At 47.1% G+C, this 69,893-nt stretch overlaps 3 protein-coding genes across 13 annotated transcripts in view; 1 reads left to right on the top strand and 2 right to left on the bottom strand.

Annotated features, from left to right (window-relative positions):
• Positions 1 to 21,595: 21,595 nt before the first annotated feature.
• Positions 21,596 to 29,948, bottom strand: LOC138197596 (cordon-bleu protein-like 1). 3 transcript variants are annotated; one of them, XM_069148428.1, is made up of 9 exons: positions 29,865 to 29,948; positions 27,825 to 27,968; positions 27,504 to 27,708; positions 27,151 to 27,418; positions 26,908 to 26,934; positions 26,723 to 26,817; positions 26,434 to 26,628; positions 25,953 to 26,055; positions 21,596 to 23,822 (listed from the first exon to the last, which is right to left on the bottom strand). In XM_069148428.1, the coding sequence occupies exons 2-9, from the start codon at positions 27,917 to 27,919 to the stop codon at positions 22,774 to 22,776; spliced, it is 2,037 nt and encodes a 678-aa protein (XP_069004529.1). In that variant the 5' UTR covers positions 27,920 to 27,968; positions 29,865 to 29,948; the 3' UTR covers positions 21,596 to 22,773. The 3 variants fall into 3 exon arrangements, with proteins under 3 accessions (XP_069004529.1, XP_069004527.1, XP_069004528.1); XM_069148426.1 differs by having other exon boundaries at positions 26,723 to 26,934; XM_069148427.1 differs by lacking the exon at positions 29,865 to 29,948 and adding an exon at positions 28,895 to 28,966 and having other exon boundaries at positions 26,723 to 26,934.
• A 3,196-nt stretch (positions 29,949 to 33,144) lies between these two features.
• Positions 33,145 to 61,762, top strand: scn1lab (sodium channel, voltage-gated, type I like, alpha b). Of its 9 annotated transcripts, XM_069148434.1 has the most exons (29): positions 34,491 to 34,631; positions 34,762 to 34,799; positions 37,046 to 37,368; positions 38,176 to 38,294; positions 38,541 to 38,630; positions 39,151 to 39,279; positions 40,323 to 40,414; positions 41,807 to 42,100; positions 42,900 to 42,963; positions 43,300 to 43,441; positions 43,735 to 43,941; positions 44,621 to 44,929; positions 45,554 to 45,895; positions 46,413 to 46,545; positions 46,654 to 46,892; positions 46,978 to 47,151; positions 47,624 to 47,980; positions 48,459 to 49,022; positions 52,954 to 53,095; positions 54,383 to 54,537; positions 54,618 to 54,791; positions 55,724 to 55,846; positions 56,925 to 56,966; positions 57,333 to 57,608; positions 58,537 to 58,590; positions 58,732 to 58,869; positions 59,782 to 59,886; positions 59,987 to 60,257; positions 60,532 to 61,762. In XM_069148434.1, exons 3-29 carry the CDS (start codon positions 37,099 to 37,101, stop codon positions 61,722 to 61,724), a joined length of 6,198 nt encoding a protein of 2,065 aa, XP_069004535.1. In that variant the 5' UTR covers positions 34,491 to 34,631; positions 34,762 to 34,799; positions 37,046 to 37,098; the 3' UTR covers positions 61,725 to 61,762. The 9 variants fall into 9 exon arrangements, with proteins under 9 accessions (XP_069004534.1, XP_069004532.1, XP_069004539.1 ...); XM_069148433.1 differs by lacking the exons at positions 34,491 to 34,631; positions 34,762 to 34,799; positions 40,323 to 40,414 and adding exons at positions 33,145 to 33,405; positions 40,637 to 40,728; XM_069148431.1 differs by lacking the exons at positions 34,491 to 34,631; positions 34,762 to 34,799 and adding an exon at positions 33,145 to 33,405.
• Positions 61,763 to 65,637: 3,875 nt separating this feature from the next.
• Positions 65,638 to 69,893, bottom strand: part of LOC138197598 (cysteine/serine-rich nuclear protein 3-like) — a 6,757-nt gene continuing 2,501 nt past the window's right edge. The window contains 2 exon segments of the mRNA XM_069148429.1: positions 65,638 to 68,239; positions 69,534 to 69,830. Of these exon segments, the coding sequence (XP_069004530.1) occupies positions 67,379 to 68,239; positions 69,534 to 69,830 (1,158 nt within the window). The 3' untranslated portion in view covers positions 65,638 to 67,378.

The raw sequence follows: 69,893 nt of genomic DNA, 5'->3' as shown, positions 1-69,893 counted from the left end.
ATAAGCATTAAAATCAATTAAAAAGTATAATTGTGAAGGACACATTTTCCATCAACTACCCGCCGCTTCCATGAGGAAACGAGGAGATAGCTTTTGTTAATAAAGCGAGTTTTGTTTGAAACTACTTACTTTTTACGCAGCTTCTTTGTTGACGACAAATCGCAGGAATTATTTCAGAGTTTCGCTTCAATTATTATCATCGCAAAGATGGAGATTTGCTGGAGGGACGTGCCTGTAAACTTTCACCAAAAAAAAAAAAAAAACTGTTGCCACGTGACCTGTGTGCTAATAATAACCCATTCATGTGAGGGACTAAGTAGACAAAGAGAGGTTTCAAAATTAAAAAAAAAAAAAAAAAAAAAAAAAGAAAGAAAAGAAAGAGAAGAATCATATCTTCCATCATGGAAGATGCCATATCTCTAAATCCTCTCTTTTCATAGTGGTCGTTTGCTTCCATGTGAAAGCCTGTATGTGTGGACGGCCGTCGCGCTTGGTCTTCAGGGTGCCATCCTGTGGCAACATCAGAAGAAATGTCAAAGATTTTGAAGGCTTGGTTAAATACGACTGGATTTCTTTTTGCCTTAAACCTTCAATGACATTTTTGGGCTGTCGGAAAGGTCAGCGTGCAGCTCCTGTGAAATGCTAGCTCTTTTGGGGTGAACTTCAATACAGGATAATAAATCCCTCGCTCTATTTTTTCCCCCTCCCCCCCCCTCTCCATAGTTGCGGCCACAATAGCCCCGTCAACAAGTAGGAAAAAGAAAAACGTACAAGATTTGATGCGATATATCTCTTATAGTCCTGAAGCAATTAGGGTGTATTAAAAATGATATTTAAAGCCCGTTTTTAATATGAATTTGCTGTGCAGTGTTGGGCCTCAGCTCTGTTGACCATTTGGTTTCTTTTTAATAATCCAACTAAAAACAAAACAAAAATAGTAGTAGTGATTGGAGGCTTATTTAATAAAAAAAAAAAATTAAAAAAACATATTATCATATTTTATAATATTATTCTGATATTGTTAAATGTGACTGAAGTTTCGTCCTTGAAATTGGAACCAGAAGTGACCGTATTTGGAGGAGCCGGGGGGCGGAGCTAGCAGTGCACCTGATTGGGAAGCTCCGCCCACCTGTAGCAGAAATCCGGACTGCACCACAGGCCTGTCAATCAAACAACAACACGGCTTTTTGAGGCTTATTTTCGATTCAACGACGGGATTATTTTTCAGATGGTACCCCAAGAAAACTGATAAGAAGGAGCAACTTCATGAAATGACAACTTATATTGACTTTGTATTTTTAATGTGGAGAACTCGAATGGGAGTCGACGGAGACGACACCTAGTGGCACTCGGTGGTATTGCAGTCCGCTCTTATATAGAGTGGGTGAGGACAACCAAAGACATTTTGACAGCAGATACAGAAGAACATTTTGCCCTCAAGCAACATTGAAGTTGTCATATTGCTTTGTGTAGTCAGTAAAATGCACTCAAATACCACAATAAACAGCTTTGACAGCCCGCCATCAAACAACAACACTACAGCATTGCCTTAACTCACCAATAAAGCCTCATAGTCCAGCAATGATCCATAAAAGTCCAGTAGACGAGGTCCCGGTCCAGTAAAAGTGCAAAAAAACATCCACACGCGATCTTCTGCTGCGCAATTTATGTCATATTTTCAGTCATACCTGTAGCTTAGCGAGATAGCCGTGGGCCAACGGCGCCAAACCAGTTTAGACTAATACGTATTGCCGGTTTGATTGACACCTCCCTCAACCAATAAGAGCTTCCATTTCCTGTGCCCTAGCCTGCAGTAGCCAACCGGAGTCGTTGTTGAACAGAAGTGTCGGCCTTAACGCTGTTGCGTACAGATCGAGCCAATCGGAAAGCCACATGCGATGATTGACGCTTTGTATAGCCAATTGTGAACACGGCTTCAAAGTGGATACCGGAAACAAGAGTAACACGCGTAAAGATAAACCCCTGCCAGGCATGCCGTAAGCGTCCGTTTGCTGTTTTTTGTGAGTTTATCATGAAAAAATGCCTAATAGAGATTTTTACAAACGTTATAGCGTTTGCGTGTTATTGTAAATACGTTAATGGATTTTCTTTTACACAAATTACATTTTCAACCACGCCACCTGTTGTGCCAGTATGTTTTGTGCGGCTTGTCCTGCAATAACCGAGTGACGCCAGCAGGTGTCACTTTCTCATCTGTTGGTGTTCACGTGACAGATTTGCGACGCATTTCTTCTTCTAACGCGCTGTTGTTTAGTACCGGTTGTTTCTACTGCTCATGTATGACCAGCACATGGATGTTGTTGTAAATAGAAATAAAGGCCACCAGCTGGAGAACCGTACCTCCGTAGACAGACAGACAGACAGACAGATAGATCTACTTTATTGATCCCGCAAGGGGAAATTCTTTTGTTACAGCCGCATGGTAGATAAGGCAATACAAATTACAGAATAAAAATATAGGTAGTAAAGGTATAAACATAAAAAAATGTAAAGATGCACAGTATATGCAATGTACGTATGTATATGCATATAAAATAGAATACGATACTACAAATTTATTTAAAAACAGTGCAACAGTGTTAATGATGATGTGTGATGGATTTTGCCAGAGGTGAGTTATTGTACAGTTTGATTGTAGCGGGCAGGAATGGTCTCCTGTATCTGGAATGATCTCCTGTATCTGGAATGATCTCTTGGATCGGGAATGATCTCTTGGATCAGGAATGATCTCCTGTATCAGGAATGATCTCCTGTATCGGGAATGATCTCCTGTATCGGGAATGATCTCTTGGATCGGGAATGATCTCCTGGATCGGGAATGATCTCCTGTATCGGGAATGATCTCCTGTATCGGGAATGATCTCCTGTATCTGGAATGATCTCCTGTATCTGGAACGATCTCCTGTATCAGGAACGATCTCCTGTATCTGGAATGATCTCCTGTATCTGGAATGATCTCCTGTATCGGGAATGATCTCTTGGATCAGGAATGATCTCCTGTATCGGGAATGATCTCCTGTATCGGGAATGATCTCTTGGATCAGGAATGATCTCCTGTATCGGGAATGATCTCCTGTATCTGTCCTTGTGACAGCAGCTGGAGGAGTCTTTAGGAGAATGTCCTCCTCTGTCCCCGCAGCAGGTGGAGAGGGTGGTCAGGATTATCCAATATGGATAATAGTTTCCTCAGTGTCCTCCTCTCCACCACCTTTTCCAGACTGTCCAGTTTGCAGCCAGTGATGGAGCCGGCCTTCTTAAACCAGGTTGTTAAGTCTGTTGGTGTCTCCGGCTCCAATGCTGCTGCAGGAGAAGTTAACTGGCCACAACAGAACATCTCCAACATCTCGCTGCACACATTGAAGGATCGAAGTTTCCTCAAGAAAAAAAGAGTCTCCTCATCTCCTTCTTATGGACAGCATTGATGTTGGTCTTCCAGCTCAGTCTGTTGTCAATGGAAACGCCCAGGAACTTCCTCCACCATATCCACATCCAGGAAGCAGCTGATTTCTACCTAGACACTAGTTTTTAATGGTAATGCAACTTTTTTCCTTTTTTTTTATTTGTTTCTCTACTGTGAAATTATCCCCATAAAAATAATAATAAATGACTATTTATTGTCTAAACAACCTCGTCAACAGCCATAAACCAAAACAGGTAGGAAACGGACCTCAGCCAGTCCATATTATTCATCGACTAAATATAATAACCTGATTTACATTTGTTATTTTGGTTATACACTCACCGGCCACTTTATTAGGTACACCTGTTCAACTGCTCGTTAACGCAAACATCTAATCAGCCAATCACATGGCAGCAACTCAATGCATTGAGGCACGTAGGCATGGTCAAGACGACCTGCTGAAGTTCAAACCGAGCATCAGAACGAGGTTCTGGTTGTTGGTACCAGACGGGCTGGTCTGACTATTTCAGAAATTGCTGATCTAGTGGGATTTTCACACACAACCATCTCTAGGTTTACAGAGAACGGTCCGAAAAACAGAAAATATCCAGTGAGCGGCAGTTCTCTGGGCGAAAATGCCTTGTTGTTGATGTCAGAGGTCAGAGGAGAATGGCCAGACTGGCTCCAGATGATAGAAAGGAAACAGCAACTAAAATAACCACTCGTTACAACGGAGTTATGCAGAAGACCATCTCTGAACGTACAACACGTGGAAGCTTGAAGCAGACGGACTCCAGCAGCAGAAGACCACCGGGTCCTCCTGTCAGCTAACAACAGCAAACTGAGGCGACAATTCACACCGGCTCATTGGACAGGAGAAGATCGGAACCTTTGGGATGTGGTGGGACGGGAGGTTAGCATCATGGATGTGCAGCCGACAAATCTGCAGCAACTGCGTGGCGCTGTCACGTCAATATGGACCAAAATCTCTGAGGAATGTTTGCAGCACCTTGTTGAATCTATGACACGAAGAATTAATGCAGTTCTGAAGGCAAGAGGGAGTCCAACCCGGTACTAGCAAGGTGTACCTAATAAAGTGGTCAGTGAGTGTATTTCCTCCATGTAAATGTGCGAATCCTTCCCAGTCTGGTGGAAAAAACATATATTCCTTGTTCAGTTGACGTGATATATTTGTGCAATTATAATGTTTTTTATTTTTTATTTTTTTTAACCTATTGTTAGGGCAATGATTTCATATTCTACAGTTACATTCTTTCCATTATATTATACGGTTTGTTTAGACTGCAAAGAAGCATAACAATGATAATAATTCTTGTTTACGTTGGAGAAGTAACGAGAAAAATAAAAGTGTTTCATTTCCAGTGGACTTCGGAGTTAATCTCGCGGGAAGAGAGTTCGACTGAGACGAGAGTCAAGATGCGAGGACAAGAGAATATGACCCGGAGGACGGACTGCTAACGGTTACCGGTCACCGCCGCTGTTACAGGCGAGGTAGGAATCCTGTTGAATTTTTCGTTTTATTTTGTTTTCAATCACTTGCTGTGTTCACGAATAATTAATTAATATCGTGTCATAGACTCGGTAGCATCCTTTTTGGTTGTCGGTACCGAAAAGCCTGTTTTATTACGAGGCGAAGTGAGAGTCATAGGCATGCGCCTCGGTCCTGGCCGCGTCACTGTCGGGGCCAATAATCACGTTAAAGCGTCGCCCTCTCGTGTAATATCGCGATATATAAAACAAGTTACCGTCTAAATAAAATATGTATTCATGATGTGCGGCGAAAACCCTTTTTTTTTTAGTTAGAGTGACCTCCGTTTCCAGGGAGCGACACATGGGGTGTGACTAACAACTGGAAAACAACGTAACATGTGCGATGTTTACCACTCCAGGAAGTAGGCCGACCCCTTAGCAACGACCCCTAGCAACAGAGAGGATCTCTCCTCCGTTTTTATCGCCTTCTAGAGATGGTTTCTCAAACTGAATAAATATAGCACGTAGAAGCACTGAACTGCTCAGCTAGCTCAGTCTGGCTTTCATGAAGATACCTGCAAAAAAAAAATAAAAAAAAAATAGATGCACTCGATGCAGCTGCCAGGATTTTAAGTGCGCGGCGGCTATCCGTGGTGTGACGGTACGGGTGCTCGCAAGGGACAAAAAAAAGGACCAAAAGAGCACCGATTTCACCAAACGGGTCACATTTAATAGACCTATAACAAGTAAAAACAACACTATATCGCGTATTATATCAAATTTAATTCATACTATCTATTCCCGTTGAGACGGAGTGATATTTTCTAGTGATGAGCAGCTGTTATGCTGATTTATTCCAAATGTTACAGTTGACCAATCAGATCTCTGGAGTCGGAACGACTTGTATAGTATGAATTAGAAAATACACCCCAGAAAAGAGTTTATTTTATTTTATTTTGTGGGGTATGTTTGATTGACGTGCTTGTGGTGCAGTCAGGTTGCTGCTATCAGTGGGCGGGACTTGGTGTCGTCGGGGTCCAAATGTGGTCCCTTGTGACCCCAAAAGGCCTCGAGCCCGGCAGCTCACAAACCGGCGGGTGACGTCACTGTCAGCAAGCACTTCTGCAGAGCCACAGCAGTTCCTCACTCTTCGGTCACGTGATGACAACAAACCCATCTCCGTGACAACCGGGTCCCAAACCACTGAATTGCCCCCCGTGGTTGTTTACCTTCCACTTCGCGCGTCGTCGGTGAGGGAGCAGCATCGAGGTGCACGACAAAGACAATGTGATTAAAATATTGATCGCGTGGCCCGCTATCGGTTTACAGCCACTTTTCATCGGTTGGCGTCGTTTTCGCTGCCGTGACCGAAGCAGGAACAATCCCACGACATCGTAACGGGCGTTAGGATTTCTCATTGGCGAGAAATGATCAGTAACGTCACCGTAGCGTGAAGGTACAACTTCCCTCGTGTCATTTTTTAATTTTTTTTATTATTATTTATTATTATTTAATTTTTTTTGTTGTTGTTGTTCAAATGTTTTGTTCAAACGTCCGGCTGTAATTTTACCCCCGGCTTTACCGTGGGATGTTGCACTCCACCGTCCGCCGCCGATGCACAATTACTCCTCCAAGACGATGCCGCACAAAGACGATTTTAGAGCGATGGAGAATCTGATGAAAAGGCATTGAACAGGAATTAAATCACGTTTTCCACACCATGGGTTCAGAAAATGGTGCTTGAGACACCGGAGAGCCCGGCGGCGGATTCCAATCTGCGGGCTGAAATTGGAAATGAACAGCGGCGCCGTCTCCATTCTGACAGCCGCGTGTCAATAAAAGTCAGTTTCCCTCCATTGCTTCCCATCGCTGACCACAAAGGGACTTTTTGTCAGCTCGCAGTCTGGCGAGCGCCGGACGCCGTCCTAAAACGTGCAGAAAATGATGATTGCGTTCGCGGGCGTGCGCGAGAGATTCTTTTTTATTTTTTAACGATTAATCCGAGCGTCCGGGGGGACACTGAGAGGAAAACAAAGTCTTTTTTTTTTTTAAACCACACCTGTGCCCCGTCAGTGCCGTATTATACGGCGGGCGGATTGGTCGCTTTCTATATTCAGAGTGAAACGCCAACAACGCCAACAGAGAGGAGATCATATAATGTGATTTATGGTTTCTGGGGTGAATTATGGAAACACTGACCTTCCCTTTACATCCCATCAAACAGATAACTGGCCAGTAAGTTGCTGTTATGATAGGAGGAGGCAGGAGGAGGAGGAGGAGGAAGTGGGGGGTGGAAGCACCGTCTTGCCTGTTTACATGTTCTAATGCAGGCGAACGGGACGAGATCCGTATCGGACCTTTGATATATGAACACGAGTCAGGAATTTGGCTGCGGGTTTCCGCCGCCATGTATTTTTCTGTCGCAGCGACGCCGCCGGCTCCGGCCTCGGTCTGACGGGACGCCCGACGACAGCCCCTTCGCATCCCTCATATTACATATTACAGCTGGCCCCGTCGTTAGCCTAGCCGCCGCAGCTAACGGAAGACATCTTTCCGAACAGGGCCGACAGCGACTCGTGTTATTTCCGGCAGGTCGGATGCACCGGCGACCCCGATCCGCCACCGATTGGCCAGACCCGGCTAACAACAAGGCCAACCGCGACCCGATTGGCTCTAATACGAGCGATGCGGAGGGTTGTTGTGAGTCAACGTCAACAACGTCGCCACACGCGAACTTTGACTTTTTTTTTCTCTTTATATATAAAGTTATCTCGCGCGCACGATTTAGCATCTCGTAGCCTTGATTAAGAAATTTAAGCGCACGATTTAATTTTTTTTGTCCTCTCTCTGTACTTCAGTGGCGGTATCTCACATTTTATTCTTTTCTTCTTCTTTTTTTTTTTCTTTTTTTTTTTACAGCACAACGCCATGACAATACCATCTGAGTGGTTTTTTTTTGTTTTTTTGTTATATATATATATATATATATATATATAAAAAAAAATGTAAAAAAAAAAATAAAAAAAAGCCTTCATCTTGCCCACCTTTGTTTGCACTTTCAATTTGCATATCAAAGAAATCCCACCGGGACCTGCTTTGCATATTTACATCTGATTAGTAACTTTAAATGAACATGTCAAAAACGGTCGAGTTTCTCTCGTTTGAATCGCGCGAGGACTACCTCGCTTGTATAATTAGTGCCAGCACATGTAACATAGCCCAAAAAACACAAAACAAGCCCATTTCAAACGGCGACGAGAGGCACCTTTTATACTGCCTTTCATTAGGCTTACTCAAATACTCCTGTCTCACCTTGGACCCCCGGAGCCCGCTAAATGATAACCCCCCTTTCCGAAATGATAAAGACGAAAATATGTACCGTATGTTTTGGCGGTGATATTTTCTTTGCAATGACATTAGGGGTCTTGTAAATTCCATCAGTTGTGCTTCTGATGGGAATATTTTTAGACGCGCCGGGGAAGGGAAGAGTTTTGAAAACGAGAAACGGCGCCGGGGGTCCGAGGTCAGTTAGTCGCGTGACAAAAACAATCTGTCTGCTTACCGTCACATAGTTCAAAGTCACAATAGGGTAAAGTGATATTCTGTCTTCTTACCTGACAGCGGGAGTACGTCTCGATGGCTGACATGTTATTCCGGAGACCAGAAAGAAGCAAGATCTAAAAAAAAAAAAAGAATTTAAACATTTTTTTTTTAAATTATTTATTTATTATTATTTTGCCTGTTTTGTCACATGTGGGGAGGGACAGACTCGGAGGGGCCTTCATATTTGCACTAAAAGCTCAATCCTGACATGTTTGACGCCTTACGTGTGTGTTAATGTGTGTGTGTGTGTGTGTGTGTGTGTGTGTGTGTGTGTGTGGGGAAACTTTTTCCCCGCTGAAACTTCTCTCTGTCGAAAAAAAAAAAAAAAGCCCCCCGAACTAACTATGCGATTATTAATTGGGAGCCTGTTTTTTGATTCAGTATTCCACGCTGCATATCGTCACGGGGTCCTCGGTGGGATTGTGTCGGTGTGTTGAACGGGGTGGTGGGGGGGGGGGTGGTGGTGGTGGGGCAGTCTGGAAGGGCCGTGCCGTTTGGAAAGCACGGGCTGGCTTTTTTTTTTTTTTTTTTTTTTTTTTTCTTCATATACCCGCACAATCGGCATACCAATGAGCGGGGTTAAGAAGGCACGGCTCCTCGCGGAGACACCCCGTTTCCTTTTCGGCGGACCCGAGTCCGCCTGGTCTCCACGGACCCATTTCCAAAAGCTGCTCCTAATGTGGGCCCGTGTCAATCACCCCCGCAGACAGCTCCCTCTCTCACGCCCTCCTCCTCCTCCTCCTCCTCTTCCTCCTGTCCATATGAAATAGTCATACATTAGGAACCAGGGGAGAGCACCTCGCTGTCTCGGAGTCCTCATGTATTCTAATGCGATTCAAAAAAAAGAAAAAAAAAGAAAAAGCGATGGGTAGTTAAGTGGGGAGACAGTTTCTGCTTGTTACACCGTGCTTCCTTTTACTTTTTATTTTATTTATTTGTTTTCATCGTCGTTTCTTTCAAAGAGCCTCGATTTCGACATGCAAGGATCGGGCCCGTCTCTTGTCTCCTGTTTGTTTGTTTGCGAGGACTCACACTGTGCGAGGCGACGGAGGGAAGGGTTTAAAGCCGAGGCAGGCGTTAGTTTCCTGTCAGCCGGCGGACAGGGGGGGGCGCTAGATATTTGGATCACAGCCCCCACGTGACATGTTTATGTGACAACGTCGTTTGACAGCTCTGACACTCCATAGACAAACACCTTCAAAAAAAAAAAAAAAAAAAAAGAAGTTGGCAGTATACCCGCTTTAAAAAAAAAAAAAAAAAAAGCACAATATAGGGATACCTTTTTTATTTTTTATTTTTATTGTTTTATTGCTGCCAAATATACACAAAAGTTGATGGGGCGAATTTGATGTGTTTTTGTCTTTCAAACGGCATCAGGGCGATGTTTGTCTCAACTTTTAATGTCGCTTGACTGACTGTCGCACTACAATCTTGTCGACGGATAATCACGTCGGATAGAAGTAGTGCGATCTATTTCAGGGGTTTAAACTTTCAGGATTTGTTGCTTTTAACAGGACATCATTTTTGTTTTGCGTACCAAAACTCAACAACGATGTCGGCCCGGCTCTTAACGTGTTCAGGCACCGACTCTTGCGTTGTGAATGTAAGGGACCGTCTGAAAATTATAACCGGGGTGTAAAAAGAAAATACGGTTGTGTATTAATTTTTTGGTTTTTATTTGGCTCAAGGGAAGGCAGTCTGAAAGTTTTGAGGTCCTTCTCATTGTTTCATTAGATTTATTTTTTATCGTAGCCTTCCCTCACAGACTCGCATCAGGACGGCGCGGGTCGTGGTTTCATCAGATTTGATCGATGGTGGGTGAGAACACGAGCAAACAGCGTAAACCTGTAAACACTGGCTGCTGATTGGTGCACAAAAACATGTGACAATCATGCCCCGCCCTTTTTTTTTTTCTTTTTTTTTAAGAAGTGCACAAACCACAACAACAACAAAGTATTAGTAAACTTTCCCCTGTGTAATATATCAAATTGTTTAAGTTTTGGCAGAAAATGTTGTTTACAAAGTAGTAAGTCAACTTTTTTCTGTTAATAGGACTTTAAAGGGAAGAAAAGTGTGGCTTTTTTATATATATATATATATATATATATATATATATAAAGTGAAAAGTCCATTGATTTTTAAAATTTATTTATTCTATTTTTAAAACAGCTGCCGTCGCCACCTCAATTAATTTTTGGACAGTCCCTAAATATTTAATAAAGGACCTTATCACCGCTAATACAAACTTTGTTGTCGTTTTTAGATAACGGGAGTTAAACGTGCACTTCCAAACTACTACTCGCAGCCACGTGTGGTGCATTAGTGAGTATTCAAGGCGGCATCACGGTGTCGTGGGAGCAAGTTAAAAATGAGCTACTACGACGCCCACGTTCGCCGTAACGAACCTGCGTCCCACTCCAAGCACCAGCGCGGCTTCACTGACAGGTTTTTATTTGTTTTTCGGGTCAACGACAGATCTCCGGATTTATTCATGGAAGCTTTTGGTCTTTTTTTTTTTTTTTTTTTTTTTTTTTTTTATATTAAGAAGGAAAACCTTGTGCGATAGATACAGGGGTCCGACGGATATCCCGCATGTAGGTGAATGTAGCCGCCGCCATTTAGCCACGCCCACTCACGACACCACGGATAGAATATGTCAATTGTAATAATAATAATAACAATTACTTGAAGAACAACAGGGCCCTAAATATCGACTTGTTCTTTCCCGTAACTTGGTGGCGGTTCAGGGAGCCGGTTAATCTACTCCGCTTTAAACCACGGAGAGGAAAAAGTTGGAAAAAAAAAAAAAGAAGAAAGTAAAAAGAGGATCATCCATTTTATCGAGGCGCCCCGATTCATCCCCCGAAAGCATTACCGCCTCCGCAGCCAAACACATTGTACCGGCGCCACGGAGTCGTACTGCGGCGGCCGCGGCGAAAGAAGAAGAAGAAAAAAAAGTTCCTTTCGCCGCCGAGGATCCAATCTTCCTCCGGGGTCAGAGTACACCGGGCTTCTAGCGGCCGGTCCAATAGCACCACGCTCGGCTGAGTGAAGCCCATGCTGGGCCCGAGGTATAGTGGCGGGTCGGCGGGACGTGAGGCGGGATGAGTAAACCACAGGGATCTGAGTGGATTTACTCTCCTGCCAAGCATCCTTTTTTTTTCTTCTTCTTCTCGCGGTCAACAGCGGAGCCATTGTACGGGCTCGATGTGTTTATGAGCAACGACAAAAGAGGAACTAAAGGAGACGGCACATTAAAAAAAAAGAAGAAAAAGGACAGTGCTCCGAGATGGCGTGTGACAAGGACAGGATTTTATTTTATTTCTCTTTTTCTTTTTTTTTCTTTTTTTTAGAACTGTCAGTCAAATTATGAAAAAAAATAAAAGAAACCACAGAAGAAAAGAAAACCGAGGGCCATCGAGGAGCTTAAAAAAAATAAAAAAAAAATTATCAAGTTGATTTTATTTATTCAAATTTTTTGGGGGGGTTAAATCCTCACTGACGTTCAACTCTCGCAACTTAATTGAACGTATGTGAAAAGCGCTTGATTATTCAAATAGTGGAGAATTGTGCTATGCGGTGAATGTGGGTTTCTTTTAAATAGATTTATTTAAGATAAAAAAAAAATGTTGAAGGCTGTCGCCTTTTGAAAATATCACTCTCTTACTTTCATATTACTTTTTTCAGGGTGGACGCGGTAACACGCGGCGACAAAAATGAATTGATTTGATCGTATTTATTGTTCCGGTGTGAAATGAAGGTTTAGCCCGCTGACAATTAAAGAAGACATTGCATTATCGAGACGCTGGATGACAAACCTGCCTCCGTGCCAGGGTCCTTTGCAATATTTGTTGTAATAAATAATAAGGGGTCACAGGGAGACCATAAGACACTCCATTTAAGGATTTTGCTTCGAACGTGGGTTCTTTATGATTTATTTATTTATTTATTTTCTAATGAGCGATTGAGACCTTTTGTTTTCACCTTGATCCGCTCATTCACACTTATGTAATTCATTTTCAATGTTACCCCGCGCTGCTACAGTTCGGTTTTTATTCTATGGAAAAGTCGGTAGTTTGTTTTTTCTTTCTTCTTGTTTCCATATAAGTTTGACTCTCAGATTCTTACTTTTTTTTTTCTTTTTTTTTCCCCCCACTGCAACAATCAGCCTGCTTTGTATCTTTTCTTCTTTTTTTTTCTTCTTTTTTTTTTGTCCCTGTAAAAATAACCAGTTAAAGTTCAGAAATAATGCCATAGTCAGTTTTCCTGGTGAGTGAAAGTGTAAGTAAGGGACCGTCCCGAAATTATTTGGGGGTCAAAAAAGTGTGAGGGTCACGTACTGTTTATTTTTGTCTTTTCAAATTCTCTCAGTATTGTGTATTTAACGTGAATGGCGCTTTCCCACCAATCCCTGTAATGCTTCATTTAGTTTCGGAAGTACTGGTAATACTTCTTTTTAGATACCCACAATTTTAAGTTTAAATGCAGCTTATATATTATGAAGCTGTACTTGTCTGAATATTTCTTTATTTTTTTTTCAAGATATTAGGTGGGAGGTTTTCTTTTTTCTTTTTAGTTAAGAAGGGGCCCCACTGAAGTTTTCAATGAGGCTGGAAAAATACAAACCATTTGCTTTACCTTGGCTCACAACCACAAATAATTTTTCTACGGCCCCTAATGTTACTTAACGGTAAATTATTTTATCTATGAATTTGTTTCCCATGCAAAGACCTTCAATTTTATACATTATACCCAGTGTTCGTCAGAGTTACCATATAGCATGAAGTCCAGCAGAGGAATTTATCATCACTGTGCAAAGTCTGATGGTAATGTGTGCTTTTAAAATTAATGACAGAAGCACTCTGACTTTTAGTCCATCTAAAATTTTCATTAAATTTCATTATTCAGCTGTCTCTGTGGCCCTGAATTAATAAACTCTAGGTATAGTACCATGAATTCATATTCCGTTTGAGACAGATATTTTTTTTTTTTCCTCCCCCCCTCCCCCCCCCCCCCACCCCTCCTTTACTTTATAATATCCTTTAAAAAAAAACAAAAAAAACCATACAATTAAAAAGAAGTTCAAAGCGCTTTCGTTAGTGCAGAACTTTGGTTATTGCCTTGAAAATGAGATTGTAAGGACAAAGTAAAGACAGAGCTGGTGCCTGGTGAGAAGAAGAAGGAGAAGAAGAAGAAGAAGCACACACACACACACACACACACACACACACACACACACACACACACGGAGACAGTCGGGTGCTATTTTTGTAGAAGCTGAAATCAATGCCTCTAACATATATCACTCAATTGGCTGGGAAAACATCTCTTTTTACTGACACTGACGAATGAAGGGCGCACGAGAAAGATTTTCCTTCAGCGCCTGAAAACCTGTAATTTCTTTCTTTTTTTATTTTTTTTTATTTCTTTTTTTTAATGGGCCTGTTGTTAACTATTCTCTTCCTGCTTATTTTTTTTTTTTATTTACCGTTTTCCACATAAGTATTTCCACGTCAAGGGCAGATGCGTTGCATTAATCCATCCGCGGCAATTTACTCGTGCAACGCGCGGCGGTGCCGAGAAAGTAGCAATTAACCGGAAAAGCACTTGAAATTCAGAGGATATGGAGATGAGGCAAAAGCGGCAGAAGTGAAAATTATTTCGCGAATGGAAACATAGCAGATCGACTCCTGGCTTTTAATCCGAGCAAACTACCTCTGACTATTATGTTTTTTTTTGTGTTTTTTTTTTTAAGTCTACCGCTTGCTTTACATAAAAACACCCGTGTCGGATCTTTGCTGGTTTCGGAGCGGCTCGGAGCAGGAAGTGACCATATTTGGGCGAGCGGTGGGGGTCTGACTCGATCCGACCACGCCGCGAAAACTTTATTTCACATTATCTAACGAGAGATATTGAACGGGAGTCCGCGGAGGCGACCCCCTAGTGGCGCTCGGCGGTACTGCGGCTTTAAAGGCCTCGTTTTTTGTTTTTGTTTTTTTTTTCTCAGACGTCCGCTTTCATATACAGTCTGCGGTTTTGTCAGAAGCTTTTCTTTTTTTTTTTCCTACCTTGCGTTCTCCGAAGCGCCTCTCGGATATTTGCATCGAAGCCCATTTGACTCTGAATAGCGGACTCCCCGCTGTGCGTGCGGGTTCATGTTTGTTTACCCTAAGTGTGATGTCACCCGAGGTTAAAGCTCCCCTTTAGGCTCTATGAAGAGCCGGAGCCGGAACACCTGTTTAATAGCGCTGCCCCTGACAGTTTCGTTTCCCCTTCAACAAACTCTGAAAGAGATTTTTTTGTGTGTGTGTGTGTGTGTGTTTGTGTTTTTTTACATCTCAACATATCTTCCAAAAGAAGAAAGCGCCGACGTGTCTCTCTCCGGCTCTGAACCCTCCAACCTTCAACTCGCGGCGGAGACGGATGTAAAGTTTGTGAATGCGAAGTACGAGATAAGATGTGTTTTAAAAAGCAGGAGGGTGGAGGTGGAGGTGGAGGGGGGGGGGGGGGGGGGGGGTTTCTGGGAAACCAGGCTCGGCTTGGGTTTTGGGCAGTCGGTCGGTGTACCAGCCCGGTGAGGAGGTAAACTCGGGGAAGAGTTGCCAACACAAGACTTCAGGTGAGAAAAGTCATTAACTGCCTCTCAAAGATTGTTGTTGTTGTTTTTTTTTATCTTTTCCTCCTGGAAGTGAACCACTTTCCAAGAAGCCTGCCGGCCTCCGATGGACTCCTGCCAGATATATTTCTCGTCTCCTTTTGTTTCTCTGTTGTTTAAATGAGAGGGGGGGGGGCGAATATACACGGTATGTAATATCACTGACGTACTGCCGGTTATAAAGAATTGTTCACGAGGCCTTCAAGGACATCAGAAATATGATTTACGCTCACTTGGAGAACAAGAAATTGTTCCTTTATTTGTTCGGCGATCACGCCACGGCGCCGAGTAGTTTCCTCCCGGCCATTTTAGACACTTTCTTTTCCCAAATAAACAGATTCCAGAAAGAGAAACGTGTCCTTTAAACTGACCTTTTCAGTCTTTGAACTGTAGTTTTTCTTTGACTTGAGTTTTAACATTCGGAGGAGTTTTCACAATTCTCTGCAAAAGCAAAAAGAAAAGTACTTTCGAAAGCGTGCATATTCAAAGTGTAACGTCCGCTCGTCCGCTCTGTTTTGTTGTTGTTGTTGTTTTGTTTTTACAGACGGTACGCCATCGTGTCAGCCGATTGTTGCCGAGTAACAGCCCGAGAGGCGCTTTAACGGTGACACGGCTCGTACGCCCAACGGCTTCCTCAGACATCGATTTGAGTCTCGACAAAGATATTTTTCAGAGCTGACACGAAGATAATGGCGTAATTATTCGCTGTGATATTTTTCAATAAAAAAGAAAGGGAAAAAAGCTTGAAAAATGGAGCACAGTGGATTATAAAGTGACGTAATTAGTGTTGAATCCGCTAATTCCTGTGGAAGAACTAGACGCAGGAAATATCAAAAAATCCCGCGGAGACGGGGCCCCGAGACAAAAGTAACTAATTGTCATGTAACCTCAAATTGTGGGAGGTGGGGGTGGTGGTGGGAGGAGGGGGGGGGGGGACCGAAAGTGTCTAAATAATGGCAGCTAATTTGCCTCGTATTGTGCTTTCTTGATGGGTTTAAATTGAATGAGTCAGGATCCATTCTGGCGTAATGTGAAAGCCGGGGCCGCCGGTTCACACCGGAGACATTCAAGGTCGAGCCACTCCAAATGAAGGGGTGACGGGAGGGGGGGACGGGGACGGGGACGGGGGGGGGACGGAGTGAAGAGATTTAAAGTAAGGCAGCTGAGTCAATGGACGGCTGGGGTGGGGCGGGGGGCAGATTTGGCACCGCATACATGTAACCTTGAATTATTGTTTTTCTGTTTTGTTTTTTTTCCCCTTTCTGGCATTGAATGCTTTTTCTACGAGCCCGTCTCTAAAATATATTTTTTGTTTTGCGTGTGTGTGTGTGTGTGTGTGTGTGTGTGTGTGTGTGTGTGTGTCACCCACATTAATGGCACAATCAGCCTGGAAAAAAAATAAAAATGGCAGTCACAAATTATTCACTGTAATCCTCCATTTGAGGACCCTAATGCCTCTAATTGGGCTTTTATGACTTACAAACTGTATCTTCCTCTCTCTCTCTTTTTTTTTTTTTTTTTTTTTTTTTTTAAGGAACATTTTTCTTTTCCCCCTCCGGCGTTTGTTTTTCTTCCTTCCCGCCATGCTGCAGAGTGACATTGAGCCTCTCCCTGTCGGGGTGCTCTCTTGTCTCACTCCAGTGCACATTTTTCTATGTCCCCCGTCCCCCCCCCCCCCGTCCCCCACCCGTCCCCCTCCTCAAGACAATGAGCTTTTGACTGAATACATTATCCGAGCTGTTGTTCTGTTTGTTGTTGTTTTAGCATCCAAGAAAAAGAGATGAATTATTAATGATGACAGACACAAAAAAAAAAAAAAAAGAGAGAGACTAAAGAAAACAAATTCTAGTATTTTTTTTTTGTTTTAAATTTAGGAGTGCTGCCGAGTGCTGCGGCTCCATCATGAGGCCCGCGAAGTAGGACTGTTAATGTTGATAATCAAGCTCGTTTACAGCGACGCTTTCACAATTTGAGGAAATTAAAAGTATTTTTGTCAACACGTGTGTACAAGACTTGGTACTTTTGTGTTCCTGAAGATTAAAAACGGGTTAGTTACAGTCAAGATTATCACTATTATCACAGTTTTAAGGTATAATTAAAAGCATAAGAAGTGTTGCGTAACTTTATGAAGTTGTAATTTTCCTTTTTAAAATGATTTTGTTTTTGGGGGGGGGAGTTCTCCGCTGTCTTGTTTTTAATCTGGACTTCGTTCCATTTTCGACTTTCTTTTCTTTTCTTTTCTTTTTTTGTCTCGTCGTTTAGTAGCGTGACCTCGTGACCTTTCGGTAAACGGAGCTGATAGCTAGCGCTACTTCGGCGCCAGTTCGGCTGTACTACGAGGAAATGTAAAAGTTCCTCGCGCCTAAACTTTCGCACGTGCGATCTCCTTTCGAGCGAATACGTGTTTTGAAACCGACTCATGGGGTTGAAGTAGAGGACAGGATGGTAGTTACGTCGAGCGAGGGGGCGTGGCTTACCTGCCCGAGACGCGCCCCCTCGATCGACCACAAACCAGCAAAAAAAAACCGCGTCATTTATTGCACATCCAAATATGAAATATGCCATAATTACTTGTGTATTTCTGATGTCATTCCTCCCCGTAGTCTCGTGTCCTTCTGCTCTAACTACATCTTAAGTGTTTTATTTGTTTCTGATTAACGCGCCGAAAAGGCGGTCGAGTCGACGCCGGATCATAAACCCCGAACCGTCTGGATTATTCTCCTTCTGGCCGCAGCAGAAAACAACTTCGGCAATCATCTCTTGATTTATCTGTCAATGCAGCATTTATCAAAAAAAAAAAGTCTTGTGTGTGTGTGTGTGTGTCTTTTTCTTTCCCTCAGGCTCCTCTTCATTCGTGTGCCGGATCTGAAGCAGGGATTACTCTGCCCCCTTTTGGTGACAAATCAGCACTGCATTGTCAGTCAACCCCCCCCCCCCCCCCCCCAGAGAAAAAAAAAAAAAAAAGAAGCAGCTTCATTAGAGAAGGCTTTCACAGCCTAAGTTTCTCATGTGATTCAAAAGATGCACCGTGTAGATCAGATTGCATTCACAGCACTGGTTTGTTTGTATGGAGCCAGACGGGCCCGCGGGTTTTTGTTGATCGGGGGGGGGGGGGGCCCTCGAACGCCGCTTCTTTTTAAGTTGCTTATTTTCTTGCATCGCGCCGCCGACCCGCCATGAATCAACTTTCTTTGCGTCAGGAAATTGCCGCCGTGTCTCGCAAGCAACGGCGGGGTCGTGGTTTAAAAAAAAAAAAAAAAGGAAAAAAGGGGCCTCCGAGCTCGGCGAATTTCCGATACTTGATTGATTTGAACACCAACGCGGCTCCGGGTTGTTTTTTTTTTGCCGGATTGTCTATTTATTTTTTCCCCCCCCGTCGTTTTGTATTTGTAGCACCTCGAGTGAGCGTGGTGGTTGTGGTGGTGGTGGTGGTGGTGGGGAGGTGGGGGGAGAAGAAGAAGAATGAGGAGGGGGGGGGGAAAAAAACGGCCTGCCTGTTTGGAGGATCAAAGAAGAGGTAAATATCATTTCCATAACATTTGAACCAGTTAACCAGCAGCGCAACACGGAGAAAAGCGCCGCTGTAAAGCGCCTGACAACGCCAATGAGGCGGGAGCGCCGTGATTTGCCGCTCCGCCGGAAAAGGAGAGGAGGGAAAAGCGGGCCGGGGAACAATCGGGAGGAGGCGAGGAGGTCAACTGCGCTCTCTTCCCTGCATCACTTTTTCCAAGCACAGCCAGCCCCCCCCCCCTCCCCCCCCACCCACACCCACACCCACACCAACAACACCAACACCAACCCCTCGAGCGCTAGGGCGATGTTTTAGGCAACCCGTACCTCACTTTTGGGGAGGGGGGGGGGGGGGGGGCCCCCGACGGACGGCGTTCCCAAGGTGAATGGGAAAAGAATAGCAATGTACACCGCTCGCCCCGGGGAGGAGAGAGAGAGAGCGCTCCACTGCTTTGGGGGTGATTCATCTATCGATTATTTTCTCGCCGAAGCATGTTGGTGCCGTGTAAACACACATAATATTAAGCGGTCGACGATGCGTGTGCGCGCGAGCACGCAATGTCGGAGATCCAGCGGAGGCCTCGGGGCCCCTCTCCTCGCTGTTTGGGTAATCGGATGAGAGCAGCTCGTGGGCATCGTCCAAACTCGCCGGGCCAACACATCAGATGGAGAAACTAAGTAGAGATGAATGAAGAGATGAAGGAATAAATAAATGATAAAATGCGCATTACCTCTATTTGTGCGTGGGCCGGCGATTATGTTATCGACTCCAGCTGGGTGTTTTTTTTTTTTTTTTTTTGGAGGGGAGATGTTGGGGTGGGGGGGTACAGTGTGAAGTACATAATGTGCAGTATTTATATTTTTTTTAAACTTTTTTTTCCCCCCGCCAGCGGAGCCTTAAACATCTTCTCATTTAAAATGAGATGACAAAGGGAGTGGGGGGGGGGGGGGGGGGGGTTGCAATGTAATCAAATTACAAAATAAAAGTCGCCGAGAAATAATAACACGTGATTAAATGGCAAAATAAAAAAAAAAATAACATCTCCGTTCGTTCGTCGGATACGAGCTCAAAATTTGAGCCTGTTTTTTTTTTTTTTTTTTTCCTTTTCTCTCATCGGTTCTCGTCCGCCAATCAAAATCGATGCGCGTCGCCCCGGGCGACCGCCACATCGTCGGGACGCCATCCCGCCGCAGGAAATGAGAGTACGAAATCAGAAAAGACTCCCGACGTTTACAGTGCGGATTAGTTTGAAAAGAAACTTGCGGTCAGTAACTTTCAAACGACCTTCGTCCTCCTTCCCCGACACGTTGTTCACGTTCAACACGCGGTTTTAAATTGATGTTTTATTACCGAGCAAGTTCACGCGGCTTTTATTTCCCGGGACTTCTTTTCCCGGCTTCGTTTCCCAGTTTAAAACATTTGTTGGAAAAGTAACCCAAAAAAGAAAGATTCAAGTTTCAGTGCTTTGATAATGTAAAATGTTGATATTACTTATTTTTAACAGGATAAATACCTTTTTTTTTATTTTTTTTTTTTTTTATGACGTTATACTTCAACTGATGACCAGCAGAACTAAAGGACTTCAAAAGCAACAAAAAAACAACATGTCTGATCATTTGTGGTTTGGTGTCGTTGAGCCAGAAAATAAAAACAAATTTAAAAAAGAATGTTATTTCTGTTTTAAAACTTTTTTTTTCTTTTTTTTACCCAGAATTCAATGCAAATCAGTCCTTAAGATGTCGACTCAAAGCCCGCTGGTTTCCGAGCTGCCGGTCCGTCTCCGCCAGGTGTGGAGCTGCTGAAAGTGTTTTTTGGAACCCGATCACATATCGATAGGTTTCAGACACTTTGATAACCCCCCCCTCACCCTCCTCCTCCTCCCTCCCTCCCCCCCCATTAACAATCTTAATTGTATGTTTTATTTTGGAGGGTAACAGGATGAAAGCTCGAAGTGTGTGTTTAACAGGATCGTAAAGTTGTCCCTAAATGACCAAATTGTCCTCCAGGATCGTCTCCCGAGACATTCGTCCACCCGAACCTCTCCCCCCCCCCCCCCCCCCCCTCTTTTCTTCAAAGGTTTCGACGTCACGCGCTGGATCGTAAACGTACGTGACAGAGTAGCATTTCCTTGTTACGCCGCGTTATGAATCCAGCTTTTCCTTTTTGTGTGTGTGTGTGTGTGTGTGTGTGTGTGTGTGTGTGTGTGTGTGTGTGTGTGTGTGTGTGTAATCATGAACATCGGGTTGGAATTCAACCTTTTCTCTGCTTTAAGAAAAAAAAAAAAAAAGGATAATGCCAGAGTTGTCACTTACATTTGGACATCATTGCTTTGGGCAGAAAAAAAAGCTTCTTCTCCTGCAGCCTTTTTTTTTCCATATATATATATATATATATATATAAAATAAAATAAAAAATATATATATAAAAACGTTAGACGTGGCTCTCTCTCCCTCCCTTAGGGGGCGGTAATGGCATTCTCCATGACAACGGCGGTGTGACACGGCTGTGCCCTTGAGGGCCGGGCGCCCCCTCTGGGGGGAGCGCCGCGGAAACACGACAGGGTCAACGGTCACCTCCCATCATCCACCACGCAACCGGTCCTCCTCTCTCTCTCTCTCTCTCTCTCTCTCTCTCGCTCCTCAGGTGGAGCAAAGAGAGAGAGAGAGAGCGAGAGAGAGAGAGAGAGAGAGAGTCTTGAAGCGAGCCCACTCAGTCCAGGCCTGGCAAACAAGGAGCTTTAGCCACAGGCGGTTCTGGCGAGGTCTTCTACCTCGCACAGCTCCTTGCTTGTTTCTCCAAGGCCAGGGCCGGATCAATACGTATAGTAGTGCGGATTTCTTTTGGCACCCAAGTATAGCTGCGCCGTGTTGCCCCGAGGTGTAAAGGGGGGTCCGCTAAAGACATAACAAGTGTGTGTGCATGCGAGCAAAGTGGACTCGAGTTTATTCAGGAAAGGTGCTGGAAATGCTTGGCATAAAAAAAAAAAGCAGATCGCTTCAACAAAGATTCTTTTTTACGTTTTTGTTGCTGGAAAACGCAGAAATTCACATTAAATATTACACCGAGAAAAAAAAGAAGATACAGAGAGAAGAATCCTAAAACGGAATAAAGCGTCAGATCGTTTGCGGCTGCTGAGTAAAACAATTCAAGTGATTATTTCTGTGAAACATAAGTACAAATATGTCCATCAGAGTAGACTCGATGTAGAAAAAAAAAAAAAAAAAAGACCTCACAAATAAAGAGGCTGTGAGGATATTCAATGCTCTTCTGCCACCTGCTGGCCAAAAACCAAACGACACAGTTGAAGGTTGTTTTTTTTTTCCCCACACGTCTGAAAGTACATCCTGAGAGGAGAAAAATTCAACATAAAATAAGTCTACAATTGCTTTTGTTTTACACAGAGTGAGAAGAGAGAGAGAGAAAAAAAAAAAGCTCACGTCAGCGTTTACGTCCGTCTTGGCACACGTTGAATGAAAATGTAAAAGGAAAAACAAAAACAGGATATCGTCGGTTCAACAACTCGCGTCCTGTACGTTTGGCATTCTCCGCAACACACACACACACACACACACACGCGCAAAACAAAAATTTGTTTAACCTGCGAACATAAAGGGTCAAACGAGGTTTGTCCGGCACGAAAACTGGAAAAAAAAACGCGGGGAAAAAACTGCAACGGTTCTTCGGGAAGTCGTCGGCTGACCTTTCGTTTTTTTTTTTTTCTGCAGAGTCATAAACACGGCGAGGAAGCAGCTCAGGCACCTGCGGCAGAAAAACAAGAGAAAATCCTTCAGGGTGACGTCCAAAGTGTTCCTGAAAAATGAGGCCGATGCGGAAAGCTTGCAATACCACCGAGTGCCACCAGAGGTCGGCTCCAAAAAAAAAAAAGCCTCCCGTTCAACTTCTCCCGTAAAAAGTTATCTCGGTGTTTGTTAGCTCGAGTCGCTCCTTCTTATTAGTTTTCTGCCGGTAACCAGACTTAGAAAATATTGACAGCCGATTGGCTTAAAGCGGGAGGTCTGTGAATGTGATTGGACGAGGAACGTCGACAGATTTACGGAGTAACTCTCGAGTAATCAAACGTATCTTTCTGACCTACAGGTTGGACTCCAGAACGACCGCGGTGGCAGAGAACTCACCGTACTGGTACGTGGACCTGGGCGGCGACGGGAAGTCCGGACCGCCGGACCTCTGAGGGCCCAAACGTTTAACCAGACTCTGGAGACGGGACTTCTGGACGGCCATCGCCACCGCCTGGGAGAATCGGGACGGGGGGCCTTCTGCGTCCTCGTTAAAAAAGACCGGCGGGGGAGGAGGAGGGAAGCCGACCTCCTCCTGCCGCTCTTCTTCTCGTGCCTCCTCGGAGGTCTCCTCCTCCTCCTCGGCGCAGGGACCGCACGGGTCCACGTCGTCGCTCGGGCTTCGGGCGACGCGAGATGTGGCCTCGGGCTCCGGCTCCTCCTCTTCCTCCTCCTCTTCCGACCGCTCTCCGGCGGCGTCCTCAACCTCCGACTGAGGACCGTTCTGAGAGTCCAAATCGCGTAGATCGTCGTCGTCGTCAGGCGCCTGAATCTGCTGAGTCGGAGGTTCTGGACTCGGTGAATCTGATCTGACGGGAGAAGGCGGCTCCTCCTCCTCCTGCGCCTCCTCGCGAGGCGCTTCCCTCTCCTCTATCGATATCTGGAGCCGCTCCGGTTTCTTCTGCGGAACCACCGTGAACGTGGTCGTCCCCCTCCTGGACGCCGGACCCTCCCACTCGCTCTCCCTCAGGAGGTTCGATCTCAGAACGGACTCGAGCTCCGCCAAGAGGACGCCGTCGTCCGGCCGCGTCGCCGGCGAGAAGGAGGCGGAGCTGTGGTGAAATCTCGGGAAGGAGGCGGAGCCCTTCAGACGCTGCACCAGCGTTGCCTTGGAGACGGAGGACGTCAGGACTTTGGCGAGAGCGTCGCGGTAGTCGGAGAGGTCCCTCCCCCGGACCGACGGCAGATAGGGGTCGGCCACCCTGTGGAGGTGAGACGCCAGGGACGGGCGGGAGGACGGGGGCGGCCGGGACAGACGCGGCGACGAAGACAAAGACAGTTTCACCGAGGCGGACTCGTCGCTCCGTCCGAGCTCCTCCGCCGCGTTCAGGGACTCTACGCCGCCTGGGGAAACAGGAAACACTTAGAAAACAAGCCTTTGGTTGCGATTTTTCAAAATAAAACGCCACATTTCAAATTAAGATGCTGCACAGTAAACACAAACATCATTTGCATTGTAAATTTAACTTTAATTGAATAAAATCTGTATTATTTTTTTTTACCCATTTAATCTCCATTTACAACCCCAAAATGACAAAAAAAAAAAAAAAGGAAAACATGTTTCGATGAATTCAGACACGAACACATTTTTAAATGGAATTACAAATTACACATTTAAAACAGTCAGTTTTATTAAAATAAGAAATACCGTGGAGTGCTTTAGAAAATCTGCACATAAAAAATAATATTGTGTAAATGGAAAAGCAAAAGAAGATAAAAGGACATAAATAATAAAAAACAAACATGAATATACAACAGGAAGAAGTAGGTAAGAAAGAAAGAAAGAAATATTCAAAGTGAAATATGTGATATTGGGAAAGAGAGCAATTATAATTTTACAAAGGGCTTCTGGAAAAAATTATAATTCCTCATTAACGAGCCGAGTGAATACATTTGACCAAGTCCTCCTTAGTTATCTGACTTCGTTTTGAATAAAATGGCACGATAATAAGTTTTCAAAAATCAAACCTATTAAAAGGAAAACGCACAAAAGAAAAAGAACAAAAACTTAAAAAGACAAAAAAAAAAAAAAGGTACAGAACAAGCAGACGACTTAAAAAAACACAAAAAACAGAACAAATATAGAGCGTGACACGCATCCAGGAAAAGCCACTAAGATGGGAGTGAGGAAGAGGAGGCCGACGCAGGAGGAGGAGGAGGAAGAGGAGGTGGCGGAAGGAGGAAGAGGAAAAGCAGCAGCCCTCAATCACCTCGTTCAGGGAGCGCAAGAGTCTGGAAGCAGGGAGGAGAGAAAAAGGTTTAAACAAGGTTTTACAGCTTCCGAGGAATTTCCGGCCTGCGATTAGGGAAGTGTGGGAGGTCGGGGAGTTGTTGTTGTTGTTGTTTTTTTGTTCCTAGCCTCATGTTGACACCGGCTCGGCAGCAGCGTGGGAGTGAAACCACGACGACGGCGATGTGGTCGTTAATTAAAACCCGCCCGATCCGTTGGCTGTGTATACAAGTGTTCGTAGCAAAACAAAAAAAAGAAAAAGAAAAGAGGCTGCAATACCACCGGGCGCCACTAGAGGTCGGCTCCAAAACAAAAAATTAAAAAAAGCCTCCATAGACTCCCGTTCGACTTCTCTCAAGTCAATCAAATTTCTCCCCGAGTTATATATTATAATAATCCCATCGTTAATTAGGAAATAAGCTTCTAAAAGTTGTTGTTTTTTTGTTTGTTTGTTTTTTTGGGGGGGGGGCGGTGGGGGCGTGTCTGTTTGATCGACGGGTTACGGCCTCCGTAGACTCCCGTTCAACCTGTCTCGTGAAACGAAGTTAAATAAAGTGACCAAATATGGTCACTTCCTGCTCCGAACTGACGTGGCCCGCTGGTTGTAAATTCCAGATCCCGAGAAAGCAGATCAGGACAGGAGAGAGAGAGAGAGAGGAGACGCCTGAACCCGGGGCGGGGTGGGGGGGGTGGGGGTAGGGGGAGGGGGGGGGGGCACATCAGACAGACTTAATACCGGGGAATGAAAAGCTCGGACAATAGAGGGATTTATCTCAAGCCAATATGTTGTATGAACAAGGCGCGCGGGTCACTTTAATTGGGGGGTTGAACGGCTGATAACAAAAAAAAAAAATAAAAAAGCGACGTGGATTTAACCGCTAAATCTTCTATTTCGATGGCGTTTTGACATTTTAATCTCGATTTATCTTCAATCTCTCTCCCGACCTCTCGCCGACGGCTGGAAAAGGGAGGTGAGGGGTGGGAGAGGGGGGGGGGGGGTTGATAGGAGAATCCAGCCCGCTCTGTTACATAATACTGTAAAAGGCCAACTTGTGATTATTTCACAAGGAGGGTATGGGGGGGACACTTCCAGCTCCCGTGCTGTTTCTCACCGTCGCCACCAGGTGGCGGAATAAACGCACAGCTGGGCTGATTTTAAAACCATATAAATGGCTGATTTCTGCTTTTTTTTTTTTTTTTTTTTTTGGTTTTAAGGTGCAGCTTTAAGTAATGAAGGTTCGTACCTCGATCGCCAGCGTCCACCTGCAGCTCCTGGAGGGGGTTTGCGCAGGGAGGCGGGGGGGGGGCCCTCCTCTTGGTGCTCCTTAATGTCGACTCCGCAGACGTCTGCACAGAAAACAAGGGCATTTGTTTGGCTTTTTTTTTTAGGATCATGTGCTTCATTTTGAGGATTTTTCTTTTTTTGGGGGGGTGTCTTCAATCAATTTGTTATATATCGGGGGAAACACTGGTGTTTATTATTTTTTACAGTTGTTTTTAAATTACAATTACAAGAAGTAGAAGAAGAGGAAGAAGAAGTAGAAGAAGAGGAAGAAGAGGAAGAAGAAGAGGAAGTAGAGGGAGAAGAAGAGGAAGTAGAGGAAGAAGAAGAGGAAGTAGAGGGAGAAGAAGAGGAAGTAGAGGGAGAAGAAGAAGAGGAAAAACAAAAAGAAGTAGAAGAAGAGGGAGGAGTGGATGAGGAAGTGAAACCCCCCCCCCCACTACCTGTGCTCCCCCCAGACTGCAGCTGCTGAGGTTGTTGGTGAGGCTCAGCGACGCTCCCGGCGGCGGCGGCGGCGCTCGTCTCTTCTTGGGCCCGTCCGCCGGCAGCGCGTTGGAGGAGGAGACGCCGTCCGACTCCAAACCGACTCCCGCTCGCTCGCCGAGGCCGGGAGCCGGCGGGACGCTCACTTCCCCTTCCTACGGAGAGACAGATGCACATCTGGATCACAATCGGGGGGGGGGGGGGGGACACACACAAACATCTGCAATAATCATTTTCACGACAACGCACCGCTTCGTGTTTCTTCTTCCGTCGTCTGAACAAGCTGAGAAAGCCCGTGTTCTCCTTCTGCTCCTTCTGCTCCTTCTGCTCCTTCTTGGGCAGCTCTACGCAGCGTAAACCCACGTCAGTAAACGATACGCGGCGACAACGCCTCAACATGCCCCGCCCCCTTTTTGGTTTGTCCCGTGCGTTACCTTGTAGCGGAGGTGGCGAGGCGACCTCTGTCGGCATGACAACGCGAGACGAATCAGGTCAGATGGGACACGAACAACAAGTACAGCAGGTATTTATACAGCAGAAGGTATAATGTATATATGGTGTGTAAATTATTGGCGTTGTACATTTTTCAAGTTTTAAGCGAGTATTTTTTTTTTTTTTTTTTTTTAATGTAAAATTGAGAAGGGGCACCGTTGTCACGGCGACCGCTTTGCACGCACCCGCTTCGGCCGCCCCGGGCCGGTGGTCGGCGGGCTCCTTCCCCGCCGTGTCCCTGGCGAACACCTCCCTCAGCCCGTGCTCGTTCAGGGTCCTGCTCAGGTCCAGCGTCTCTCCGGAGCGTCCGTCTCTCAGCAGGACGGTCGTCCCCACGTTGAACTCGCACTTGTCGCACACCGCCGGCAGCAGCGTCGCCAGCGGCAGCCGGGGATTCACTCGCACCACCGTCTTGTGGGACTTGTTGTAGTTGATCAGCAGTCGCACCGTCGCCTGCGAAAGACAAACGACATCATCCGACGAAGTAACTTTTGTTGTTTTTTTTAATCTGTATTTATTTATTTCTTTTTTTTTAAACCTCTGGCATGTACGGCCTCCTGATCTTCTCCTCCACCGCGCCTCTGGACCTCAGCACGATCTTCTCCGCCTCCAGCGAGCCGATGGGGGAGTTGGGTTTGAAGCTGACGTTGTCCCTGTTGGCGGAGAGGACCTCGACGGTGTAGTCGGAGGGATTCAGGTGGTAGCTGGCGCACAGCGTCACCAGCAGGTCCATGACCGCTTTACTACAAAGACCACAAAACAAAACAAAGAATCTGGTCAAAAATCCCTGTAAACCCTTTTTTTTTTTTTTTTTTTTTTTTTTGGGGGAGGGGAGATGGGGGGGAGCGGTAGGACCTACCTCCCGTGCACCGTGGCGTTCTTCTCCACCCCGCCCGGCAGCACCACGCGCAGCGAGTGGTCCCTCTCCAGCGGATTCACCTGCTCGTGGTCCATCCTCGACGGGCTTTTCTTTTTTTCTTTTGTCTGGCGTCAGGTCAACCTCCTGGCAAGACGACACGCAACGCAGCTCTTTCAACGGGGTATCTCGTGGATATATGTATCTATACATTACCTGAAACCACGTCGCCGGGGGCGACACGCTGCTGAGATGTCTTGCAGCGGCTCGAAGAAAACACACACTTGCTTGGAACGGCTAAAAGATTTGTTGTTCCCTGTGGGGCTGCAGCCGGTGATTATTTTCATTCTTTCATGTTATTTATTTGGCTAGAGACAGATATTGTTTTTCTGCTACAGCTGCATGTAAATAAATAAATAAATGCAATACAAATCACAATTAAAATAGAGGTAGTAAAAAATATCTAGAAAAAAAAAAAGTAAAAAATACACAGTATTAGGTTAGGTTAGGTAGTTACTTTATTAATCCCCGAGGGGAATTTTTTAAATTTTATTTATGTTGTATACAAATAAAAGAATAACATCAAAGACAATAATATCAAATTAAACGACAGTGCAATTATTTGGTGTGTAAAATATCAGCAAACCGTTTGTTTTTCTAATTTGAACTCTCCAAAAGACAAAGAAAATCAGCAAATACTCCTATTTTGGCCATTTCGGCTCATAAATTAGCAATTTAAACAATAATTAAAACGGATTATTGAGCTTTATTTTACCGCACAGACTATTAATCGACTCCAAACTTCTGATTCAACTTTATTCAAAAGCCATGACGGCGCTCCTCTTTGCGGGTGTTGTTGATATTTACAGATTAACCTTTTTATTTTGTTATTTTTTTTTTTATTAAATTAAGAAAAAAGAAAAAAAAAAGCGTTAAATGTCAACCGTTACCTGCAAAAAAGTTTCCTCAAACGTTACACTGTGTCAAAAAAAACAAAAACATCCAAAACTCCCACACGAGAAATGCGTCCCTGAAAGCTGCAAACACCAAACGATAACTTTTGACGTGTTTACCTGTAAAGATTAACGGAGCAACCTCCGCCTCTGACCGACGACCGTCTGGGTGCATTTAAGGGACGCTCCTTCTCCGGGGATTTAAAAACACTCTGCGTCTTCACCTTTGACCTTCCGTGGGTCTCTGCCACCGCACCGATTAAAAAAAAAAAAAAAAAAAAAAAAAAAAAAAAACGGCGACGCCCTCTGCGAGTGTATTTTTAAGCGAGGAGAGTTCAGCGGCGCGTGCCGACAAAACAGCTGTGTGTGTGTGTGTGTGTCTTGTTCATTAACTCACACGCGCCCCCCCCCCTCCTCCCCCCCTTTTTCCTCCGCGCGCGCGTGCACACTGACGTGACAAGAGTACGCTTGCCAAACTTAAAGCAAACTGCAACGTGAAAACGGGCTCGTGACGTCATTTGATATATATATATATATATATATATATTTTTTTTTTTTTTAAATTTATTTATTATTATTATTTTTTTAAACAAATATATAGACGAACTACTTTTAAAAACAAACAAACATATATTTATAATAAATTACATTGAAGTTAGAATATAAACAATAACAAATGTAAATAATAAAATAAATATTATTTTAGCAGCTTATTTATATATTTATACTGCAAAATTGCTTTTTTAAATTTTTTTTTTTATAGGTTAGCTTATTGAAATTACAAAAGTACATTATATTAAAAACTAATAATATAATAATGATGAAATAATCTGGTGAAACTGAAGCCTGCCGGACAGCCATCAACAAATGTATGTTAATGACATAACAGGTCTAACCCGTCTGCCTTCGGCCATGTTGTCCAAGCAGTAATGCTGAGGTCTAAATAAGATTACTCTGTTTCTCCAGCAAAGAGGGATTAGTGCTTCTTTTTTTTTTTCCTTTTTTTAAATCTGCGTCTCTTCATGCCACTACATAAAAAAAACAACAACAACACTTCAATAACTATAAATCTACAGCCGTTTACGCTCACCTGTGCCCACAGATCGTTCCCATTCTCCTTCAGGTTCCTCTCCTGTATATTAGGAAGGTAAGAGGAAGGAGGGAGCAGGAAATGATGTCGGTGTAATCCCTTGTTTAGCAGACGGGAGAAGCCTGCCACACCTTCAGGCCCTGCCCAGTCATGTGACAGCACTTTGCATGTCTGTGTTTGTGTCATGTGGTTGTGGAGACCTCGGTGACATGTTGAACCAAGTCTGCAAAGCTCTACCCCGTAACCACATCAATGTTAAAGACTGTAAACAAATAAATACAATTTTTAAAAAAAAGGCCTCTAATCCACATAAGCTTCTCTGTAGGATCTGGATAAATGACTGCTGATCAGCTGTAGTCCATCACGCTGTCCAGCGCCCACGTGGGCCTCCCCTCCGGGGCAAATCCTAAATAAAGTGGCTCAAAATACTGCCTGAAATAAGAGCGTGTGGACTGAAAATAACTTCAAGGGAACACTTTGAAGTACTGGTTCTCAACCAGTGGGTTCGCGACCTCCCGAGAGGTCACCGTCTAAATTTAGAGGGTCACGAGCTGAAGGCGTGTTGTGAGGCATTGCAGTGCAGATGGGAATCTCACAATGAGGGTCTAAGGAGGGAGGCTTCTGTTTCTTGAGGCAACTTCATAATAATAATTGTAATTTTTTTTCCCCCAGTAAATTCAATAGTAATTTAATTTAATTAAAAGTGAATTTTTGAGATTAACAAACACACTTAAAACTATTTTATTTCACAGAAAGTTGCTGCGTACTGTGCAAAATAAGAGCAACTACCGTTCTGTGTATTCAGTGTTTCTATTTTGGTATATTTAGCTGGCGTGGCTACAACTTCAGTTGGTCCAATAAGCTACTTTTGGTTTATTTATTATACTTTTGGATCAAATACCAAAGGCAGGTTGCCGATTTGCCTCAGATGAACTCTGTTTTGCGCTAATTAGCAAATGTTAGCACGCTAATGCTAAGCTAAGGTAGTAAACGTGTGAAACATGATGGCCGTCAGCTACGGGCGGACGCGGCTCACCTGCACGTACAGTAGGCCGGCTGCTAAGTGGGAGTTTTAATCAAATTAAGCACGGGGGGGTGGGGTGGGGTGGGGGGGGGGGGTTGCAGACACGTCCACGACCGACTGTAATCTCCTAATCTGGTCGTGGAGTCTGAGGAAGCGCGCTCTGAACCGAAGGGATGAGATCTGCTGACGTTGCAGATATTTACACCTGGAAGATCGAACCAGCTCTCGTTTCATTAGCAGCGGCGTGATGAATTTGGGAGCCTCGTTCGGGCTTCGTCGCTTTCCTGCGACCCTCGTACACGTGTGTGTGTGTGTGTGTGTGTGTGTGTGTGTGTGTGTGTGTGTGTGTGTACATTTTCTTTGGATTCTTTCTATAAATGTTCTGCGCTTCCTGAGTTTACATTCAAAAGCGAGGAAATGAGCTCATATTGTTGCCGCGTTCATTTCCTTCGAGAGGAAATAATAAAAAATAAATAAAATTTAAAAAAAAGAAAGAAAGAAAGGGAGGGGGGGGGGGGGGTGCAGTGGTCAAGGATGTCGCCTCTCACGGGGGGAGGGGGAGTTCTGGGTTCAAATCCGGGCCTGGGCAGAGTCTACATGTGGTTCTCTCTGGGTCCTACATCCAAAAAACAACAACCAAACATGCATGTCAGGTTAATTGGTGATTCTTAATGGTCTTGTCTCCCCGTTTGTCTCTGTGTGTGTTGGTCCTCCAGGTTGAGCTGAGATAGGCTCCGCCCCCCCTGCCCCCCCACCGTGACCCCGCTCGGGGTAAAGCATCGATAACAGACGCATTTGAGTAGAACTCCGGTTTTTATTTTGTTTCTTTCTGATTATCTGATAGAAAACGTGTAACACGTCGGCTTTTTTATTTTTATTTTTTATTTCTTTGGAGTCACATCTGGTTTATTTCACTTCAGCTTGAAGTGCTCGAAGTTATTTATTTATTTTTAACGCTTTTTAGAATTCTATTCTTTTCTGGGACGAGGGTTAGGGCCGTTAAAGGGTGAAGCCTGATTTCAGTCTCTCTCCCTGGAGGTCAAGGCCAGAGGTCATCACGTAGCTGGGAAATATCCACATTAGTGTGGAACTATTTGTATTTTGTTATTGTTCAAGACCACGGTTAATAAACACACGTGTGTCCTTCCAAAGCGTTCCTGAGAAATGTAAGGGAGGACTCTGTTAAGGCGTGTAGATTTAATATAATATAATATAATATAATATAATATAATATAATATAATATAATATGTGCATTTGTAAAATAATTTTTTATGTGTTTAGTGAGATTACACTTTAATAAGAACCGAGAGCTGGACTCCGGAACAGGAAGTTCACGTTTGCCGTGGTTTAAGTGGCCTCTTCCCTTTTAATGCATCTTATAATAGAATTTATATATATATATATATTTTTTTTTTTTTTTGGCTGTCTATTGTGCCGGTGACATCCTATATAGGCTTTACTCTCATTATACGAAAGTTTGACAACTTCAGAGAATAAACTTTTCCATAGTATTACGTCATTAGGGTCTTGATGTAATGTGCCAGACTGTCCAGCAGGGGGCATCAGTATACAAGAAATAAACCGCGAGACAATAGTCCAGCACGCTTGACGTCTGGACGTGTGGTCTCCGCGTGCCTGAAAAAAAAAACAACAACCTCATCTCCACCTCCATCTCGGCAAAATAGTAAATATCCTACAAATTCAAATAGATTATGTAAACAAATAAGAAAAAGTGAAACCCCATCAATATGCTGCAACATCACTGAGCAGCTGTGATACGTAGAGAGTTGTAAACTTATTAATGAACTTTTAGGGTTTTGTAGTAATCAGTAAAAAGTCAAATTTAATTGAAATAACTTGGATTGTTTTGGAACTATTTCGTCCAAAAAAAAAAAAAACAAAAAAAAAAAACCCCGCTGTTATATGGCTTTATAGTAAACAAATTAAACAAAAAAAAAAAGTATATTATTCAATGCTAATTTACCGGGAGGATGGATTTTTAAAGTGCTGCCAATAATAGGACAAGCGCCTACCAAAATAAAAGCATGAATTAAATTACAAATAGGCTATAAAGTGTTTTTGTTTTTCCCAATCTGACTTGCACTTGAAAATAATAATAATACTACTACTACTAATAATAATAAGACCATTCCCACGTGTTGTTGTCTGCCAACAGGTTGCTGCCGCTGTGATATTTCAGGCCATCTTGTGGACAGTCGCCGCTGTTTTTAAGGACATTCATCATTCCCAACCAACCGGAAGCGCGGATTGATTTCTCCACGGCGAGAGCAAGGGCGGCTAAAAAAAAAAAAAAAAACACAACCAAAACAATCAAAGGAGCAGTTTTCTTTTAATGATAAATCCGTGAACTGATCTCTGGCAGAGGAAGAAGAAAAAAAAAACACAAAGGAGGAGACAAACCTGGAAGTGACAGGCTACCGGCTTGAATAAAGGATTATTCTCTCGGATGTGGGATCTACCTCCAGGGTTCCCACCTGCTGGGCACCGTAATGGTGGTGAGTACCCACATCTTCGGTTGAAGAGCCTTTTTTTTTCCCCCCCTCCCCTGACGTGACAGCTGACTTATATTCGGTTTTATTTCTTCTTCTTCCATCTATATAATCGTGAATGAAACGTCTTTTTTAAAAAAAACAAAAACAAATATATATATATATATATATATATATTGCGCGTTAGGTATTCTTCCGCTAATTGCGCGCGTGCGATGCATACATATATATATATTTTTTAAATATCCTCTCCTTCCATTTTTTTTTATTTTTTTTTAATGACGAAGTAACGTAGTCTTCATTCTTTCACGCTGTTAAACGTGTTCATCACAGCACTGAGCATAAAGGTGCCCGTTTTAACTACATTTTGATTTTCTCCCAAACAAACAATAATTAAAAACAAAAACAAAAATGAACGTCGTGACAAACAAACATGAAACAGGCTTCAAATATTAACACCCCCCCCCCCCCCCCCCACCACCACCACCACCACCAAACCCCCAGATAGTCCTCCGAGCTGTCGAGGCTCTTCTCGGGTGTGTTATTCCTTATTCCTGCTATTATGATGGGAGAGAAAAAGACAACATAGGTGACATTTAAAGATGGTTTAAAGAGGCGGAACCGCCTGAAAAGCTACACACACACACACACACACACACACACACACACACACACACACACACACAAAGAGGATCTATTTTTGGTGAAGCAGATGCAGATCCATTACAAGCAGTAAGAGACACACATCTGGAAAAGGACACGCCCCGACGCGTTCACCGGCTCAATGGAGTGAAACCTTTTCATCACTTTTATTTATTTATTTATTTATTTTTTAATATGTTTCCCATTAGAGGAAGGTTTGACCCTGTTAAATGGCTTAAATGCGGATTATGGATGGATTATTTCATACAAATATAATCCAATTTAAAAAAATAAAAAAAAGCGGCAAGGATTTTCGTCGTTTTTCGGAAGATTTCGGAGCCACTTCAACGACAGGCGCGAGGACCCACAGGTGGTCCCCGCACCTCAGTTTGGTAACCGCCGGTTTTCCAAGGGCGGAGGAGGGTGAGGAGGGGTTGGGGGGGCGAGGGACTGATTAAACCTCAACCCCGGACCGTCGCTCACCGCTGCTGCCTTGCTCCGGAGCTGTCCGTCGTGGCCCGCCGGTGGCCGTGCGTTATACCCGGAGACGACGCGATGGCCGCGGCGGACTTGACGGCCTCTTCTTCGTGGTAAAATTTTTTTGAAAGGGCTAAAAAAAATAAAATTTAAAAAAAAAGAAAAAAAAAGAAGAAGAAACATAAAAGTACGGCTTCTTTTATTTTTTTTTATTTTTTTTTATTTTTTCCAACATGGCGTCAGCTGCTGCGGCCCCCTCGGCTCCGTCTCCAACAATTAAGGTATCGTCTGCCACGCGCCCTTCCTCCTTTATTTCTGTTTTTTTTTTTTTTAATTATTTGTTCTAGTCTCACACACTTCTATTAATACCTCTTGGGTGGTGTCGCTGTTAAATACAAAATCAATACAAGTGTAGCATGCAGATGTTTATCAACCTCCTCCAGGTAAACACAGAGGGGAGGTGGAGGGAGGGAGGGGGGGGGGGTGAAGAAAATAAACGACCTCAACGTGCGTTTAAGGTCACGATAAAGACGTCGCGTGAGCATTAGGGGAGGTGCTCCTGCCGTTTACCCCCCCCCCCCACCACCACCACCACCACCTCCACCTCCACCCTTTGACACCGTTTAAGACGGGAGGTGCTCGGGTCTGACGCGTTCAGGGGACGGTCCTCCACCTGTTGGGCTCCTTCCTGAGGCAGCTGCTTCTTCAGCACCACGGACAGTGAGCCATCTGCCTGTGTGTGTGTGGAGGTGGAGGTGGAGGGGGGATGGTGGTGGTGGTGGTGGTGGTGGGGGGGAGCGGCTCATGTTTCTCGGCACTCTCTCTCATGTTTGTGAAGCGTAACATCAAAAAAAAAAAAAAAAGAATAGCAGAAAAAAGTTCAAGTCCCGAAAAACAAAAACGCTCGCTGAGGAGCAAAGAATCTGCTGGCTTGTTTTTGTTGTTTGTCGTGACCTTTCACCCCGTTTCACCTCCCCCTCTCCCCCACCTCCCCCACCTCCCCCCCTGTGTGTTTACCTGTAGGAGGTTGTATTTATGTGTATGTTGAACAGCTTTCTTTTTAATGAGACCTGTAGGAATGGTTTTGTTTTTTTAGTTTAGTTTAGTTGGGGTGTGTGTGTGGGGGGGTGGGGGGGTGGGGGGGGGTTTAGCTGCCTACTCCGGCGGGCGACAAGCTGTCAGGACGCAGCATCACGACACTGCGTCCCCGGGCGGTCTCCGGGACACGAGCAGATGATGTTCCATGAGACATCCCATCATTTACAGAGGCAGAGATCGAGGCTTAGCGTGAACAGAGATTTGTGTGTGTGTGTGTGTGTGTGTGTGTGTGTGTGTGTGTGTGTGTGGTGGGGGGGTTTGGGGGGCCCTATGGAGAACCACAAGTCCGCGGAAAGATGCCGAAACAAATCGTCCGCTTCGCTCTTTGCTGGGTCGTTACCGCGGCGACCGGCGCGGGTCGGGGTCGGCGGGCGTCCCCGCGGTCTTAAAAGATCTGATTCGAGAAAACCGACCCGATCTGAACTTTTAACCTATTTCCACGTCGCCCCCCTCCCCCCTCCACCTCCCCCCACCTCCACCCCACGTTTCGATGACATCATCGCCCTCTGCTGTGGTTTAACGGTACACGAGTGGAGAAGTTAGCATCACAACAGCAGGCTTGTTCACTTTTCATCCGTACCTCGGTGACGTCTCCGAAACATAACGACCTGTCTTATCTCTTTTGGGTTTTTTTTTTTTCTTCTAAAATAGTCCATTTCATTTTATTTTATTTATTATTTATTCCCCGGTTCCAGGCTATCCGCCAATTAATTATCAGTGGAAGGAAGAAGCACACCAGGACTTCCTCAGAAGCCGCCGAGGGCCAAACGCAAAGCAATAAATAGATTAAGGCCGAGGATTACGGCGTCTTTTCAAGCTGCCCACGTCAGACCTGCGACCTCCCGCCGCTTCTTTTAATTCAGAAATATTCCAACCCGGACGTCACAACAGAGAAGAAACGACGCTTATTAAATTTGTAATCCGTCCACTATTATTATTATTATTATTTTTTTCTTCTTCCCCCGTCAGTCGCCGCTTATAAAAGCACAAACATCCCACTGAAGGCGCTCAGACTGGTGTTAGTCACTCGGAGACATTTGCATGTGAAATGTGTTTCATTTTGTTCTCTCTGCCCGAGCCTTTATTTATTTAAATGTATTTATTTTTTAAATGCGTCTCCGTAAAGCGTCCTCGATCGGCGTGGTCAAATCATCAACGGTCACGTCTGCCTCGGTGTGACGGCGCCGTTCACCGTACGTAAAAATAGACGCCGCCTCCCGGGGTCGGAAATGTGAAGCCCCATGCTGAAGTGCCTTAAAGGTGCAATACCAGTGAGGGCCAGTAGGGGGCTGGCTTAAAAAAAGACGTTTTTCTCTGTGGCTCTATGGGCAGGCTTTTAATGTCTTTATACTATAATATATTATAGTACTATAGAGTTGACCCCCCCCCCTTTCCCCACCCCCCTTCTCATCCGGTATCCCCTCCTCAGCTCCCCGTCCCAGCTGAGCCCCCCGCCGCCCTCTGAAGGAGCAGGATGACAAGATGGCGCAGCTGCTTGTACCGCCCGGACCTGACAGCTTCCGCCCCTTCGCCCCCGAGTCGCTGGCCGCCATCGAGCGGCGCATCGCCGAGGAGGCGGCCCGGAGACCGCGGGCGGACCGCCGCAGCGACGGCGCCGACGACGACAACGGGCCCAAGCCCAACAGCGACCTGGAGGCGGGCAAGTCCCTGCCCTTCATCTACGGGGACACGCCCCCCCACCTGGTGTCCACGCCTCTGGAGGACCTGGACACCTTCTACGGCAATCAGAAGGTCCGTGGGCGGGGTCGCCGCCGGCCAATAGGGAAAACATTTGGAAGCGATGCAGCCACCCGCCTTTTGTATTTATCGATATTTTAAAAAGACCCCCCTTCCGCCTCCACCCCACCGGCCATATATACATATATATATATATACAGCAGGAACCACGGCTCTCCTCGGCGTCGTTATGGACACCGATTCAGCTTCCAGTTATGACTCACGCTTTTTTCTTCCCTAGTCCGAGCTCATAAAAGCTCTCAGCGAACTCTTTACAGGGAACACGCAGCAATTTCCTCCCACGTAGACGAGCCGAGAAGCACATGAAGTCTTTACAGATATTCGCCGGTGCGGTCGTTATTAAAGCACTTTGAATCCGCGGCTGAGATCTTTTCATTTGAACTCGTGCAATCAGAATTTAACACGAACAGATTTTCATCACGATTCTCGCTCCCGTAAAGTCGTTTTTTTTTTTCTTCCCCCACTGGCGGTCGAGTGCGTTGATCGTTTTATCTCCAAAATGCAATTCAACTTGGTTTTTTTTTTTTTTTTTTTTTTTTAGATGCAGTTTTTTGAGACTTTTTTATTATTTCAAGATAAAGAAATCCATTTTTATAAGTTTGTTTTTGGACACATAAAATATGATGAGATTCACTAACGCCGTCGTCGTCACAACAGTTTAAGAATTTAAAGCTAAATGGGGCTAAGTGCTAATCCCTGCTTTAACCTGTGTGTGTGTGTGTGTGTGTGTGTGTGTGTGTGTGTGTGTGTGTGTGTGTGTGTGTGTGTGTGTGTCTCTCTCTCTCTCTCTCTCTCTTCCAGACCTTCATCGTATTGAATCGCGGGAAGGCGATCTTCCGTTTCAACGCCACTCCTGCCTTGTACATCCTCAGCCCCTTCAACCCTCTGAGGAGGATAGCGATCCGAGTCTTAGTGCACTCATATCCTTTCACCAGTTGTGGATTTAAAAAAAACAACAACAACAACAACAACAAAAAGAAAAACAGGGGTTCGCGGGGGTGACAAAAGAGGTCTGATAACTGGCCCAGACCACCAGAGAAGCTTACAGAGGGACGGGTTGGGGGGGGGGGGGGGGGGGGGGTATGGGGGAGGGTTATGGAGGGGGGTGGCGGGGGGGAGGATGTGGTCACGGCGGGTTGTTCCTTGACTTTTTTTTTTCCCCTCACGCTGTTCAGCATGTTGATCATGTTCACCATCCTGACCAACTGTTCGTTCATGACCCTCAGTAACCCCCCGGACTGGGCCAAGAATGTAGAGTGAGTTCCTTCTTCTTCTTCTTCTTCTTCTTCTTCTTGTGGATCTCATGTCTGTATGTTTAAAAAAAACAACAACATCCGCTTAGAAATCATAGAGGGAAAAAAACAAAGACGCTTTTGTTGTTGTTGTTGTTGTTGTTGTTGTTGTGTGTTTTCATTTTGGACTCTAGCCTCAAAGCTAATCATGTTTCGGAGGAAACTTTCTCCGTAGAATATTAGTAATAATAATAATAATAATAATAATGAGCTTTATTTGCGGAGCACCTTTCATACAAGAAATGCAGCTCAAAGAAGGAAATTCCACATAAAATCAGACCGACTTTGCAGCATTTTAATGTAAAAATAAAATAAAAATAAAAATCCAGATTTCTATCAAGAAAATTGACATAAGGTTCGCGGTGATTTTTAGGTATGATAGAGATCCAGAATCAATATTTCTCCCCACGGCAGCTTTTTATTGTGCGTTTGTTTTGTTTTTTCTTCATTTCCTGCCTTTCCTCTCCCTTCTTTTGTTTGCCAGGTACACATTCACGGGGATTTACACCTTCGAGTCCCTCATAAAGATCCTGGCCCGGGGCTTCTGCGTGGGGAAGTTCACTTTCCTGCGGGACCCGTGGAACTGGCTGGATTTCAGTGTCATCCTCATGGCGTAAGTATTGCGACCAATTTTAGAAAAACAAAAACAACAAAAAAAAAACGTGTTTGAGATGCTCATCAGCCGACGAAGTCGAGGAAGAGAGAGATCGGCGTTGCGTTTTCAATGGCGTCGCCAGGAATCTCTACTTCTGCTCTTAATGGATGTGAAGCGCCCTCCCCTCACCCCTCCCCCCCCCCAACTCCCCCATCCCCTCCCCTCCCACCCACGAGATCGAAGCCTTCGGCGTCGTAGCTTCTGTTGACGGTCGCATGAATGTGACCCGTTTCCCCGAGACGCTCCAGAGAAAGGTGGAACTCCGTCGCTCGATCGTCACCGGTTGCTTAGTTACGCACGCATCGGACTCTCGAAATCGGCAACGGAGGCCCTTTTAAAATGCTCCAGGAGACCTTGGCGACATCACTGGGAAAAAGTTGGGTTTTCAGAGGATGAAAAAAAACAAAACGTTGCGTTCAAATGACCCCCCCAAAATATAGGATATTCAAAATAGTCATTTTTCTTGAAGTGGTTGTGTTTTTTTGCGGCAGCATCGTCTTCCCTGAAAGTCGCCTCTTTGTTTTCTGTCAGAAGACTTTTTGGCTTGAATTTACCCAAAACACTTTCAGTCCGAGCTGAGAAGCTCTTCGGTGCGGATTTTTATAACATTTAAAGAAAGTTCACCGCGCTCATCCGACTTGAACCCCGCTAGAAGTGAAACATAAAAAGAAAAAAAAAGAAGAAGAAAAGACGGGTCACGTCGCAGGAACGTCGACAGAACGTACGAGTCGGTCGCCCGCGGCGACGCACAAATCGTAGCTCCCCCTTTGCGACTTTTGAAGCTACGGGTGGGTGAGGCGTCGGGACCGAGCCGAATCCGGTCGGGGAGGGTGGCGGTGGTGGTGGTGGTGGGGAGGGTTACGGGCTTCCTCCGCGGCGGTCGTCACGGCGACCTCATCGCCACCCCCCCCTCCCTCCTCTCCCCCCTCTCCACCTTTACCTGTACTAGATTTTGGTGTTGTTCTGTGTGCTGTGCAGTAACTGTGCGTTTGATCCTGCAGGTATATAACAGAGTTTGTAAACCTAGGCAATGTTTCCGCTCTGCGCACGTTCAGAGTATTGCGAGCGTTGAAAACGATCTCGGTCATCCCAGGTAAGCTCCGCCCCCACCCCCTCCCCTCTCACCCTGCACCCCCCCCCCCCCCCCCCCCCCGCCCCGCCCGGGGCGAACTCCTGCCGTCCCGTCTCCTGTGCGTGACCGTTTTTGCCGTCCTCCCTCCCTCCCTCCCTCCCCCTTTGTCTTGTGCCTGACTCGTGCTGTGTGTGTCCCACATCCTCCCCCCCCCCCCCCACACCCTCCCCACCCCCCTTACAGATATGTCACAGAGTTTGTGGACCTGGGCAATGTCTCGGCACTGCGAACCTTCAGGGTTCTGCGAGCCCTGAAAACTATATCAGTCATCCCAGGTGAGAGAGCGCCACCGAGGGGCCCAAACGCTACACAGCGGCTAGCTGGCGTTTATTTATTTATTTTTATTTTTTTCACGCCCTGCTAACATTCCCACACACACACACACACACACACACACACACACACACACACACACACTCAAAGCCTTTCGAACGCCGTCCCCTCACGCCGTCCTTCGCCACCGAAGGGCCGGCTTAAAAGCTGGAATCCGCCTCCAATCTCGTCGCACAGATTGACGGGATTCTCGGCTTTTAGACGCTTTCCTTTAAGGCAGAATCCTTCCTGGTTGAAATCTATTCTCGCCTTGGGAGCCTTAACGAGTAGATTTTCTTTTCTTTTCTGTGCACTATTTGTTTTTTTTTTATTATTGCATGAGACATTGGAAAAGCAGATTTATTTATTTATGTTTTTTCTGGTGGCAAAGCAACTGTGTGTTTAGGGTTTCCTCCCTACCTGGTTTTTGTTCCCCCGTTGCACGTGTCGTTCAGTGTTGCGTGTCGTGGCCTCCTCGCACTCTGCACATCACACACTTAAAAAACAAAAAACAAACACCAAGCAAACCCTCGTTTGGCTCTTTGCGTAAAAAAACCTCCCGCTGGGCTCCGTTTTTGTGGCAGCGCAAAAAAAACAAACCAAAAAAAAAAAAAGCCCCCGACTGCAGGCAGATGTTCGTATTATCCAGATGTTGGAATGCATTCGGAGAGAAGAAGAATAAAGAGGGAACGCAAAGAATACGGACGTAAATACGAGATTTGATTTCCAAGTAATTCCGGGTTGCGACTGCACAAAAACAAAAGAAGAGCTCAGAAGAGTTTTACTTGCACACAAGCAAATTATTCATGACTGATGGCCCCCCCCCCCCCCAAAGATGATGGGGGGGGGGGTATCCACGGTGTTCCTGTATTGACGTCGTGTCTCATACAGGAACCTCCCGCCGCTCGCTTTCACCTCGAAGCGCCTCCTCTACACGAAGCCCGCGGCTGTAATGACCGGGCGGTAACCGCTCCGCCGTGTCCCCTGTCTCTCCCATCCCCCCCCCCCGGCCCCCCCCCTCTCCCCCTCACTCCGTCCCAGGCCTGAAGACCATCGTGGGCGCCCTCATCCAGTCGGTGAAGAAGCTGTCGGACGTGATGATCCTCACCGTGTTCTGCCTGAGCGTCTTCGCCCTCATCGGCCTGCAGCTCTTCATGGGCAACCTGCGGCAGAAGTGCGTGCGCCTGCCGCTCGACGGCAACGCCACCGCCGGCAACGGCAGCGGCGGTGACGTCGCCGAGGCGACGCTTCTCGACGGCGGCGGCGGCGGCGGCGGCCTGCTGGAGCTCAACGCCACGGAGACCTTCAACTGGACGGAGTACATCAGCGACGAGAGTGAGTCAATCGTCGTCGAGCTGAAAGCGTCCGTGTGTGGGGGGGAAAGGGGGGGGGGGGTCTAGGGAGGCAGGGTGGGTGAGTCACCGATCCGCCGGCCGGATATCGAGGAGACGGCGCCGCGTGACAAGCTGTGACCCGGGAGGAGGAGGAGGAGGAGGAGGAGGAGGAAGAAACGAAGCGATCGGCCGACGGGGACGAGTGACGCTTGCCTCACGATGTGGCTCTGGGACAGTTTGGTGGTACACGTCCCGCTGTCGTCGGGCCCTTATATGGGCTCTCAGCTGCTCAACCGTTCGGGATCTCCTTCGTTGTGGTTTTAATTTCATTGCGAGCCAAATGTTTTAAATAGGCGACAGGTCTGTCACCGGCCACGCTGTTTTTATGGTTTTTGCCGACGTCAGCAACTTCTCCCGTCTCTAGTTGCCCCCCCCCCCCCGTCCCAGCTTTTTTGAGGATGTTTTGCTGCCGTCAATTTCAAAACGGGGCACATATGTTTCACGAAACAACATTTAACACGTTGTCGTTTGGTCTATTGACAGTGAGTCAATGCCTTCCGGTTTTATTTACGTTTGGCGCAACTTTTTTTCGTATTAATATTTTTTTGGGACGCGGTGGTTTGTGAATTCACACGTCGCACGAAAACTCAGGGAAATGATGTGGTCAGCACCCCCCCCTCCACCCTTCCTCCCGCCCACCCCTCACGACACATTGTCCTCCCCGTTCCCACGTTCTGTTCGCTCACATCAGGTCTTCCGACTGACCGTCCCCCCCCCCCCCCTCTCTCCCCCCCCTCCAGGTAATTACTATTACCTCCCCGGCCGGCGGGACGCTCTGCTCTGCGGGAACGGCAGCGGCGCCGGGTAAGGCCGATAAAACCTTTTATTGTTAATATTTGAAGCATTTATCGAGGGGGGAGGGGGGGTGGTCTGGCCGGTCACTGGAAAAGTGTCTGTTTGGATGTAGGAGCTAAAAAAAAAAAAAAAAAAAGTTTGAAGATCTCGAATAGTTCTCAGTTCCTGCAGAAACAGAAAAGAGGGTGCTTCCCGGAACAGTTCCTGGAACCATGGGAAAGTTCCTGCTTCAATTAGACTGATTTCTCCAACTTAACCTGATTGTTTTTCTGTTTTGAACGCCACAAGTAGCACCTCTCGTGCCGTTGACCGTTTGTTTTTCTAACACCGTGCGTGTCCTCCAAGCCTCTGCCCGGAGGGCTACACCTGCATCAAAGCGGGCCGTAACCCGGACTACGGCTACACCAGCTTCGACACCTTCAGCTGGGCCTTCCTGTCCCTGTTCCGACTCATGACGCAGGACTTCTGGGAAAACCTCTACCAGCAGGTTCGGCGGAGACCTCGAAACACAAACAAGCAAAAAAATAAAATAAAATAAAGCCTTTTAACCTCGTCTAGCCTAGTAAATATCTGTGCAAACAAATCCCAGAAGAGCTTTCCCAAAAAGGGTGTGTCACTTTGTACTGGGAGCACAATGCGGCGGGAACAGCCGGATAACCACAGCCGAACACGGTGTTTTGTGTCAGCTGAGCTACAAAGAGGAGCTTTGAAGGGCAGCGAATTACTTCTTTCAACCCCCTTTAACGTGTCCGTCTTCTTCTTCACCTTCTTCTTCGTCAGACCCTGCGCGCGGCGGGGAAGCCCTACATGATCTTCTTCGTGCTGGTCATCTTCCTGGGCTCCTTCTACCTGGTCAACCTCATCCTGGCCGTGGTGGCCATGGCCTACGACGAGCAGAACCAGGCCACCATCGAGGAGGCCCAGCAGAAGGAGGAGGAGTTCCAGGCCATGCTGGAGCAGCTGAAGAGGCAGCAGGAGGAGGCGCAGGCAGGCACATTTCAGATCTTTCTTTGTCCTCGCGTTCGAGAAACGATCCGAAAACGGGTGTTGATTCCCTGGCTCGAAGCCGGGGTTACCAGGGCGACCGAGGGACGTGCCGCCGCGGACGACAGACGCCCCTCAAGAGGGCAGCGGTGTTTCCTCCCCTCATTTTTCACAAGGACCACGTGACGTCCTCTCCTGTCTCATCGCCGCTCTTTTGTTTTTCCTTTCGCACCTCCCCCCCCCCCCCCCCCCACCTCCACCTCTGCTCCGTCCTTTTTTCTTTGTTGTTGTAGTTGCTGCCGTTGTTGCCACGAGAGACTCTTTAACGATCCTGGCGCTAATAATCGTCCACATCTGTAGCTTTCCAGACGCATTTCATCAACACAGCACCGTATCATAGCGTCACGTGGCCTGTTAAGAATGATATTTCCTCACACAGTCGCTCTCTTAATTTGATAAATATTATAAACACATGATGAAAACATTCAGACGTCCGTATTTAGAAGGCGTCTTGAGGTTTTTGTTTTTTTATGTCCCTGCCGCTGCTCTCAGCTGCTTCTCCTCCGCTCCGCACGGAGAAAGCCTTCTGAGACAGACACGCCGGGTCGCCATGACAACTGTGTTTTTTTTGTGTGTGTGTGTGTGTGTGTGTGCGCGCGCGTGTTTCCCGATTGGCCGACAGGTTGCCGCGGCAGCAGCAGCCACCGAGAGCGGGGAGTACGGCGGGAGGGGGTGCGGCGGCGGCGGCGGCGGCGGCGGCCCCACCGCCGGGTCGTCGTCCTCGGCGACGTCGAAGCTGAGCTCCAAGAGCGCCAAGGAGCGGCGCAACCGGAGGAAGAAGAGGAAGCAGCGGGAGGAGGAGGAGGAGCGGGGGGGCCGCGACAAGTTCCACAAGTCCGAGTCCGAGGACAGCGTCAAGAGGTCCAGCTTCCGCTTCTCCATCGACGCCAACCGGCTGTCTTACGAGAAGAGATGCTCCTCGCCCAACCAGGTAGACGCTCCTTCCCAGACAGCCGATTCAGCAGTTATTTTTTTACCCGATATTGTTTTTGCCACAGACGTGTTCATAAACTCTATTTGCGCTCTTTCCAGCATGTTATTCATTCAGATTTGAACTTTTTTTGTAAGTGCAAAAAACTCAGTTTGTTTTCAAAATTTTAAATGGTTTTTTTTTTTATTTTGTTCTCAAATTTATTGAATTTTTCTGGCGTACGTACTTTTATTACTGACCTGTCGATCATCTGTGAACCGCACCCAAAATGTTTTTTTTTTTTTTTCCCGTACAGATGAGACCCTAAAGACACAACGTGAGCGTTAAGAAGTGCCGGTAGAGTTCGGCATCTTCAGGCCCCGGCCAGATTAGCTATTTCCCAGTTTTTTATTTTTTTATTTTTTTATTTTTTAATGCTAAGCTAACGGTGCGTTCAGGGGCAGATTGGAAGTAGGGAAAACTTCCGATTTGGTGAAAAAGTGTCCAGCAGGTTTTCTCTTTTTTTTTTTTTTTTTTTCCCGGGACCGTTCGGAGTGCGTCGTCCCGGCAACCAAATAGCGCTCGCGCAGCGCCGGGGATCTTCCCGCCGAGCCGCTCCGATAAAACCCCGTCTTTCCGTCTCAGTCTCTCCTCAGCATCCGCGGCTCCCTCTTCTCCCCCCGGAGGAACAGCCGCGCCAGCCTCTTCAGCTTCCGCGGCCGCGCCCGCGACATGGGCTCCGAGAACGACTTCGCCGACGACGAGCACAGCACCTTCGAGGAGAGCGACAGCCGGCGCGGCTCGCTGTTCCTGCCGCGACGCCTCGAGCGGCGCTGCAGCGCCGTCAGCCAGACGAGCCTCGGGGCGCCGCGCATCGTGCTGCCCGCCAACGGCAAGATGCACTGCGCGGTGGACTGCAACGGCGTGGTGTCGCTGGTCGGCGGGACGTCCGTGACGACCTCTCCCGTAGGTCTCCTGCTGCCCGAGGTGACTCCGCGGTCCGGAAACCCTTCGTTGAGTCCCAGAAAGCGTTCCCCCCGCCCAAAAAGTCTATTTTCGTCGCTGTCGGCAAATCCTACGAAAAAGACCAAACCTTTTTTTAAGTGCGTCTCTCGATGCTTCCCCGCCTTCCTGTTCCTACTCCAGATTGTAGACTCCAGAAGTCTATGCTTTCGCCTGGTTTTAGCCCGACTTAACATATGATAGTCCATAAAGACTAAAAACAGTGGCTTTTAGTATTTGTTTAATAGTTTCAATGCCTTGGCGACAGCTGAATGGATTGTTAAGGAATTTTTCAACCAATTAAAAATGTAATTAAGATATGAAAGATATGTATATATATCTTGTGTATATATATATATACATATGGGACCTTTAAGTTCACCTGTGTGGGCGGAACATGAAGCAGGCCCTTTAAAATCCAAGAAATTCACATGTGCTCAACTCAGTTGATTTGCGTTCTATTTATTCATTTATTTCATGTTGATTTTCGTTCCTCTTCCAGGGGACGACGACGGACACGGAGCTGAAGAAACGCCGGTCGGGCTTCCGCCAGCCGTCCGCGGACTATTTAGAGGAGCCGGGGGGCCGGCAGAGAGCCATGAGCGTGGCCAGCATCCTCACCAACACCATGGAAGGTCGGGATCAACCGTCGCGCTCGGTCCTCGTCGGTCTCATTTCCTGGATGTTGTTCCACAGAGATCTTTCTCTTTTTCTTTTCTTTTCTTTTTTTTTTTTTTTTACAGAGCTCGAGGAGTCGAGACAGAAGTGTCCGCCCTGCTGGTACAGATTCGCCAACACCGGTCTGATCTGGGATTGCTGCCCCGCCTGGCTGAAAATCAAAGACGTGGTCAGCACGGTGGTCATGGACCCGTTTGTGGATCTGGCCATCACCATCTGCATCGTCCTCAACACCCTCTTCATGGCCATGGAGCACTACCCCATGACCAAAGAGTTCGACAACGTCCTCTCCGTCGGAAACCTGGCAAGTTCCCTTTCGTCGAACCGGGGGTAGGGGGGAAACGTCGTCGGGGGTTACGGGCTCATTTCTCCTGCCTCCTCACCCGCAGGTGTTCACGGGCATCTTCACGGCGGAGATGTGCTTCAAGATCATCGCTCTGGATCCCTACTACTACTTCCAGGAGGGCTGGAACGTCTTCGACGGCATCATCGTCAGCCTGAGTCTCGTCGAGCTCGGCTTGGCCAACGTCGAAGGCCTGTCGGTGCTGCGCTCCTTCAGATTGGTAACGATCGGATATCTTGTATAAAAAAAAACACCAAAAAAAAAGCTTCTTTGTAACAGTGACTCTCTGTGTAATCGGTGTGATCGAAAATGTCGGATATTGCAGCTGATTTTTTTTTCCCAAAAATGCCGGTGTAATTTGAGTTGAACCAGATTGAGACTTTTTATTTTAATTTTATTTATTTCGGACCAAATTGTGCTGCCGTGGTTTCAGACTGCTATTTTAATCCCAATCAAACTGAAAAAAACCTAATTTGACATTTTGGAAATATTTGCCCTCCTTTTTCTTTGATTCTTCGATTCACGCTGACGTCCGCAGCTCAAAAAACGGGTTGCATCTCATTTTAACGTACGCAAACAAAAACGTCGTTGCGTTTTCGTGACTTTATCACAATATGCAACCCGTTAAAAAAAAAAAAGAAAGAAAAAAAAAAGACCTTACGATGTGTTAATATGTCTCGTATTCCCTCCAGCTGAGGGTCTTCAAGCTGGCCAAGTCGTGGCCCACCCTCAACATGCTGATCAAGATCATCGGCAACTCGGTGGGCGCGCTGGGCAACCTCACCCTGGTGCTGGCCATCATCGTCTTCATCTTCGCCGTGGTGGGCATGCAGCTGTTCGGCAAGAGCTACAAGGAGTGCGTGTGCAAGATCTCCGACGACTGCAAGCTGCCGCGCTGGCACATGCACGACTTCTTCCACTCCTTCCTCATCGTGTTCCGCGTGCTCTGCGGCGAGTGGATCGAGACCATGTGGGACTGCATGGAGGTGGCGGGCCAGAGCATGTGCCTGATCGTCTTCATGATGGTCATGGTCATCGGGAACCTGGTGGTACGGTGGAGGGGGGAGGGGGAGGAAGGGGGGGGGTTTCTCCTCTGGCTCTTTTATACGTCGGGGTGGAGGGTGGGGGGGAGGGGGGAGCGAAATTAAAGGGGTGTACCGCGACGGGAGATCGGCGAGCTACGCGGCTCCGGTTTTAACCCGGGTGAGGTCGCCGCGGTAACGTGCGCTCGCTATCTCTCCCCCCCCCCCCCCCCCCGAGTCGGACGTGACCTGCGTTTTAAGGTTTCTAGGTGTCGGATCGAAAGCTTACTCGCTGATTTTTATACACGGCATTGGATGAACTCCGTTGTGTTTTCATTCCGACAGCAGAGGCCGACGGACGCGCAAAAAGCGCCGATCTCGGCGTAGCACGCTGTAACGGAGAAAGCCCCGGCCGCGTCGAGCTCGCCGCGTCGCGCACCCCCTCCGGTCGCAGGACAAAGTCCGACCCCGAAGCCGTTCCGTTGACACCTCCTTCCCTCCCCAGGTCCTCAACCTCTTCCTGGCCCTCCTCCTGAGCTCCTTCAGCGCCGACAACCTGGCGGCGACCGACGACGACAGCGAGATGAACAACCTGCAGATCGCCGTGGGGCGCATCCAGCGGGGCATCGCGTTCGTCAAGACGACCGTGCGGCAGTCCCTCTGGAGCGTGTGCTGCGGCGGCGGCGGAGGCAGCGGCGGCGGCGGCAGCGTTAAGGGCTCCGTCCTGGCGGAGGAGATCAAACCGCTGGACGAGCTGCACAGCAACGGCAAAGGCAACTGCATCTCCAACCACACGTCGGTGGAGATCACCAAGGAGCCCGGCGGCGGGGTGTACCCGACGGAGGGCAACGGGCGGCCCGGGGGCGGCGGCCTGGTGGTCGGGGGCGGCGGCCCGGCGGTCGACGACGCGGCGGGGAAGTACCCGGCGGAGGAGTGCGACTACATGTCGTTCATCCACAACCCCAGCCTGACGGTGACGGTGCCCATCGCGGTGGGCGAGTCGGACTTCGAGAACCTGAACACGGAAGACTTCAGCAGCGACTCGTCGGACGTGGAGGGCAGCAAGGAGGTAAGGCGGAAAAACGCCCGACGCGGGAAAGAGCCTCGCGCCTCGGCTTTTAAACCGGCCCCCTTCGCGTCTTTAGAAGTCGGAGACGGACTTTTTTGCGGGCCCCAAAAAAAAAACAAAAAAAAAAAAAACACCCGACGGTCGAGCGGTTTGAAAATAGCACACCCGGCCGACTCGTTCGTTCCCGCGGCGCTCCGAGAAATCTTTTTTTTTTTTTGGTCTTTCCCGAACAGTCGTAACGAAAAGCATGACCCAAATCTGCTTTTAACCTCCGCGGCGGGTTCGTTGGACTCGTCGGAGCTCGGTATCACCCACGCCGAAGCAAATGGAGCAGAAAACCTGCTGACTCAGCGTCAAATGCGTTGCCTGTTCCACCAGAGAGAAAATGCCAGGTTGTCGTTGTTGTTTTTTTTTTTTTTTTGTAGCTGTTAAGCGTTGCCGTGCCGACGGAGCATCGGAGACCGTGACTCCCCCGGTGATGTCAACCTGCCACTGCGGGGGTGTGGTGCCCAAAAAAAAACCCAGGAGGCTTATTTCTAACCACGAGCACCGCGACGCTGCTGATCTTTACGCCCTGTATAAATTGATTTATTAAACTTCCAAAAAGTAGATCGGCCTTCAAAATAAGAGCTTCAGATGCTGTTTTAATTCCTGTTAATTCAACACGTAGACGCGTGAATGCACGAGAGAGGTCTCTTACAATTTGACGTGTGTATAAAACTAATTTAACATACAGTAGTATGTAATAATCACTTCCTTTGATGATAAGCATTTCATTAGAACATTTTATTGTGAAGAGCACGTTTCCCCGCAAATCCCGTCACTTCCCGACCTTTCTGATCGTAAAATGAGGGCTTGTTTTTGGTCAACGAAGCGAGTTTTGTTCGACGGGACTTGCTTTAACGCCGTTGATGCTTTCAGCACAGCTTCCGCTGACCACATTGTTTAGTTTTCGTGGCGGAAAAATCGCGCTGGCGTCGCAAAGAGAGTTTCCACGGGCGGACGGGCTGATTTAAGAGATAGTCACCGCGTCGTAAATCGCAGGTCGCGAAAAAAACGTCCACTCGAGCGTTTTGGCGTCGTGGCGCTGCAATTTTCTGCGTGTCGGGTCGTTGCGGGATCCGGAAAAAAAAACAAAAAAACAACCTCGTAAAACCTCGTTCTCCGGCCGTGCCTCGCGGGCCCGAAAACCGGCGACGGACAGAACTTTTTAAAGGTTGTGCCTTTCTTGTGTGTGTGTGTGTGTGTGTGTGTGTGTGTGTGTGTGTGTGTGTGTGTGTGTGTGTGTGTGAGAGAGACTTACTTTGTTTAACCCCCCGTTTGTTATTGCAGCCGTGTCACAGACGCTCTCAAGGTTTTCAGTAAGAGGAAGAATTGTAAGACCACTTTATTGTACCATAGCACTAACCATGAGGACTGCCTATGCCATTTTACAGACAAACAAACATATTATTATTATTTTTTTTTTTTATCATACCTTCAACGGATTGCCCATTTTTCGTTCTTTGCCTGGTCTGCCCTCCGTCCCCCCCTCCACCCGCCCCCGCCCTCTTTTGCTTTACAAACCTCCCCCCACCCCCCAACCCCACCCACCTTACCCCCTTTGCAGCAGCACACCCGACGCTGTAATCTCTTCCCTTTACCACTCCCCCTTCCCTCTTCCCCCCTCCCCTCCCCCTCCCCCTTTCATGATTTATCTCCAAGCATCAGGCTGTATTGCAGTTAAAACCATTAGGAATGAGCCGACACCACATGTTTGTTTTTTTTTGTTTGTTTGTTTGTTTGTTTGTTTTTTCCCATCGGTAGACGATCCCATCTAACATGATGTTTGCTTTTGATTTCATTGCTTGGGGTTTTTTCTTATTTATTTGTTTATTTTTTTTGGACTTGGTTTTGGGACTTGATTGGCATCCAACACATCGAGCTTGAGAATGAAGGAAAAGAGGAGGAGGCGGTGGGAGGAGGTGGTGGGAGAAAAACAAAACAAATAAAAAAAAAAAGACAAGGGAGGAATGAATTTTGCTGTAGTTTGACAAAATAATTTTTTTCTGGTTTACAGCCCATGCATACACACATGAAAAACTTGTACCTACTTGTTTTCTGTGTTTCCTGAATAACAAGCGGTAACGATGAAAGAATATTTTTCTTTTTTAAATAAATGCTGATTTTTGCAGGCTGGCAAAAACGGATAACACACGGCAGATTATTACAAAAATAAATACAAAATAATAAAAAAAAAAATTTAAACGTAAAAGTAGTTAGCACGTCGAGCCAGCGGTCCGACCCGAAGCGACTTCTGACGTGTGTTGTCCGCTTTCGTACCGCTGCATCGATCTCCGTCAGCCAAACTGCGGTCAAATACGTTAAAGCTCGCCAACGACAAGTCTTATCAGTTACGATAAGTTATGATATTACTTTAAAGACTTAAATTAAAAAAATAAAAATAAAAAAAAAAAGCCTCATATTCGTCCACACCCGAGACGAGGTAAAAATGGGTCTTTTGCCAAAGGAAGAGAAAGGGTGGAGGGGAGGTGGGGGGGGGGGGGGGGGCTGCACTTTGCGAGCAGCATGCTTCCATCATTCCCACGCCCGTATTAGCTGGGTCCCACGGCAATCAGGGCTGCTGCACTGTCTAGGATGACATGTTCCTGTACCTTCACACTGCCCGGCAGATCAGAAAAAAACAACAACAACAAAAAAAAAAACACACCCGACATGAGGCCGCACGAACACACCATGTTTGCCCAAAGAAAAACAGACAGGAAAAGCCTCACGTCAGCTGGAAAACAAACAAAACCCAAAAATAAATCTCCCTATATGCAGATGATACTCTAACGTACATTACTGCAAAAAAAGAAAAAAAAAGAAATGTGTATATTTTAGGTCGAGTGTCGGCAGGGGTTTCGAAATCACTTGAGTACGACACCTGTATGTTTTCTGGGTATGCATGGGTGCTAATTCAACAATGTTTTTTTTTACAAAATGGGAACAACATAAATAAAAAAAGATTTTAAAAAAAAGTAAGCCAGACCACATGCTGTCTTATAAACAGTGCACAGAACTGGTTTTTGCTGGTAAGCTAATGTGGTTATCCGTCTACTCTCAACACAAAACAGAAGACAGCTTGTACCACCGCTTTTCAAAAAAGGAATGGAAATAACGTGTTTTCATGTCACTGAGGGCCGAACGTCCAGAGGTTCTTTCTGGTGGGGGGGTGGATCTGTAGCTTTTTGGGTGGGGAGAAAGTATTACTCATAAAGTTAAATATCTTTTTTTTTTGTGGGGGGGAGGTGCGGGAGGGGGGAGGTTCTTAGTTTTATTTTCCTTCTTTTTCTTTTTTCTTTCAGTGGACATGAAAATACTTGAAGCACACGTTCTGCTTGATACTTATTTCAGGCTTGGATTGATAATGCACTGGAATACTTGCATGCACCCAAAGGTCACATCAAACGTACCCACAGCGCATCCCCCCCCCCCCCCAACCCTCCTCCCCCTAAGCCTAACCCCCCAAAACCCCCCACACCAACCTGATCTGATTCGAGCCATCGGATAAAAACAAAAAAAACAAAACAAAACAACAAAAAAAACCAAACGACTCCAAAAGGCCTGTAGGTACATTTGATCGATGCTGCATGTGACGATGATTGCGATGACTTTGGAGGAGCCCAACTCTGTGAGCTATCGCAGCGCCTCAGCCTCCGCGCTGAGGTACAGAGTTGTTGGCGCTGGAGTCCACGTGAACCAAAGGCGTCACCGTGGTAACCCAGCTCAGAAGGTTTGGCTCCCTTACGGCGCCCTCTCTGCGGTCCCCCCCCCCCCTCCGGGTGCGCGTGCAGGGTAACTTGCGTCTTCTTCCCTCCCCTTCCCTACTCCCCCCCCCACACCACCACCACCACCACCACCCCACCCCCACCCTCCCCCATCCATGCAGAAGCTCGACACAGAGCCCCACCACCAGCGTCTGAGCTCGTCGGAGGGGAGCACGGTCGACATCCGGCCCCCCGGGGACGGGGTGGACTCGGTGGAGCTGGAGCCCGAGGAGTCCCTGGACCCCGAGGCCTGCTTCACGGAGGGTGAGAGAGGGGATGCGGGGGGTGGGTGTGTGTGTGTGTGTGTGTGGGTGGGTGGGGAAGGGAGGGGGAGGGGTGATGGGCAGGGAGGATAATGGGCAAAAGCGGGGCGAAAAAGGTAGGAGGACGACGACAAACACTTCCCGAGCAACACATTTCAAGACGGGGAGTAAAATCGCATTAACTGCCGCCGCTCGCAGCTGAGTGGCAGCGAATGTGAATGTTCGGCGGGACGCGCGCGCACGCACACACACACACACACGCACACACACACGCACACACACACGCACACGCACACACACACACGAAAAGAAAAAAGAAAAAGCAGTCCGCGGGATCCCCTTCGGGTTTGTGATGTAACCTGACATTTTTATCTCGACGGACCTCCAGCGATCGTCCCGTTTCCCGCAAAATCGCCTCGTCAGGGAAACGGGGGAAATGAGGGAAACGAGGGAAGCGGGGGAAACGAGGGAAACGGGGGAAGCGGGGGAAACGGGGGAAGCGGGGGGAAACGGGGGAAGCGAGGGAAACGAGGGAAACGAGGGAAGCGGGGGAAGCGGGGGGAAACGAGGGAAGCGGGGGAAACGGGGGGAAGCGGGGGGAAACGGGGGGAAACGGGGGAAGCGAGGGAAACGGGGGGAAACGGGGGAAGCGGGGGAAACGAGGGAAGCGGGGGGAAACGGGGGGAAACGGGGGAAGCGGGGGAAACGAGGGAAACGGGGGAAACGAGGGAAACGGGGGAAACGGGGGAAACGGGGGAAGCGGGGGAAACGGGGGGAGAACGGGGGAAACGAGGGAAACGGGGGAAGCGGGGGAAACGGGGGAAACGGGGGGAAGCGGGGGAAGCGGGGGAAACGGGGGAAGCGGGGGAAGCGGGGGAAACGAGGGAAGCGGGGGAAGCGGGGGGAAACGGGGGAAGCGGGGGAAGCGGGGGAAACGGAGGAAGCGGGGGAAACGGGGGAAACGAGGGAAACGGGGGAAGCGGGGGAAACGAGGGAAGCGGGGGAAGCGGGGGAAACGAGGGAAACGAGGGAAGCGGGGGAAACGGGGGAAGCGGGCCGGACGTGCGGCCGTTCGGATTCTCGGGCGTGACTTTTCATTGCGAGCTTCATTTGAATTTTATTTTCCCCGTAGAAACGCTACCGCGACGAGACCGAAATGTCCTCGCGCCACCCGAACACCCCCCCCCTCCGCCCCCCTCGCGTAGCCGAGCTCCGCCCGAAACCCACCCGAACGAGCCTCTCCCGGGCGACCGATAACCGAGCGAGCGCTCTCTTCCTGCGTTCCCAGGCTGCGTCAGCAGGTTCCAGTGCTGCCAGATCGACGAGGAGGGCGACGAGTACAAGAGCTGGTGGACGCTCAGGAAGACCTGCTTCATCATCGTGGAGCACAACTGGTTCGAGTCCTTCATCATATTCATGATCCTGCTCAGCAGCGGGGCGCTGGTAAGCGGGCGACGGCGAAGGGGGGGGGTTTGCCTAGGCGACGGGAGCCCGACGGCTCAACTCTCTCCGCCTCTCCGCAGGCCTTCGAGGACGTCTACATCGAGCAGCGGCGGACCATCAAGACGGTGCTGGAGTACGCCGACAAGGTCTTCACCTACATCTTCATCCTGGAGATGCTGCTGAAGTGGGTGGCGTACGGCTTCGTCAAGTACTTCACCAACGCCTGGTGCTGGCTCGACTTCCTCATCGTGGACGTATGTGTTGTCGCATCTCGGTCAAAGTAGCGCAAACTGATTTCCTCCCCCGCCCCTCCCCCGAGGAGAAAGGTAGCGTCGTAGCGTGGAGAAAGCGGGTTAGCTTAGCGTAAAGGCTGGAAGCGGGAGGAGGGGGGACAGCTAGCCTAGCTCAACACCAAACAGTCCCTCCTGGATTTCGCAGTTTTTGGGGGTTTTTTTGCGATTGTTACGTAATTTGCGGTGTTCTGAGTGAGTTTGCGTAAAATTGCGGGAATTTGAAAAAACTGCAAGTCGGCAAAAATGAAACACATTGCTGCTGCTCGTTCTCATCTTTTTTTAAATTTTTTTTATTTTCTTTCTTTCTTTCTTTCTTTCTTTGTTTTTTATTTTTTTTATTTTCTTTCTTTCTTTGTTTTTTATTTTTTTATTTTCTTTCTTTCTTTCTTTCTTTCTTTCTTTCTTTCTTTCTTTCTTTCTTTCTTTTTGTTTTTAAATCCCCAAAATGATAACGAGCTCCCGTTGACGACATTTTATTCGCGCAACAAATCGCGGGATTTTTTTTTTTTTTATTATTATTTTTTTTTTACAAATTTCAAACTCCCGCAAAAGCCGCCGAGTTGGCGTTAATTACCGCGGCGGCGAGACCGCCGTCTCCTGGGCGGGACTGGCTGACGCTCGGGCGCCGTCGTTTCCTTCAGGCGGCCGGCCCGGAGCCGCCCGAAGGCGAAAATACGCGCGCTCGTCAAAAAAAAAAAAGTGAAACTACTCCCTCATGTCTCCGTTTCAGAGACTCGTATTTATTTTTCAAAGCGTTTTAATGCTCCACCCCCCTCCCCCCCAACCCCACCCTTTTTTTTTTTTTAAATCGCGCCCCCGGGTGCGCGTGGGAATCGAACCCCTCACCCCTTCCCCCCGAACCCTGCCGGTCTCTGACGCTCGTCTCCCCTCAGGTGTCCTTGGTCAGCCTCGTAGCGAACGCTCTGGGCTACTCCGAGCTCACCGCCATCAAATCTCTGAGGACGCTGCGAGCCCTGCGGCCCCTGAGGGCCCTGTCTCGGTTCGAGGGCATGAGGGTAAGGACACGGGGACGGACGGACTCGTCGGTGGGCGAAGCTGAAAACAAGCAGTGCAGTCGTTTCATTTTGGAAACCCCCCCACCCCCCCCCCAAAAAAAAGAAGTGCTTTTAACAGTCTTTAATGGTGCAAGTTTGAGATGTAAAGTAAAATTATAAAATCTTTTTTTTTTTTTTTTTTGCTGCTTTATTGCCAAGAGTTAGACGACACAAACCGCTGCCAGGTCGTTGTGTTTCACTTTATTAAAAGAAATATGCTGCTGAAGAATTATTTAAAAAAACAAAAAAACAAAAAACAAAACATGTTAAGAGCTTTAAAATTAATTTTACGATGTTTTTTTTTTTTTTTTAAAGAATTTTTCTTTCTGTCAACAACGACGACAAATATTCTGGGAATTTGGGAACAACAAAAAGAAAACTCCACGAGAGTATAATATTCTGTGACGGGAGTATTACGGGCTTCATTAAGGTAAAATAAATTTAAAAAGAGGAGGAGGATTTATTTATTTATTTTTGTTTTAATCGCTATCGAGAAAAACGTCAAAACGTTGAGAATAAAGTTGGAACCGCCATTTTGAGAATGAAATGCGGAGAATCACGTCTGAAATTATATTCTTCGGGAAAATCAAATTAAGGTTGAGGTTGGAACTTTTTGAGTTACTCGACTAACTTGTGGCAATAAAAGCAAATATATTCAAAATAACAAAAAAAAAACCAAAAAAGATATTTAAAACTTCTAGCTGCTTTCGGCTAGAACGGGATTGAAAAAAATAAAAATGTGTGCACTTTGCATGTCCCCTGAATGATAAAGGGAGTCTTAATATATATTCCTATTTTTAAAGCTTGATATCAGAAATGTCGCTAAATGGTTTTAGAGGTCCTGCATGCGTATTACAACTTCCTGTAAAGTAATCTCGTCTCAACGCTGTAAATTCTTCTATCTGCATGACTCTCCTTCACGTCGTCTCGATGGACTTACTGTATATTAGCTGGGCGTTGTTTTTGCTGACGTTGGCTTTGTGCGGTGCCTTTTGACCTGTAATTTTTTTCTTTGTTGTGTGTCTTTTTTCATTTACAGTCAAAAATCAAAAATGTTGTGACTTCATCCCGCCTCTCTAAGGTTTTTTTCTGTTTTTGCTTTTTTACCTATCAAATGTTAAACTCTTGTCAAACCTATCCACCTTCTCCTTTCCAAAACTTTTGTCGACGTTGTTTAAATTTCTCTCTGTAGTTATGGTGTTTAAATGTGTGCTAAATATTAACACAGCTTTGAATGATAAGAGGATTTAATTCAGTCTTTGGCTTTTTTTTTGTGGCAGTTAAGTGATTAGACGATAGTCAAAATCAGCTTTTTCTAGTTTTTGGTTATCGACGGGTGAAAGGCTGAGTTTGTCCCGTGTCGCCCACTCCCTCCCCCCCCCGCCTCCCCCCCACGTTTCCGGACCCCTCCTCTCCCCCTCCCCTCCCCCCGCTCCCTCCTCCACAGGTGGTGGTGAACGCTCTGCTGGGCGCCATCCCCTCCATCATGAACGTGCTGCTGGTGTGCCTCATCTTCTGGCTCATCTTCAGCATCATGGGCGTCAACCTGTTCGCGGGGAAGTACTACTACTGCGTCAACACCACCAGCGACGAGATCTTCCCCGTCAGCGTCGTCAACAACCGCAGCGACTGCATGAGCCTGGCCAACGAGAGCGCCCGCTGGAAGAACGTCAAGATCAACTTCGACAACGTCGGCGCCGGGTATCTGGCTCTGCTGCAAGTGGTGAGACAAAAATGAAATATCAAATTATTATTTTTGGGCGGGGTGGGGGGTGGGGGTATTTATTCACGATCGAACCGTCCGGCCTCTGCTCTCGACGTCGGCCCTTGATTTGACTTTCCTTCGGCCTTAACCCTTTAAGCCCCGGAGGCCCCCGACGATGGGCCAGGGAGAAGACTTGGCAAAACTATTATTCAAATATGGACATAAATATACTGATATTTACACAAATCTCACAAGGGTTCCCTTTATTATTGCAAATATTTATTTTTTTTAATTTTTTTTATTGCGCTTGCAGAGGTATACTCTTTTTATTATAGGTATGCAATTTTCGAGCAGAAGAAATAGGTGCGTTTTTAAAAGGCTAAGTTACATTTTGTGTCTCATTTAATACGACGCATTAATCAATCGATTTAGCGCTTGTATTTTCCCGGCTGCCCGGTTCACACTTCAAATTCATTAAGATGATTTCAATCGCTATCCTACGTTTGAGAATTAAAATACGTTTGTGATGCAAAAAAAAAAAAAGCTGTTCCTTAATGTTTTGACGTAAACGAGAAAACGAGCAAACGAACCGAAAGACATATTTATAAATGCTGGGATGGACATGTCGAGCAAAAAGTACGATTCGAAATGATTCGATTTTATTAATCGAATATTCGCCTTTGGGCCGATTACCGCCCCCTTCTGACGGGAGGGAGGCATTACAACCGGGCGCCGGTGAAAACGAGTAAAAAAAAGGAAGAGTCGCACGTGCTAATGCATTTCTTTACATTTATAACGACTATTCGATTATTGAATCGCTGAATCTTGAAGTGTTTTTTTTTGTGTTGCTTGCTGTATTAAATTAGTGTTGTTGAACGCAGCACTGTCACTGAATTACAGGCTTTTGTGCGACAGTTGACGTAAAAACTTGCTCCTCTCCTCTCAGGCAACATTTAAGGGTTGGATGGACATCATGTACGCGGCGGTGGACTCTCGAAACGTAAGTCTCTCCGTGCTTACAGAGTGGTTTGAAAACACCCCTCGAGAATTCGACCGTCGATTCATTTCGTCGACGAGGGATCGATCTGACTTTTTTATTTATTTATTTTTTTAAATTTTGTTTTCCCGTCTCGTTTTCCAGTTGGAGGACCAGCCCGAGTACGAAGTGAACTTGTACATGTACCTCTACTTCGTCATCTTCATCATCTTCGGCTCCTTCTTCACCCTCAACCTGTTCATCGGCGTCATCATCGACAACTTCAACCAGCAGAAGAAAAAGATGAGTTGCATTTATTAACACGTTCCGTCCAAAAATGTAAACTCTAGTAAAAAAAAAGAAAAAACTAAAAAAAAACGCAACAAGGACGTATATATTATTCATGAAGTGATTTAAACTCGCACGTTAAATGAAAGTTATAGATTCTTGAACTGAATTAGAGCAAAGAGATCTACTTTATTTATAAGCACAGATTTTAGCACTTCAGACCCACAGCTGTGGTGAAGTGTGCTGCAGAATAATGATCGTATGCCAAAGATTACTGAGGGGAGGTGGGGAAGTGGGGGGGGGGGCATGAGTCACTGAGAAACACACACACACACACACACACACACACACACACACACACACACACATCAGTGTCACAGTCTGGAAATGTGTCCTCCGTTCAACCGAGCGCTAACGAGTGCGACTGCCAACGCCCAAGAGAGGGAGGAGTGTGAGGAGGGGGTCGGGTGGGGGGGCGGGGGGGGGGGGGGGGAAGTCTGACTCGACTTGACTGACAGACCGACTGAGACGCCGCATCGGTCCCCACGGCGTCACACGCGCGCACAGACGGTTGTTTTCGGCGTTGACACCAGTCCCGCCTGCAGGCACACATCATCCAGTCAGTGAGCAGGGAGTGTGTGTGTGTTTGTGTGTGATACTGTGGGGGGGGTTGGGGAGGTGGAGGAGGGGGGGGGGGGGGGGGGGGGGAGTAATTTCTCTGATTAACAAGAGCCGAGTGACTCCGTGTTCACTCTTGTCGCCGCTCACCGATCCCACCGATGAATAAACGAAACCCCCCCCCATTTTTTTTTTAAAACTAAATTATCTGCGTTGTTCTGTCACGCTGTATCGTAAAAGAACCCCCCCTCCCCACCCCCACCCGCCGCGGTACGTGGTTGTAACCAGGTTGTGTTGTGCCGCCTTCAGTTCGGAGGTCAGGACATCTTCATGACGGAGGAGCAGAAGAAATACTACAACGCCATGAAGAAGCTGGGCTCCAAGAAACCGCAGAAACCGATACCTCGACCAACGGTAAGACTCCCCCCCCCCCCCGTCCACCACCGACGGTCTCCGAGCGGAGGCGTCCGCGACGACTAAACCCCGCCCCTCCCCTTTCCTTCCCTCCTCCCAGAATGCATTTCAAGGCTGCGTGTTCGACTGCATCACGAAGCAGGCCTTCGACATCGTCATCATGATCTTAATCTGCCTTAACATGGTGACCATGATGGTGGAGACGGACGACCAGACGCCGGAGATGGACCAGATCCTCTACTGGATCAACCTGGTCTTCATCGTGCTCTTCACCGGCGAGGGCGTGCTCAAGATGATCTCGCTGCGCCACTACTACTTCACCATTGGCTGGAACATATTCGACTTCGTGGTGGTGATCCTGTCCATCGTCGGTGAGGAGGATTTCGAGCGAAAAGCTACTGTTTCCGAAATTCTGATTTTTTTTTTTTTTTTTAAACACGAAAATTCTTCCCGGGGGCGCCACCTTCTGGCGGGAGTGTCGAATTACAAGCGGCCAGTAAAAACACGGGAAATAAAGAAGCATAGTCGCGTGTACTAATCGACATAACGACTCCTCAGATATCCGTGCCCCCGTCCCTCGTCTTATTCGAGAAAAATCAAAGAATCCTGATGTTTTTTTTGTTTTTTTTTCTTCTCTTTCCACAGGTATGTTTTTATCCGAAGTCATCGAGAAGTACTTCGTGTCGCCGACGCTGTTCCGAGTGATCCGTCTCGCCCGGATCGGACGCATCCTCCGCCTCATCAAGGGCGCCAAGGGCATCCGGACGCTCCTCTTCGCCCTGATGATGTCCCTGCCGGCCCTCTTCAACATCGGCCTCCTCCTCTTCCTCGTCATGTTCATCTACGCCATCTTCGGCATGTCCAACTTCGCCTACGTCAAGCGGGAGGCGGGCATCGACGACATGTTCAACTTCGAGACCTTCGGCAACAGCATGATCTGCCTGTTCCAGATCACCACGTCGGGCGGCTGGGACGGCCTGCTGGCGCCGATCCTCAACAAGCGGGAGCCCGACTGCGACAGCCAGACGGAGCACCCGGGCAACAACTACAAGGGCAACTGCGGCAACCCGTCGGTGGGCATCTTCTTCTTCGTCAGCTACATCATCATCTGCTTCCTCATCGTGGTCAACATGTACATCGCCGTCATCCTGGAGAACTTCAGCGTGGCCACGGAGGAGAGCGCCGAGCCGCTGAGCGAGGACGACTTCGAGATGTTCTACGAGGTGTGGGAGCGCTTCGACCCCGGCGCCACGCAGTTCATGGAGTACAGCAAGCTGTCGGACTTCGCCGACGCCCTGGACCCGCCGCTGCGCATGCCCAAGCCCAACATGCTGCAGCTCATCTCCATGGACCTGCCGATGGTGAGCGGCGAGCGCATCCACTGCCTCGACATCCTCTTCGCCTTCACCAAGCGCGTGCTCGGCGAGGGCGGCGAGATGGACGTGCTGCGCGGGCAGATGGAGGAGCGCTTCATGGCGTCCAACCCGTCCAAGGTGTCCTACGAGCCCATCACCACCACGCTGCGCCGCAAGCAGGAGGAGATGTCGGCCACCGTCATCCAGAGGGCCTTCCACCGCTACCTGATGCGCCTGGCCATGAAGAAGGCGTCGGCGCTCTACAAGGAGCGGCTCAAGGAGGGCGTCCGCGACCCCGACAAGGACGTCATGGTCATCGGCAAGTTCCCAGAGAACTCCATCTCGGACAAGACGGACATGACGCCGTCCACGGCCTCGCCGCCCTCCTACAACAGCGTGACCAAGTCGGACGCGGACAAGTACGAGAAGGAGATCAGGGACAAGGAGAACAAAGGGAAAGACTCCAAGGACCGGAAGAAATAATAAAAAAAAAAGACTTCAAGAGAAGACGTTTGGGGGGAAGGGCGAGGGGGGGGGGGGGCACATTTTGTTTACAGCTTCTAGAAGGGGGAGGAGGGGGGGAGGAGAGAGTAGATAAATGTACGCTTGTGTTGTTGATCGTTCAGAGATTTAAGGAACGCTGTGCCGGGTGGGCGGGGGAAAAAAAAAAGAAAAAGAAAAACAACGGTATCTGAGGAAAAGCGAATTATCGGGAGATGTTGAGCGGAGCGTGAACAACTTCTCTGCAAAACGCTTGTGATTTCCCTCTTTGGTCGTCGTCACTATCTGACACACTTGAGTGTACCGTTAAGTTGTCTGTAGCTAGTGCCGCTGCTACTACTATAAATCCAGTGTCTTGAATTTAACAATGGCTGTATCACTTTACAAGTACTCCACTTTTATTTGTATTTTTTTTTATCGGGGTGGAGGAGGGGGGGGGGCTACGAGTTTTTTTTTTTTTTTTTTTTTCAACGAGAAAGAATGTTTTCTACTATTTTTGCGTCGTTATTCGCGAGGATGCGTCCACTGCTTTCGCTGTCGTAAAAATCGCCGAGGGCAACGGAGAGACGAGTCGACGCCGGGGGAAAAAAAAACCGACGACGACCGCCTTGGAACCACAGCGCGGCTAAAAAAAACAAAACAAAAAAAAAAACAACGAAAAGTGCGCCGAACAAATACGTCGTAGTCGCCGCGGGCGACGTCGGCGATCGTTGAAATCATGCCCCCGTTTCCGTTAGAAAATCCCTACATACGGAGAAGCTGAATGTATGCAAGCTGAAGGAATGAGACATTTAAAAAAACAACAACAACAACAACTTAACGCTTATATTGACAGTTTTCATGCAGGCTAAGCTAAGCTAATTAGCTCCCCGCTCTAGCGCTCCTAGCTAACGTGTACAGAGTGGTATCCGTCTTCTCGTCGTACTCTGGCCAGCAAAGAGCATTTCCCCAAAATAAAAAAAAATAAAAAAGTAAAAAGCCCTCCTTTTCTGCTCCACAAACCTCAGATACATTGGTTGTCCCGGCAAGCCCCGCCTTCCTCCTTCCCAAGCCCCGCCTTCCTCCTTCCCAAGCCCCGCCCTCCTCCTCGCCACATCTCCCAGAAAAGCTCCTGTAAAGAAAATTAAAACTACACGAGAAAAAAAAGAAAAAGAAAATGTCAGGTCTCTCTAACTCGAGCGGAGAGACGACGTATCCCACTTCAAGGTTCCAACGATGACATCCGATGTTTGCGAGTGGTTCTAACGTAGCGGTCTGGTTTTGTACATACGATATAGATATTTTGGGCCCACAGTATGCATCACGCTTACATCCGATGTAAGAGCACTTTTTTTTTAAACACCCCCCCCCACTCCACTACTGCGATGTAATACCAACGTGTGGCGGTTCGTATACGTAAGTGTGTTTGTGTGTACATACGCGAGAAAGCGAGAATGTAAAATCTTCTTCTACGTTGTGCGATCGACTCCACCGACGATTAAAATAACATTTCTACTGTAGATACGAGCGAGTTTTCAGATTCCTTTCGGACTTTTCTTCTTTTTATTTTTTTTCTAGAATTTAGTCGTTACGTTTTTTTTTTTTCCCTCCCCGTTTTTCGAGCACTTGTGACACACGAAGCGCTCGTATGGTCCCTCTCCCCACCCTCCCTATTATCTGTAGATACCAACCATGAAGCAATCAGTAGCCATCTCTCATTGCGCTTTGTAGTGTTTCAGTGAACCGCATGCAAGAAGTGACTACTGTCCGCTCATATGGTAACACAATTTGAAAAGCCAAAAGAATAAAAGACAATATTTTTTGTAAATGCTTCTTTATTTTCTCTTGTTTATTTTCAATTGTTTATTTTTTTTATTTTATTTTTTTTGCTTTTACAGGTTGAGCTGGATCATCCATGTGGTTCAAGTACATGTTACATTTAAATGTATCGTTTTGTATTTTAAGTTTTTATTTTTTTTTGTTATAACCAAAGACGATTGTGGCAACAAAACACAAAAATCTTAGATTTCCAAAATAAAACCTATTTTGGGAAGCATATTTTTAATTTTTATTTTTTTTATTTTAAAGGAGGTAAAGAGGCTCTGAATATCCAACGAGGTTTTAAAGACGTTACTGAAGACGCCGAGATGATTTGATAACGTGCTGAATATAGACAGCTGGGACTCTCAAAGGTGAACCTCGCCAGAGGTGGAAGTCTTTACACGATTGTTGCAAGTTAGAGTATACTTTTTATCTTTAAAAAAAAGGATGATTAAATGCTTCCGGAAAAATTTGCATAAAACGTTAAAGCGTACCCGAAGTAAAATTATACAAGTAGTTCACCAAAATCAATCAAAAAAATCCCTGTCATAGCCACAAGGTTTTTTAAATCAATGGTTTATTTCTAGTATATAATTATTATTATTAATAATAATAAATTATGGTTTAATCTAAGCATAATAAATTGCCCACCCCCCCAAAAAAAACCCAACCATTAAATTAGATTTCTCCCGGAGTTTATATTCTTATACTCGTATTACTATTTCAAACACATGAAATAAAAAATAAACAACATACTTTGTTGTATTTTTTTTTGTTTTCAAAATGATTTGAGGTCATCTTTCCATGTAACCACTTGAAACTTGCAACACAGGCGTGTACGAGGAGGTGGGGGGAGGAGGTGGGGGGAGGAGACGGAGGTAAAAAAAAACAACAACCGAGACTCTCTTCTCTTCTCCCTTCCTTCCTGTTGCCTGGCAACCTCACATCACAGCTCCCTCCCCTGCCTGTGATCGATCAGCATCATCTCTTGAGCTTGCTTACCCACAATACCACGCGGGGGGGGGGGGGGGGGGGGAACTAAAAAGGCCAAGGAGGCATTCCCGTCTTCAACCCCCCCCCCCACCTCCTCCTCCTCCTCCCAAACAACACACACCTGTAGATGTATATCAGTGAAAGGGAGAGGTCGAGTCTCGTGGCCTTGTGTTCCCAACGTGTGCAGCGTGTACTGTTGACACGTCACCGTTGTGGACGACGTGAGCGCGCGTTTAGCTCCCCGTTGTGCGCCGCACCTGCTGCACGAGCCGTGAAAGCATTTCCCCTCCTGCCGCTGTCTGATCTGCGCTTCCCCCCTCCCCCCTCCCCCCCTCCCTCCAAAAGCAGCCAATGCACTGTGTGTGTGTGTGTGTGCGTAGCTCAGCAGTGCCCTCCGGTGGCGGCGAGGTGCAACGACGTCTAAAAAAAAACTGGCAGCACCGGTATGGGTGGGAGGTGGGGGGAGGGGGGAGTGTGTGTGTGTGTGTGGGGGGGGGGGGGGGGTTGGTCGGTACATCATCAGGGTGACGCAGCAGTTCGGACTGGAAAACCACAGGTGTGTGTTGACGTTCAAACCGTGCGTCCCTGCAGACTGACGTAGGTGCGCTTTTAAAAAAAAAAAAAAAAAAATTATTGTTATTTTTTTTTTTTTTTATCGTTTTCAGTCACAAAAAACAGGTTTAAATTAAGTTTAATGTTCTGAGCGAAGCCGGCGTCTCAGATTTGTCTTGAGACAGAAATCATGTAAGTCACTGACGTCAGAAAAACTATTTATTAACCCCCCCCCCCCCCTCCCACCACACCACACCACCACCACCACCACCACCCGCCTCTCCTTTGATGTTGGAGGATGTCAAGTGAGGAGAAGGCAAGATGGAGTCAGTTAAGAGGGCACCAGGCGCCACCTGCTGGTAGAATACAACATTTCATTCAGACAGTTAACCACCAACACAATTAATTAACCAGCAATTAAACCCGAGATGGGTGTTCAACTGATTTTTATTTTTTTATTCACACGTTCGTGTAAATGTACAGTTTTACAAAGAACATAAAGGAACACCCCCTCCACCCCCCCCCAACACCTCCCACCCCCACCCTCCAGTCTTCGGCAGTTTTTTGAGAGACAAAGTTAATTAGTCTTCACTGGGAAATTTAAAAAAAAAAAAAAAAAAAAAAAGCTGAAACAAGTGTGTTGATGCCGTCATGGCCGCAACAACGAGGAGATCATGTTCACAGACAAAACACTCCGTGGTCTCGGGTCACATCTGGGAGGTTTTAAAGCCGATCTGGCTTTTGGCGCCATCGTGCGTCGACTGTTGGACATTGAAAACAAATGTAATTTCTGTTATAATGAACCATGAATACATTTATTTTGACCATTGTACACGTTCTATTATTTTTTCTGGAATGGAATTATTAATTAAGAGGAATAATATGCTCTTTTTTATTTATTTGTCTTTTTCTCCGATGATATTTTTACATCAAGGGAATTTGAGTCTTTTAATCCATTGATGTTTGTTTATGTTTTATTTAATTTAATTTATTTGCTACGCTGTCGTACCTATTATTTGCACATTGCGACCTTTGCAGAACCAAATAACGCGTACTTGTCTACGCTGTTTGTGAATTTTGAATCTTGTTCAATAAAGTTCTTTAAAAAAAAAAAAAAAATTTAAAAAAAAAAAAAAAAAAAAAAAAAAAAAAGGGGGTGGGGACGAGAGGAATACGTCACAACTCTCCTCAAACGTGTGACTGAATCACGTAGTTGTGTGTTGGGATACGTAATGAGGGATTTCCCAGAATGCTCTGATTCATGTTGCGCATTCGGAACCGTGAGTGACGTGTGTTGGGCGTTACTGTAAACCCGTTGTTCCATGTATCAAAATCAGTGGAATGTTCAACAGCCAATCAAGCAGCGGCTCCTGGGGCAGGATCTGCGCCTGCGCCGGAAATTTGCGCACAACTCTCCGCCTTGGTATGTCGTCAGCAGGCCCCCCCCCGACTCTCCACAATGACGGCCCCTTCGCGTCAACACGGTGAGCGTGACGTCACACGACCGCGTCATATATTCCGTCCGTCGGACATGTTTGTTTTTAACCGCCTAAAAGTGCTAGAGAATCCATTTTAGCTGCTCGTCGCTAACCAAGCAGCTCGATGAGAGGCCGCCAGGGGGAGCCATTGCGATTAAAAAAAAATAAAAACAACATAATCATGGGTTTAATATAGGCAATTAGTTACACCAATTTATCCAATAATTGCTAATATTTAGCCATGCTGCTAAAAACCAGACTTAGTATGAAGATAAGAGATGCTGTTGTTTATACAGGAGAGTGTTTTGCCCGTGACGTCACTTCTCTTTGGTAAATGTTTTGGATCACATGCGACACAGACATTTAAGAACCATCAGCAGCAACAACGAAAACAGCAGCACGGAAAAATAGTGAAACAAATACTCAGCACCTCGAAATCAACGGTTGTTTGTTTGTTTGTTTTGTTTGTTTTGTTTGGTTTCGGGGGGGATTTGTCATAGATGCCAGTTACAACCAGGAAAAAACATGCGGCGATGATTGAGGACTTTATGACGGCGTAAATTATACGTTATATAGTCACAATGTAGTTTTGTTTATTATCGGTGAGTTTTTTTTCAAAGTTTTATTGTCCCTTTTTTTTTTTTTTTAATGAGAAAGAAGTTGAGCTGAGGAGGACGTCTGTGGCCGTCCCGTGTCGAAACGTGAGACTCTCTCTATCTTTGGAAGTGCACTTATCAAGAATAAATCAAACTCTTAACGGTTCAAGGTCACATTTCTTGACAAAAGATTTTTCCAAAATGGCGACCGGTCCTTTCACACGCTCGCCGCCGCCGTTCGATCGCCGCGCGGCTGCTCTCGTACTTCCGCCGCCGTCTGCCGCTGGGACCCGGACGAACCCGGGAGTTCTGTGTTCGTGTCGGACTCCGACGCCGGCTCCGGGGCCGGAGCGGCGCCGGCGTTGTCGCCGTGGAAACCGTGCTGCATCTGGGCGCCGCCGTGGAACGGACTCACGACGAGCGCGCCGCTGGAGTAACTCATGACGGACGGGAGTGGGACCGAGTAGGGCGGAGGACAACCCCAGTCTTCCTCGTCGTCCTCGTCGTCTTCGTCGTCGTCTTCCTCGTTCTCCTCGTCTTCCTCGTCTTCCTCCTCGTCCTCCTCGTCCTCCTCCTCCTCCTCGTCGTCCTCGTCCTCCTCTTCCTCCTCGGGGTCGATGGTGTCCAAGCTGTGCGTGCTGCAGTCCGACAGCCCGCTGCACACGCTGCTGCCGTCCTCGTCGTAAGCTTCGTCGTCGTCGTCGTCGTCGTCCTCTTCATCCTCATCTTCCTCCTCCTCCTCTTCGTCCAGATGTGAGTCTGTGTCTGTGTTCTGGAGGTGCATGATGGGAATGTGCGGCGTGCTGCTCATCAGTGGAAACTGCTGCGGTTGTTGCTGCTGCTGCTGCTGCTGGACCAAGGTGGAGTCGCCATGGTAACCGTTACCGTTGGTTACGAGCTGCTGCTGCTGCTGCTGCTGCTGCTGCTGATACTGCTCCTCGCGGCTCTTCTCCAGCTCCAGCTTCATGATGGTGTGCAGGAAGTGGGTGCGCACGCGGACCGGGTTGAACTCCAGGCGGCCCGTGGTGTTGCTGCAGCCCTCCTTGGTGCAGCCGCAGGGGAACGACATGCGGTCCACCTGAGGACGGAGATATGAGTTACTGCAGCGAGCGAGCGACAAAAAAATAAATACATAAAAAAAAAAAAAAAAAAAAAAAGCCCCAAATCGGAGAAACCGCGGGAGCGGCTGTTACCGAAACTATTACACACCCGAAACCCTTCAAATCGGGACCGACTGAAGGGTCGCACGCCCGTCTTGTGTTCAAAATCAAACTCATCACCTCGGATCCAAAAACCTTCAACTCAATAATGCACGAAGCTCAAAAGGTAGATTAAACCAAAAAAAAAAAAAAAAAAAAAAAAAAATCTGTACAGCGAACGAAGAGGCGCAGGTTCGGAGGTCGTCCACTTCAGGCTCAAGGCCTCCTGGGAAATGGTGGACGATGCCCACTTTTTTTTATTTTTAAAGTTTAGCGCACAAAACTACAATCTAAATACTCAGATGAGCTTTTAATGCAGAATTTAGATCCAGACTTTGTGGACGTATTTGTAGAGATTTACTGTCGACAACTGCCGAGTCGGCGTTATCGTCATGGTTTGGACCCGTTTGTGTTTTGGGTTTCCCTGTTTTACTTCGTCAGCCTTAGTCGTCCTTATTTCATTTTGAAATGACTCACCTCTCGTTTCACTTCGTGGGACTGTCTACTCAGTTTTGGATATTTGACCTCAGTAGTTCCTTTCGGTTCGCCTGCATTGTAATTCAATTTTTGTGTAGTCGGGCCTGCGTTTGGTAATTAAAGCTTTTCGTTTTCGCCAAATGTGTTCAGATCCTATCGCCCTTGAAAAAAAAACAAATTATAATTAAAAAAAACAAAATTGGAATTGAATGAAATCCTCATTTTGAACCGACCGGGGTTAAAGCTAAAACTTCCCTTTTAAATTACTCAGCGCTGCGATTACGAACGGTTGTTAAAAATCAAAGCAAAGCTGAATTTGCTGAATGGGACTTCAACATTTCAAAAGATCGGTACATAAATTTCAGCGGGAAGTCGTCGGTACGTTTCCCCGTGATTCCAGTCAGGAACGCCGGGGGGGGGGGGCGGACGTACGCGCTCGTAAAGTCACGTAGTAAAAACAAACGAATAAATAAAAGGCTTCCTCCTGCGGGATCCGTGTCCGAACTTTTCCTGGCTGATAACATCCAGTCCGGGTCCAAAGTGATATTTTGAAGCGCTTTTATTTATTTATTTATTTTTATTTTTCTAGTCCGTACCCGAAAACGGATTCTCAGATTTCGGCCCGGGTACCGCACAGACAAGACACGAACAACACTTTTGAGTATTATAGACGGGCCTCACCACAGTTCCATTTACCTGGCACTTAATGCCGGCCAGGCTGCAGGCGCACGTCCCCGGGTCGCACGCCCCCCGGCAGCGGCAGCCGCACTCCTCCCGGGACACGCGGAGGGCGCGCAGCTCGTGCTTCTCGTCCACGTCGATGCGGCGGACGCCCGAGGCGCGCAGGAGGCCGCGGCGCCGCCTGGTGGTCAGCGGCTGCAGGAAGAAGTAGTCGTCCACCTCCGTGTTGTCCACGTCCAGGTCGTCCTCGGAGATGTCGTCGAGCGTCAGGGCGTCCGCCTCCGCCGACGGCGCGGCGCCGTTCTTGGTCAGCTGGAGGACGGGAGGGGGAGGGAGAGGGGGTTAGATTAAGGGGGCGGATTGAGGGGAGGGGGA

Source organism: Embiotoca jacksoni, unplaced genomic scaffold (assembly GCF_022577435.1).
Source record: "Embiotoca jacksoni isolate LCO1_2020_lvr unplaced genomic scaffold, fEmbJac1.0.p SCAF_143, whole genome shotgun sequence".
Classification (NCBI taxonomy): Eukaryota; Metazoa; Chordata; class Actinopteri; family Embiotocidae; genus Embiotoca; species Embiotoca jacksoni.
This window is presented reverse-complemented; position numbering and strand designations above follow the sequence as displayed.

Bases quoted from the DNA above. Each gene is read 5' to 3' on its own strand.
- LOC138197596 (XM_069148426.1), bottom strand. From the start codon at position 27,919: ATGGACCACGAGCAGGTGAATCCGCTGGAGAGGGACCACTCGCTGCGC. The intron at 26,935-27,150 runs GTGCGTGCAAAG...TCATGCCGACAG, and splicing joins GCCCGGGGCGGCCGAAGCGG to AGGTCGCCTCGCCACCTCCG. The intron at 26,629-26,722 runs GTGCGTTGTCGT...GTCTCTCCGTAG, and splicing joins GGAAGAAGAAACACGAAGCG to GAAGGGGAAGTGAGCGTCCC.
- scn1lab (XM_069148433.1), top strand. From the start codon at position 37,099: ATGGCGCAGCTGCTTGTACCGCCCGGACCTGACAGCTTCCGCCCCTTC. The intron at 39,280-40,636 runs GTAAGTATTGCG...CCCCCCTTACAG, and splicing joins TTCAGTGTCATCCTCATGGC to ATATGTCACAGAGTTTGTGG. The intron at 49,023-52,953 runs GTAAGGCGGAAA...CCATCCATGCAG, and splicing joins ACGTGGAGGGCAGCAAGGAG to AAGCTCGACACAGAGCCCCA.